Below are 72089 nucleotides of genomic sequence, written 5' to 3'. Positions count from 1 at the left end.
TCGGGTCAAATTAAATACAACACATTACTGAGTACCACTCTCCATATTTTCAAGCATAGTGGTGGCTACATCATGCTATGGGAATGGTTGTAATTGTTAAGGAGTTAAGGAGTTTTTCAGGAATAAAAAGAAACTGAATGGAGCTAAGAATAGGCAAAATCCTAGAGGAAAACCTGGTTCAGTCTGCTTTCCACCAGACACTGAGAGATGATATCACCTTTTAGCGGGACAATAACCTAAATACAAGGCCAAATCTACAATGGAGTTGCTTACCAAGAAGTCAGTGAATGTTCCAGAGTGCCCGAGTTACAGTTTTGACTTACTGTAAACCTGCTTGAAAATCTATGGGAAGACCTGAAAATGGTTGTGTAGCAATGACCAACAACCAATTTTACAGAGTGTAAAGAATTTTGAAAATAATACATTGGCAAATGTTGCACAATCCAGGTGTGGAAAGCTCTTAGAGATTTACCTGAAAAGACTCACAGCTGGAGGTACTGTTAAAGATGAGTCTAACATGTATTGACTCGGGGGATTAAATAATCAAATGAAGATATATTAGTGTTTAATTGTCATGAATTATTTACGAACGTTAACATTTTTCTTCCACTTTGACATTACAGATTATTTTGTATCGATCATTGACAAAAGAATGACAATTAAATCCATTTTAATTCCACTTTGTAACACAAAAAAATGGGTGGTAATACTTTCTGAAAGCACTGTATGTTGATGTTTCAAAATGAGAACGGCATTAAAGAGGCCAGCAATCATATCATATCAGTGGTGTCAAGGACGCTCATGCTGTTTTAGATGAATTCAACAAAAGATAATTAGGTTGCAGGAGGAGCCCGTAGAACAATGGGGAACAAAAGAATTACTGTTGTTTGTTGAAAGCTAATTTACCCCAAAATGTTGTTTTACAAATGTACAATCGTTCACATTTGTCAACGCATTCTAATGATGGTTTACTCATGACGCATAATTTGGTTCTAGTGAAAATGGATTGCAATTCATTCCATTAACTTGTTAATGTTTCAGCATCCTTTTCTTTAGGCCTACCCCTCTTCTAGATGGCAGAATCTCTGATATCCTTTCATGTTCACAAACCCTTCAGACTCTGCACTACTACTATAAAGCCCGGAAACAATACATGGAAGAGTTGACATGAGTGCATACATGGTATATCCCTCAGATAGAGTCAAATTTGCATGGGAATCACTTCAAAAACCTAAAGCCACTCATGGTCACTCATGTACGAATGTGCTCACAGCAGCAGGACATGAGAGCACACACTGCTGGGCTAATGCATGGTAAGGATCTGGCCTTTGGCTGCAGCTGGTTGATTGCATTTAGATGAGAGGAGAGGGCAGCTGGGTTTAGGTTGAGAAAACAGCCTTTTTCCCTGCTGTGATTAAGGGCTAGGCATGGATCAGCCTGATCATCTGAGAAAGCTGCATGAATTTAACTGAAAAGAACCGTCTGACTGGAACTGTATCATATGTTACGCGTAGCTTTTGATTTCTTAGGGTAATCCAACCATTAACCCCAAGATGGTCCAACAAAGAAATAGAGCCAAATGTGTATTCTAGAGACCAATCAATTGGGCTAACCACTGACCCATTTACAATGGTAAAATTGGATTTATGAAAAAGATGAATGGAGGAGCTTAGCTGCAGGATCTCAATATTTGGTCCTACGTGATCAACATTTTCAGAAAACCTTCTTTATCCTCACAGACTGAAGAGCAGCTGTGTCGATAAACTGTTGTGGAACTTTGTTGGATACGACTTATAAAAGAGGAAAAGTAAAAACACAAAGTACTGCAGAATGTATACTGCGAAGCCTTAAATCGAAAGAATAGGGCGAAAAGTAAAATCTTAGCCAAAGCATAGACATACCACAGTGCGTATTTGTTCTGTCTCAGAGTTATTAGAGCGTAGCTGATAACAGGGGCACGCAGTGTATTTCTCTGAGTGTGATAACCAGCCACAAGGCTGAGGCATCCTCTCACCTGGGCTCCAGATCAGGAATTAGCATGATTGCATCTGCTGTCTCTGTCCCCTGGTGATGTGATGTCAGTTGTTGCAGTGCATAATGGAAGACTCCGGTGGAGAGGGAGAGAACACATTATGCCACACGCCCTACGGGACCAATCAGACAAATATAGCTTTGATGTGGGATTACAAGCCAGAGGTACATCACATAGATGTTTTGCCATCTTTTCTTAAATTGCTTACATAATATGATTATTTTGTTGAAAGATCAGGATCCTCCTATAAGCCTTCTTGTATTAAATATGGATTATAGCTAGTAAGGTGAATTGACCTTACTTGCAAATCCTTAAAATTGTGCATGCCGAAAAGGTATAGAAGTATTGCGTTACAAAGCGTACCTAGCCTGTAATTAAATTGTTTCTGTCTATGTAACTATCTTTTGTATCATCAATAGGAAAATTCCAAGCATTGTGAATAGGGTAAAGCAGGGGTAGGCCACTAGATTCAGCCACGGGCTGCTTTTTGTCAGATCAAGTGGTCGGGAGGCTGGAACATAGTTATAAGATGCTTTGTATGCTGTAAATCGACCACAACTAAGCCTAAGAGCCACAACTAAGAGATTGTATTTGAAAATAACAATCATTGTATTACACTGAGACACGATCACATGTGTCTCTTGGGAACAGATTGCATATATTAAACACATTTTTTGTTGAACTCCTGGTGATTTTACAGTCCAAAATTAATTAAATGGATTTTATTCCTCATCACTCTACACACAATACCCCATAATGACAAAGCAAAAAAAATTAATCTTCTAAAATCTAGCAAATGTATACCTTATTTACAAAAGTAATTAGACCCTTCGCTATTAGACTCAAAGTTGAGCTCAGGTGAATCCTGTTTCCATTGATCATCCTTGAGATGTTTCTAAAGCTTGATTGGAGTCCACCTATGGTAAATTCAATTGATTGGACATGATTTGGAAAGGCACACACCTGTCAATATAAGGTCCCACAGCTCACAGTGCATGTCAGAGAAAAAAACAAACCATGAGGTCGAAGGAATTGTCTGTAGAGCTCCGAGACAGGATTATGTCGAGGCACAGATCTGGGGAAGGGTACCAAAACACTTTTGCAGTATTGAAGGTCCCCAAGAACACAGTGGCCTCCATCATTCTTAAGTGGAAGAAGTTTGGAACCACCAAGACTCTTCCTAGAGCTGACTGCCCTGCCAAATTGAGCAATCGGGGAAGAAGGGCCTTGGTCAGGGAGGTGACCAAGAACCAGATGGTCACTCTGACATAGCTCCAGAGTTCCTCTGTGGAGATGGCAAAACCTTCCAGAAAGACAGCCATCTCTGCAGCACTCCACCAATCAGGCCTTTATGGTAAAGTGGCCAGATGGAAGCCACTCCTCAGCAAAAGGCACATAACAGCCCGCTTGGAGTTTGCCAAAAGGCACCTAAAGAACTCTCAGACCATGAGAAACAAGATTCTCTTCTCTGATGAAACCAAGATTGAACTCTTTGGCCTGAATGCCAAGTGTCACATCTGGAGGAAACCTGGCACCATCCCTACGGTGAAGCATGGTGGTGGCAGCATCATGCTGTGGGGATGTTTTTCAGCGGTAAGGACTGGGAGACTAGTCAGCATCAAGGGAAAGATGAACCGAGTAAAGTACAGAGAGATCCTTGATGAAAACCTGCTCCAGAGTGCTCAGGACCTCAGACTGGGGCAAAGGTTCAACTTCCAACAGAACAACGACCCTAAGCACCCAGCCAAGACTACGCAGGAGTGGCTTCAGGACAAGTCTCTGAATGTCCTTGAGTGGCCCAACCAGAGCCCGGACTTGAACCCGATCGATCATCTCTGGAGAGACCTGAAAATAGCTGTGCAGCGACGCTACCCATCCAATCTGACAGAGCTTGAGAGGATCTGCAGAGAAGAGATGAGAGAAACTCCCCAAATACAGGTGTGCCAGGATTGTAGCGTCATACCCAAAAAGACTTGAGTCTGTAATCACTGCCAAAGGTGCTTCAACAAAGTACTGAGTAAAGGGTCTGAATACTCATGTAAATGTGATATTTTTCTAAAAGCATTTTTTTGCTTTGTCATTATGGGGTATAGTGTGTAGATTGAATAGGATTTTCTTTCTTTTTTAATAAGACTGTAGCGTAACAAAATGTGGAAAAAGTCAACAGGTCTGAATACTTTCCAAATGCACTGTATATCTTTTTTTAACAAAAAAAATTGGTTGGCCAAAACCTGTGGGCCTCCTGTAGTCAAACCCGTGGTGTAAAGCATTTAATTAATGGTGTCTCTGCTTTAAACTGATTTTTTTTAAACGATTGCGTCAAAGAAAAGAAAATGCTCGCCTTCAGCACTGATGAACTACTTTTTCCTGTATTTGTATGTGACATCATCCTTGGAGGCAGTGGGCATGACAGTGCAACCCAGGGCGCCTGTAAATCTCTCTCAGAAATATGGCTTTCCAACTGAAGGACAGGGGTGATTGGAAGACATGATGCGAGAAGTCCACAAGTACACTGTGGACTAAAGTGGGGGAAAAAGGTGTGTGGGTCTGAAGCATGACACTCGGCATGACACTCGGCATGACGCCAGCTTTCATGACAGTGACCCTCTAAATTATAGAGCCAACGCTTCTGGAAGCGGAGAGGGGCCTGGTGGTGGGAATGAAAAAAACACAATTGTCTAATTCTATGTGTCAGACAGACACCCATGGCTGTGGTTCTGCTGTCACTGTGAGCAGCAGAGGGACAGGGTGTTCATTGCCCTGTGGGGGCCTGCTATAGTGTCACAGACAGTGATGCGCATTACCCACACACCCATGACTAGGATGAGACACCTCCTCGTGCTCAGGTGTGGGAGCCTACCTCTCAATTAACAAGAGACTATAATTTGGAGGATGTGTCACTCTTCCATCAGGGAGCCTGGCCCTTGGAGCACACCTGCAGCAGAATTAATGCAAGTTCATGCACGCTTCAGGTTTCTATGGCTCTCATTAGAATTGCCAGGGACCTCAAGATACAATATTATCATGATACTTAGGTGCTGATATGACAACGCTAGTATTTTAATGATTCTCTCCATTCTATATGTATTGCAATTCAATACTGTGATTTTATTCTGTCTTGAAGTTCCAACCATATTGTTGACTTAAATGTACAAACCATTAGGAACACATGCTCTTTCCATGATATAGATTGATCAGGTGAATCCAGGTGAAAGCCATGCTCCCTTATTGATGTCACCTGTTAAATCCACTTCAATTGTGTAGATAAAGGGGAGAAGACAGGTTAAAGAAGAATGTTTAAGCCTTGAGACAACTGAGACATGGATTGTGAATGTGTGCCATTCAGAGGGTGAATGGGCAAGACAAAAGTGCCTTTGAACAGGGTATGGTAGTAGGTGTCAAGAATGGTAACTCTGTTGGGTTTTTCACGCTCAACAGTTTCCTGTGTGCATCAAGTATGGTCCACCACCCAAAGGACATCAGCCAACTTGACACAACTTTGGGAAGCATTGGATTCAACATGGGCCAGCATCCCTGTAGAGTCCATGCCCCTTTATGAATTGAGGCTGTTTTGAGAGCAAAAGGGGGTGCAAGTCAATATTAGGAAAGAGCTCCTAATGTTCTGTACACTCAATGTATGCATGCTGCAGAAAGAAAAGAAAGTCATGGAAGTAAAAGTGCTGAAATTATGTTGGTTTACTATTTGAAAAGAAAATGGAGAGCAAGCTATAGGAAGAAAAACACCAGAGTTTTTGGTGCAGGTACAGCCGACCCAATGCTAGTTAACGCTACCTAGACAATCTAAAATCGATACTTGGAGTCACATTATGGATATAATATTTTCCTAAATAATATTGTGATATGTAACTGTATTGACTTTTCCCACCATCACTAGCTCATGACAATCTATTATAATTTCCCTTCTTCTTCGGATCACTAGTGAGGATTCTTGATAGATCTGGGTATTTTTTTGTCTGAGGGTCACAACTCTCACCTGTGAACTAAGAAACCTTCCCACTCATTGTCAGGGACGTACTTGGTTCTGTCCAATTAATTCAGAAACACATTAAAAAGGCAGAATTATAGGCCTTCAGGTTCACAACCTGCGCATTTACATGTGTGTACTGTAAATGTAAATCACATATTTTGGTTACATAGTCATTCTGAAGGGATTGTTGAGCATATTGCATGAATCATAAATGGGAAATGCTAATTCTGATTACATTAATAATGGTCAGATTTATGAAGTGCACTATGACTGAAGAAATATTATTCTAAATACAAGAGGTTTCGACAGAAATGTTCAGCATGCCCTTCTTGCACAGGTAAACTGAGTCAGTAAGACAATAATTGCATGTCTTTCAGTCCTTTGTAACAGCGATATGACAGTTTCTTGGACCTAACCTTGTGACTGTCAGATGTCGTCATGTCAAGAGACATTGCCTTACTTTGACAAAAGCACTGGTAAGCATTTCAACACTAACAAACCAAAGTACTGTACAAAACAGCAACGACACAAGTTCCAAACACATACAGCGCATTTGGAAAGTATTCAGACCCCTTTACTTTTTCCACATTTTGTTACAGATACTGCCTTATTCTAAAGTGGATTAAATGATCCCCCCCCCCCTCATCAATATACACACAATACCCCATATTGACAAAGTGAGAACAGGTTTTAAGAATTTTGCAAATGTATTAAAAATCTTATTTAAAAAAAAACGTATTTACATAAGAATTCAGACCCTTTGCCATGAGACTCAAAGTTAAGCTCATACGCATCCTTTTTCCATTGATCATCCTTGAGATGTTTTGACAACTTGATTGGAGTCTACCTGTGGTAAATGTAATTGATTGGACATGATTTGGAAAGGCACACACCTGTCTATATAAGGTCCCACAGTTGACAGTGTATGTCAGAGCAAAAACCAAGCCATGAGATCGAAGGAATTGTCCGTAGAGCTCTGAGACAGGATTGTGTCGAGGCACAGATCTGGAGAGGGGTACCAAAACATTTCTGCAGCATTGAAGGTTCCCAAGAACACAGTCGCCTCCATCATTCTTAAATGGAAGAAGTTTGGAATCACCAAGACTCTTCCTAGAGCTGGCCGACCCAACCAAACTGAGGAATTAGGGGAGAAGTGTCTTGGTCAGGGAGGTGACCAAGAACCCGATGGTCACTCTGACATAGCTCCAGAGTTCCTCTGTGCAGATGGGAGAACCTTCCAGAAGGACAACCATCTCTGGAGCACTCCACCAATCAGGCCTTTATGGTAGAGCGGCCAGATGGAAGCCACTCCTCAGTAAAAGGCACATGACTGCCTGCTTGGAGTTTGCCAAAAGGTACGTAAAGGAATCTCAGACCATGAGAAACAAGATTCTCTGGTCTGATGAAACCAAGATTGAACTCTTTGGCCTGAATGCCAAGCATCACGTCTGGAGGAAACCTGGCACCATCCCTATGGTGAAGCATGGTGGTGGCAGCATCATGCTGTGGGGATGTTTTTCAGTGGCATGGACTGGGAAACTAATCAGGATAGAGGGAAAGATGAACGGAGCAAAGTACAGAGGTACAGAGGTCCAGAGCGCTCAGGACCTTAGATTGGGGCAAAGGTTCACCTTCCAACAGGACAAGAACCCTAAGAACCCAGCCAAGACTATGCAGGAGTAGCTTCGGGACAAGTCTCTGAATGTCCTTGAGTGGCCCAGCCATTGCCCGGACTTGAACCCGAACCTGAAAATAGCTGAACAACCTGACAGAGCTAGAGAGAAGAAACTCCCCAAATACAGGGGTGCCAAGATTGTAGCGTCATACCCAAGAGTCTAGGCTGTAATCGCTGCCAAAGGTGATTCAATAAAGTACTGAGTAAAGCGTCTGCATACTTATGTAAATGTGACATTATTATTTATTTTATTTTATACATTTGCACACAAAAAAAAAACGTGTTTTTGCTTCGTCATTATGGGGTATTGTGTGTAGAATGGGGGGGGGGACAATTTAATCAATTTTAGAATAAGGCAGTAACGTAACAAAATGTGGAAAAGTCTAGGGATCTGAATAATTTCTGAATGCACTGTAAATATCACATAATATGACGGCTAAGCCCTATAGATAAAAAAGCATAAACATGCTAAACACATTTGAAGTCAGAAGTTTACATACACTTAGGTTGGAGTCAATAATTAAAACTCATTTTTCAACCACTCCACAAATTTGTTGTTAACTGTAGTTTTGGCAAGTCGGTTAGGACATCTACAGTGTGCATGACACAAGTAATTTTTCAAATCAACAATTGTTTACAGACAGATTATTTCACTGTATCACAATTCCAGTGGGTCAGAAGTTGACATACACTAAGTTGACTCTGGAAAATTCCAGAAAAGGATGTCACAGCTTTAGAAGCTTCTGATCATTTGAGTCAATTGGAGGTGTACCTGTGGATGTATTTCGAGGCCTACCTTCAAACTCAGTGCCTCTTTGCTTGACATCATGGGAAAATCAAAAGAAATCAGCCAATACCACAGAATAAAAGTGTAGACCACCACAAGTCTGGTTCATCCTTGGGAGCAATTTCCAAACGCCTGAAGGTACCACGTTCATCTGTACACACAATAGTATGCAAGTATAAACACCATGGGACCACACAGCCGTCATACCGCTCAAGAAGGAGATGCGTTCTGTTTCCTAGAGATAAACGTACTTTGGTGCAAAAAGTGCAAATCAATCCCAGAACAACAGCAAAGGACCTTGTGAATATGCTGGAGGAAACAGGTACAACAGTATCTATATCCAGAGTAAAACGAGTCTTATATCGACATAACCTAAAAGGCCGCTCAGCAAGGAAGAAGCCACTGCTCCAAAACTGCCATAAAAAAGCCAGACTATGGTTTGCAACTGCACATGAAGACAAAGATTGTACTTTTTGTCCTTCTAGTCTGATGAAACAAAAATAGAACTGTTTGCCATAATGACCATTACGTTTGAAGGAAAAAGGGGGACGCTTGCAAGCTGAAGAACACCATCCCAACCGTGAAGTATGGGGTGGCAGCATCATGTTGTGGGGGTGCTTTGCTGCAGGAGGGACTGGTGCACTTCACAAAATAGACAGCATCATGAGGAAGGAAAATTATGGGGATATATTGAAGCAACATCTCAATCAGTCAGGAAGTTAAAGCTTGGTCGCAAATGGGTATTCGAAATGGACAATGACCCCAAGGAGACTTCCAAAGTTGTTGCAAAATGGCTTTAGGACAACAAAGTCAAGGTATTGGAGTGGCCATCACAAAGCCCTGACCTCAACCCTATAGAAAATGTGTGGGCAGAACTGAGAAAGCGTGTGACATGACTCAATTACACCAGCTTTGTCAGGAGGAATGGGCCAAAATTCACCCAACTTATTGTGGGAAGCTTGTGGAAGGCTACCTGAAACATTTGACCCAAGTTAAACAATTTAAAGGCAATGCTACCAAATACTAATTGAGTGTATGTAAACTTATGACCCACTGGGAATGTGATGAAAGAAATAAAAGCTGAAATAAATCATTCTCTCCACTATTATTCTGACATTTCACATTCTCAAAATAAAGTGGTGATCCTAACTGACCTAAGACAGGGAATTTTTACTAGGATTAAATGTCAGGAATTGTGAAAAACTGAGTTTAAATGTATTTGGCTAAGGTGTATGCAAACTTCCGACTTCAACTGTACATAGAAAGGACTTACTCTGAGGCCCTCTGTCTGCAGCGTTATTCTTACTTGCTATGTGGGAGCTGGTCCCAAGTACCCATTTTTCAGACTCTGATCTCTGTAAACAAGAAATTGTCAATGGAATCCCATAATTAATTCATGGAAAATGATAAAATGTAGATTATGAACTTTCCATAAAGCCGCAGACTTTGATGTTGAATTTCATGACAGTAATGCCAAAAGGTGGCACCATTGGGGTTACTTACACAATTTCAGCCTCCAGTGGGAACCAGCGTGGAGGATTCTTTAAACAATAAAGCAATGGAGACCACCAACTGTTAAGAATAAACAGTCAATTAAAAAACCACAAATGTTTAAATACCAGGTTCTGCTACAGGGTGAACCTGAAAATTGCTTTGGGATGAGTTGCTGTTCAACCCCCCCAGGAGAATCTCACTGCAGTCTCATCTCATGTTACCACATGCTGGGCTGGGAAAGCAGACACGCTCTACCACACTATGAAGGCAAATAGGCAAACTGATAAAAACTAATTTACCCTCAGTGACTTTCACCACACTTACCACACTGACTGTCTTAAAACAACTTTCTTTGTTGTTTCTCCATATGCTCAAACATCACAAGGTGGCGGACTGAGAACAATATGGTTTTCCATGCTTTGAATAGGAAGAGAAATACAAAGCTGCGGAAATAATGACCTGCCATTGAAAGGGTCAATGCTTGGCTGCACAGAGAGATGGGAAGGATAAACAGTCCAATAACAAATTGGCCTGTGTCATAGTGCTTTCAATCTCAGGGGGTGTAGATCACTCTCTGCAGTTGGGGCACAGGTAGAGCATGAGGGGAATGTTAAAAATGACAAAGGCCCGCCGGTGACCCTCCAGCAGCTGTTACACTCCACTTAAAAGCAGAGAGAGAGAGGGAGAGGGAGAGAGAGAGAGAGAGAGAGAGAGAGAGAGAGAGAGAGAGAGAGAGAGAGAGAGAGACCAGGCGACATACTGAGGAGGGATGGAGCGGGAGAGATAAAGAGAACAGGGATGTATGAAAAGATAGAGGTACTGTAGAGACAGACAGAAAAAAACATTGATCCACTTTCCATTTAGATGAGATGAATTGTCAGTCTGCTATTTCTAACTTTTGTCAGTCCTGTAATTGAATGATAAGATCATCAAGGTGACATGAGGTCCCATGTCTGTGTGCATTCTGCGTTGTCATCAGTGTGTCTTGTCAGTATTAGCTCTCCCTAAACCTGTTGAGGGGCTAGAAGGTGATGCAATGCTGAATATTTAATCAGGGGAAGGACTGTGGCCTTAATCTTACCTTTACCTTTTTTTCAATGTCCACCATTAGCATTTCATATTATTCTGTACAAAAATCAGAGACACTCCATTTAGTATGATATGTTACATTTCGTATGGTATGTATTCATTTGTGGATGTCCATCACCCATTTTGTATTATATGTTACGAATTTGGAAAACATACTGTATGTTACGAATTTGCAAAACGTAGGATATCTTAAAAACTCTAGCTAAGTGGCTAGGTGGTTAATGCTAGCTAGCTGGCTAATGTTAGCTAGACTAGGGGTTAGTGTTAAGATTAGGAATTAGTTTAAAGGGTTAAGGGACGGGTTAGCTAAAAGGGTTACGGTTAGGGGAAGGGTTAGCTAACATGCTAAGTAGTTGCAAAGTTGTAAGTAGTTGAAATGTAGCTAATTAGCTAAAATGCTAAAGCTGTCCGTGATGAGATTTGACCTCGCAACCTTTGGGTTGTTAGACTTTTTCGTTATACGCCCACCCTACTTTATTTTTTACCTTAAGTAACCATACCAAGTGTAACATATGATACAGTACTAATTTGAGTGAACAAGGTTTACGTGTACTATGTTATGTCTAGTCTGTGAGACCAGGCTGGCTACCCTGATACTGCAGAGGATCTTCTGTCAGACATCTGATCTCATCTCTTCTCTTTGGGGCCGAGCCTGGCTCCCCATGGGTGAGCTGTGAAACTCTCTTTTTGACAAGCTACGTTGCAAGAGTTCAGAGTCAAAATTAGGACTATAGAAAATAGTATGGTTTGCGGCAAATGTACAGAGCAGTGAAAGATTTGTAATTGAAATCCCTTGGGGGATGTTATAAGGAGAATAAGACCCACAAGCTAAAGATACTAAAGAATAAACGTGGCCTCCTCTGGTGCTTGACACTTAACATGCTGCATGTTGAACTCAAGCATGGTACTGCAAGCTAGAAGAACCACCTCTATGCAGAGCTGGGGCACTGTTTTATGGAAGGTCCTGACTAGTTTTATATTAGACATTAAGCCAAGGCTATTAGTCATTATTGATCCATAGATTAAAATAATGTGGGCCTACCATGCGGTAAAACAGAAACAATTTAGCATTGCATGTCAAAACTCTCATGTTGGGTCTCAGGGTGACAAAGACTTAATGCAACTCAAACTCTATTCCCAGCTGTTGTCAAACCACAAAGCCATGTCAAATCCAGTCCCTCAGTCCCAAAGCCTGAATGAGTCCTTCTATCCAGGCCACAGGGTAGTGAGACAAGGCAGCAAGCCGGCACCACATACTATAAAGGGGGGATAAACATGGTCTGTTTTAACACCCATTGGCACTGCATGCTCTCTTAGCCATGATTGCACCCTATTGAATTAGTGGATAATTAAATTCATCCTGTTTAATGATCAGATTGTATAACTCAAGTAAAACAAGAGGGTTCCTGGCCAGTCCTGACAGCCAAGACAAGTTGCTTGAGGATCATTTCCGTGGCAGCTAGACTGCATCAGAGGCCATGTGATGGGATGGGACAGTCTGAAATGGATCTAACCCAATGTGGTGAGAGAGAGCCTGGCCTGCTTGACAGAGTGACATGGAAAGGCTTTTTAGACAGGCAGGGGAGTTGTGTCCCTCAGTGTGCATGGCTGGCCATGCTGAGTGGTTGAGATTGACAGTGATGCATTGGGGACCTCCCGTCTCCACAGTGAGTGAGTGAGGCTGGGGCCAGGGGGCTGGCCAAGCATACAGCGACTCAGCTGTGACTGTCTCTTGGTCATCACGCTGTGGCAATGAACTGCTCTCGGACAGTTAACAAGGCAAGGGGTAAACTTCTTGAACTACCAAACAAAGAAACGAAAAAAGATAACGGGAACAACAGTATGCTCATACATTTCTCTACAATGCAATGAATGGCCCCTACAATTTCCTAACGCTGCTAAATGGATACTTGTGTCCATGAGAAAGTTCAATTATAACCACATGAAATGAAATGTCCTAGAGACAATTTCGACATAGATTGCTCCCAAGTGGTTAATCCATTGGCTTCTCATCTCAGTCAGGTGATGACGACACTGCAGTCCAGTCTATTTCACCTGGGGGAACCATTTCCCAGTCAGAGACATAAAGAGTGTCTTGTTTTGGTGTTTAATGAAGAGAGGGATGAGAGAGTCAAAAGAGGACAAATGACTCTCCCTTTAAAACACCCTCAGGTGCATGTACTTCCACCACACAGCTCTATTTGTAGCAAGGCAAATGGACCCAAATTAAAATTCTTCTTGGAGAGTGGTCCCAGACTAACTGGGGTGATCTGTCTGAGCATGCGAGTCGTGAAGCAGACACTGCTGTCCACTGCTTACCAAAGAGTGGAGGTGCCTGGTGCCTGCCCAGATCACTTTTAATGAGGCTGCTGGCCTGCTCTGCCAGACATCAGAGTGGCTGCCCTACATTACCTCACATGCCCTGATCATACTGACACAGCACTGACACTAGTTCTGAACTGACGGGGCTGAAATGCCATTAACCATAATATAATGAACTGAGATGTCTCCCCATCGAGTTTAAATCAGACACAATAAATTTGAAATCTAATCAAATCAACATGTATGGTATCGCAGCGGAATGCTTATGTTTCTAGCTCCAACAGTGCAGTAATAGCAAGCAATACAAAACAATACACACATAATACTAAAAGAAAGCATAGTTCCTCTGTCCAGTGTCTGTGTTCTTTTGCCCATCTTAATAATTGTTTTTCCTGGCCAGTCTGAGATATGGCTTTTTCTTTGCAACTCTGCCTAGAAGGCCAGCATCCCGGAGTCGCCTCTTCACTGTCGACGTTGAGACTGGTGTTTTGCGTGTACTATTTTATGAAGCTGCCAGTTGAGGACTTGTGAGGCGTCTGTTTCTCAAAATAGACAATCTAATGTACTTGTCCTCTTGCTCAGTTGTGCACCGGGGCCTCCCACTACTCTTCCTTTTCTGGTTAGAGCCAGTTTACGCTGTTCTGTGAAGGGAGTAGAACACAGTTTTGTACAAGATCTTCAGTTTCTTGGCAATTTCTCACATGGAATAGCCTTCATTTCCCAGAACAAGAATAGACTGACGAGTTTCAGAAGAAAGTTCTTTGTTTCTGGCCATTTTGAGCCTGTAATCGTACCCACAAATGCTGATGCTCCAGATATTCAACTAGTCTAAAGAAGGCCAGTATTATTGCTTCTTTAATCAGAACGACAGTTTTCAGCTGTGCTAACATAATTGCAAAAGGGTTTTCTAATGATCAATTAGTCTCTTAAAATGATAAACATGGATTAGCTAACACAACGTGCCATTGGAACACAGGAGTGGTGGTTGCTGATAATGGGCCTCTGTGCGCCTATGTAGATCAGCCGTTTCCAGCTACAACAGTCATTTACAACAACAAAAAATGTTTTTCTTTCAAAAACAAGGACATTTCTAAGTGACCCCAAACTTTGGAACGGTAGTGTATATATACTAACAGTACCAGTCAAAAGTTTGAACACACATACTCATTCAAGGGCTTTCTTTATTTTTACTATTTTCTACATTGTAGAATAGTGAAGACATCAAAACTATGAAATAACACATATGGAATCATGTTGTAACCAAAAAACTGCTAAACAAATCCAAATATATTTTAGATTTTAGATTCCTCAAAGTAGCCAGCTTTGCACACTATTGGCATTCTCTCATCCAGCTTCATGAGGTAGTCACCTGGAATGCATTTCATATTTACAGGTGTGCCTAGTTAAAAGTACATTTGTGGAATTTCTTTCCTTCTTAATGCATTTGAGACAATCAGTTGTGGTGTGACAAGATAGGGGTGGTATACGGAAGATAGCCCTATCTGGAAAAAGACAGAATCCATATTATGGCAAGAACAGCTCAAATAAGCAAAGAGAAATGACAGTCCATCATTACTTTAAGACATGAAGGTCAGTCAATCTGGGAAATGTAAAGTGCAGTCGCAAAAACCATCAAGTACTAAGACAAAACTGGTTCTCATGAGGACCGCCACAGGAAATGAAGACCCAAAGTTACCTGTGCTCCAGTGGATAAGTTCATTAGAGTTACAGAAAATGCAGCCCAAATAAATGCTTCACAGAGTTCAAGCAACATACATATCTCAACATCAACTGTTCAGATGAGACTGCGTGAATCAGGCCTTCATGGTTGAATTAATGCAAAGAAACTACTACTAAAGGACACCAATAATAAGAAGATACTTGCTTGGGCCAAGAAACAGGAGCAATGGACATTAGACCGGTGGAAATCTGTCCTTTGGTCTGATCAGTCCAAATTTGAGATTTTTGGTTCCAACCGCTGTGTCTTTGTGACACGAGGGAGAGTAATGGAGTACTGCTTCAGATGACCTGGCCTCCACAATCAGCCGACCTCAACCCAATTGAGATGGTTTGGGATGAGTTGGACCACAGAGTGAAGTAAAAGCAGCCAACAAATGCTCAGCATATGTGGGAACTCCTTCAATACTGTTGGAAAATTATTCCAGGTGAAGCTGGTTGACAGAATGCTAAGCATGTGCAAAGCTGTCATCAAGGCAAAGGGTGACTACTTTGAAGAATCTAAAATATTTTTGGATTTGTTAAACACTTTTTTAGTTCCTACATGATTCCATATGTGTTATTTCATAGTTTTTACTTTTGACTGACACTGTATATACATATATACACAGTATCCAATGGTGTGTATAGACAGTATGGGCAGTATATTAATAGAAAAGGAGTGTACAGCAGTATTTATAAAGGATGAGCCATGACTAGAATGCAGTATATACAAATAAAGTGGGTAAAACAGTATGTAAACATTATTAAACTGACCAGTGTTCAATGACCATGTACAGTACATAGTAGTGATGCGCGGGTTGACTCACGACCCTCAGTCCCCACGGTTATATCAGCCAGTGGTGGAAAAAGTACCCAATTGCTGTACTTGAGTAAAAGTAAAGCTACCTTAATAGAAAATGACTCAAGTAAAAGTGAAAGTCACCCAGAAAAAAATTACTTGAGTAAAAGTCTAAAACTATTTGGTTTTAAATACACTTAATATCAAAAGTAAATGTAATTGCAAAAATATACTTAAGTATCAAAAATAAATGTATAAATCATTTCAAATTTCTTATATTAAGCAAACCAGACAGCACCATTTTCTTTTTTATTTAATGTACAGATAGCAAGGGTCACACTACAGCATGAAGACAGAATTTACAAGCGAAGCATTTATGTTTAGTGAGTCTGCCATATCAGAGGCAGGGGACGGCCAGGGATGTTCTCTTGATAAGTGCATGAATTGGACCCTTTTCCTGTCCTGCTAAGCATTCAACAATTAATGAGTACTTTTGGGTGTCAGAAAAAATGTATGAAGTAAAAAGTACATGTATTTATTTAGGAATGTAGTGAAGTAAAAGTAGTCAAATATATATTATTTTAGGCTACAGTATTTGTTATTAGTGCATGAGCCTGTACTTTAGGGCTTAAGAGTAAGCGCACCAAATAGCCTACACAGCCACTTGCCAAATAATGCTTTTGGGAATGGGCAGAAAAAGTTTATTTCAATCCACGGAGGCAAAATCGATATTGCCAAAGTTTAATAAAAGAATACAAAGCTGTGAAATGAGAGTTGAAAATAAAGAGAAGGGAGGGCCAGAAAAGTAATGTTTGTAAAATATTTGGTGAAGTGGTAAAGAGAATGATAGCAGTGATGGCTATGTTTTATGTGACGATTGTGAGACGTTATAAAATTAAACAGTCACAAGATGGGACTTCAAATAGGCCTATGGCATGTCAAGGGAACTGTAGCCTACTGTTTAGATGGGTTAAATGGAAACTGAAATCTGGACACTGACTGTAGGTCTATAACCTCTCACATTGCCTTAATATTAAACTTCTGTAGAATTAAGCATTTCTTGCAGTAAAATGATACACCAAATGTAGGCAACATTTGGACTTGGGAAAAGGACTGGAGAAATATGATTTCTTTCTTTCTGCATCTTGAGAGAATGCAATGTTCAGTTAGATACCATCTGTAGAGGTGCTGTCTTCATCATAAAAGCTGATCATATTTCAAGCACAGAAAATATGCATCGAAGCCAAACTGAAATCTTACCAGAAACACATTGGGCTTTTTCACAGCTTTATTTTTCCTTACAACCGGTCAAACTGATGTAATTTGGACATTTTGCATAGAATGTATTTTTATTTTTATTTTTTTGCATTATTGTATTTTCTCCCCAGTACCAAAACGTCTTTGCTCCGCGAAAGGTGACAGAGGTAACTTTACCGATGTCAACTAGATTGAAGCATTCATTATATCGATGTATTACCCTATTCTGTTGAGCACGGGTTTACTTAGTCTTCTAGGGCAACATATAACAACAAAAGAAAAGCTACATGTATCAAATTATAGACAAGTTGACTAACAAATAGCCGACCAAAATGTGGGAAATTATAAACAGAAACATACAGTAAATAAATCACGCAACGACAAAAATCCTGCACCCCCTGTCAAAAAATTGTTCTGCCGTCTTTGATTGTAGTCTATATCCCATTTTCTATATTTACGGATTAAGGTTGGGTCCGCACCCCTCAAATTTTCACTTTATCACATATAGTCGGGTGGTTGCGGATGGGGCAAGCCCACATCATAGCTGAGAGTGGCCGTCAGCTCATTGCTCACTCTGACACACTGGGTTCTGCCTTCAAGGTATGATTTCATCCATCTCAAGGCATCAGGGAAAAGTTGAACTTGGGACAGTTTTTGTGATGAGAACCTCATGGTTAACAGTATCAAAAGTTTCCCGCTTTCCTTAGGTCTAGAAATACAGCTCAAACAAAGCCCCCTTTGTCCATGTTGGACTTCACATTTTCCAGAAGAAAGCAGTTGGCCGGTTCTGAGTTTAGTGTTTTTCTCTGAAGCCAAACTGCATGGTGCGTGACGTGAAGGGGCTGTTGTTGGGTTGGGCAATCAGTTGCTCTGCTACATACTTTTCAGTAACCTTCGACACCACAGGTAGTATACTAATGGGCCTCTAGTTACTCACTTCAGCAGGGTAACCTGATTTAAAGATGGCCGTTATTATGGCCGACTTCCAGACCCTTGGAAACACCCCCTGAACAATAGATGTGTTGGTGGCCTCAGTAATGGGGCCAATGAGTGACTCTTTGTAGTTTTTAAGAAACGTAGAGTCCAGCCCAAACACATACTTGGCTTTAGAGTTCTTTAGTGAGCTAATCACCTTGTTCACTTCTGACTCAGACACATCCCTTATGATGAAGACAAGTTTAGTGTTATTCACTTGTGCTAAGCCCAAGAAACCAGTGGAGGGGTTCTGTGTCAGTACCTTGACAGAGTCAACAAAGTAGGAATTGAAGGCTGTTGCTACTTTGACAGCATCCTGTGCTAGACTGTCCTTCACATAGATTTTTTTGTCTTTTTGCAGTGTTACTATGGTCTTTCCCTGTTAACTGTTTTAGATTCTCCCAAATCAATTTAGAATTTCCCTTAGCTTCACCAATTATGTTGATAAAAAAGTTTCCTTGACCTGTCTGATTTCTTTCATCACCTTTTTTCTAAACATGGGAAACCTACGTTTGTCATGCTCTAATTTGGACTTTAGGGCTGTTTTTAGAGCATGATATCGTTATTTCATCAGTTTCCAGATTTCTCCATTTAGCCAAGGAAGAGTGCTCTTTTGGCCAGGATTTTCTTTAGGAAGCCATTTATTGTAGTCCGGATTGTGGATAGAAAACCCTGCTTCCACATTTGCTTAGGACAAAATATAATTCCAGTTTAATTCCCTTAATTACATTTTCAAAATATTTTATTAACAGAATATTAGAATATTTTATTATTCTGAGCTGATCATGCTTTCTAACAGTAGAGAGGTTAAACCTGGTCAGATTCTGGTCAGACAGCAAAGTAACCATATTGAATGATTTAGTCACTCTCTGTTTTAGAGCAACAAGTCACCCTGGTTGGCCCTTTAACTAGCTGTGTGAGGTCAAAGGTATTAGTGATCTGTTTGAGGGTTTTCCTGCAAGACTTGTGTTCATAATTAATGTTAAAATCTCCCATTAAGATGACCTCTTTCCCAAAATCACGTTCACTAAGCATGTTAATAAATTGATCAAAAACACACTTTTGGTGGAAGGTAGTCTGTACATTCCAATAAGGGTAAAATACATTTGGGGAGACAGTGTAACGTCTCGGCCAATACATTTTAGTTCATTATCACATCAATTTGTTTACATCGGATATGTTCTTTAATGTAAATCATCAGACCCCCTCCTCTTCCTTCATACCTGTCTCTCCTGAAAACATTGTTGCCAGGCATAATCAAAGTAGCAGATGGAGCGTTTTTATGGAGCCATGTCTCTGAAAGGCAGAGGAAGTCAAGGATTGAGTCTGAGAAGATGATGAATTTGATCACTTTTTGGAATGACACTGCAAATGTTCAAGTACCCCCCTAGTAGTCCCAGATGACTCGAGCGTGATTGAAACATTGAAAAAAGTTAAAAAAAATATATAGAATAATCTGACGGCTGGGTTTAGGCTGTTTTGTTTAGTTTTGATTAGGGTCAGTTTGGTAGTACAGTTAACTATCCCTTGTGCTTGCACTGGATGTGGGGAACTAATTAAAACAGCTTGCGTGCCAGAAGCAGAGTTAGCGATCGCGTATAGTGACTTTTATATGTTTGCAGAGTCAAATTTAAACTATTACCCGGGTGAATCGAGAGAAATCAAGAGACCATAGAACTCACCCACTTCCGCGGTGGCGATGATTTGAGGACGCGGACATTCACTGCTTTCCACTCAGTGAATATTGCTGACTCGGTGGTGTTAGGCCCAGGCTGGAGGTGCACATCCCCGGATAGCAGGAGGGTAGTGAACAGGTAGTTTAGCAGTTTTGAAAGATATTGGACTTATGTTTTTTTATTCCTAAGCGATTCAGTCGAATAGGGAGCGAGGTAGACGTGGCCATTATTCAGAATATTATGGTATGCTGTGTACAGTCCGCTCCCGAGGAACAGTGAACCAATGTGTTTATCTGGGGTGTTGGTATTCCCTGACAGTAGATTGCATGTGCCATCCCAGCAAGGACGCATTGAGATTATCAGTAGGGCAGCCACATATCTGACAATCATAGCAATGTACTGGAGATAAAACGGCATATTGCTCTTTACATCTTTCCAAGGGTTACTTATCTGGGGTCGGCGTACACCTGATGTTTTTGATAAAATAACAGCATCTGGAGGAGAAGCAGCACTTGCGACACCACCCTCCATTCAGTCTGTCATTGTGATGATGGTCATCCTCTGTAATTTGGCCTTCACATGACACTTTACTTGGCATGTAGGTTTCTCACTTATGGGTGGCACAAATTCCCCAGTATGGAGGAGGGGAATAGGCAGGGTATATGCAAATTAAATACTGTAGTATATACAGGGTTGGGTAGGTTACTTTCTAAGTGTAATCGTTACAGTTACTAGTTACCTGACCAAAATTATAATTAGTAACGTAACTTTTGGTCAGTAATGTAATCTTATTACATTCAGTTATATTTAGATTACTTTCCCATTAAGAGGCATTAGAAGAAGACAAAAATGTATGTTACCAATTGAACAACATCCATTGCAGGACAAATCAATGTTAAAGTTGACATAGCTTGCCATATGGATGTTACATTTTACTTTATGGGTTAGTTATGTAGGCTTTTTCTAACCCATTGCTTTCTACTACATATAATAATACGATTAAATTATATCTTTACATTAAAAAACAAAGTCTATCAGAATTTCAGGCATTCCAATAAATGTTATACCCCTTGATCTTCAAGAATAGGACTTGGAAATATGGAAGTATAGATTAGACAAATTGTTTTACCAGAGCATCACCCCAAAACTAAGGACTTATTAGCCAGCCCTACTCTGTTGTTTATGATTTTGTTTTCATGGAGGACTGATTGGGCTCATTGATTCGATTTGAAAAAAGCATGCTTTGAGCACTACTTAAAAGTGCTGTTTACATGTGAATAATGAATGCCATACTTTGCCTTTGCTATTGGCCTATTGTTTACCTCTTTGTTGGTGACACTTTGTTTAAAGGGCAAATCTACAGATGAAACAATAACAAAACGGTTGCCCTGCCTCTGTTTTGGTAAAAAGCTGAGTGATGGGCCTGGAGAAATGTAACCCCTCTCAGATGAATAGGCAGAGCTATGGATGCAGTGACTGACCCTCCATGATATCAAGATTATTATTTTAACCATGTTATGAATCTATACAGTGTTTGTTTACATTTACAATGTTTACAAATATTGGAGTAAAACAAGCTTATATTTTGGGTTCTCATGGAGTGTGGCAGTTGAACTAGGCTCATGAGGCATTCATAAGTTATATTCTTAAATAATCAATGGATATACATTACCAGTCAAAAGCTTGGACATACTCAGCCCAGGGTTTTTCTTTATTTTTAATATTTTCTACATTCTAGAATAATAGTGAAGACATCAAAACGATGAAATAGCAGATATGGAATCATGTAGCAACCCAAAAAGTTTTAAACAAATCAACCCAAAAAGGTAATTTGTGGAATTTGTTTCCTTTTGAATGCGTTTGAGATGTGATGGTGTGGGGGTGCTTTGCTGGTGACACTGTCTATGATTTATTTAGAATTCAAGGCACACTTAACCAGCCTGGATACCACAGCATTCTGCAGCGATACGCCATCCCAACTGGTTTGTGCTTAGTGGGACTATCACTTGTTTTTCAACAGAACAATGACCCAACACACCTCCAGGCTGTGTAAGGGCTATTTGACCAAGAAGGAGAGTGATGCATCAGATGACCTGGCCTACACCCGACCTCAACACAATTGATGCTGGCCTTCTAGGCAGAGTTCCTCTGTCCAGTGTGTGTGTGTTCTTTTGCCCATTTTAATCTTTTCTTTTTATTGGCCAGTCTGAGATATGGCTTTTTCTTTGCAACTCTGCCTAGAAGGCCAGCATCCCGGAGTAGCCTCTTCACTGTTGACGTTGAGACTGGTCTTTTGCGGGTACTATTTAATGAAGCTGCCAGTTGAGGACTTGTGAGGCGTCTGTTTCTCAAACTAGACAATCTAATGTACTTGTCCTCTTGCTCAGTTGTGCACCGCGGCCTCCCACTCCTCTTTCTATTCTGGTTAGAGCCAGTTTATGCTGTTCTGTGAAGGGAGTAGTACACAGCGTTGTACGAGATCTTCAGTTTCTTGGCAATTTCTCGCATGGAATAGCCTTCATTTCTCAGAACAAGAATAGACTGACGAGTTTCATTAGAAAGTTCTTCGTTTCTGGCCATTTTGAGCCTGTAATCGAACCCACAAATGCTGGTGCTCCAGATACTCAACTAGTCTAAAGAAGGACAGTTTTATTGCTTCTTTAATCAGAACAACTGTTTTCAGCTGTGCTAACATAATTGCAAAAGGATTTTCTAATGATCAATTAGCCTTTTAAAATTATAAATTTGGATTAGCTAACACAACGTTCCATTGGAACATGGGAGTGATGGTTGCTGATAATGGGCCTCTGTATGCCTCTGAAGATATAACATAAATATATCAGCCGTTTACAGCTACAATAGTCATTTACAACATTAACAATGTCTACGCTGTATTTCTGATCAATTTGATGTTATTTTATTGGACAAAAAATTTGCTTTTCTTTCAAAAACAAGGACATTTCTAAGTGACCCCAAACTTTGGAATGGTATTGTATGTGTATATATACAGTTGAAGTCGAAAGTTTACATACACCTTAGCCAAATAAATTTAAACTCAGTTTTTCACAATTCCTAACATTTAATCCTAGTAAAAATTCCCTGTTTTAGGTCAGTTAGGGTCACCACTTTATTTTGAGAATATGAAATGTCAGAATAATAGTAGAGATTTATTTCAGCTTTTATTTCTTTCATCACATTCCCAGTGGGTCAGAAGTTTACATACACTCAATTAGTATTTGGTAGCATTGCCTTTAAATTATTTAACTTGGGTCAAACTTTTCAGGTGGCCTTCCACAAGCTTCCCACAATAAGTTGGGTGAATTTTGTCCCATTCCTCCCGACACAGCTGGTGTAATTGAGTCATGTTTGTAGGCCTCCTTGCTCTCACACGCTTTCTCAGTTCTGCCCACAAATGTTCTATAGGATTGAGGTCAGGGCTTTGTGATGTCCACTCCAATACCTTGACTTTGTTGTCCTAAAGCCATTTTGCAACAACTTTGGAAGTCTCCTTGGGGTCATTGTCCATTTCGAATACCCATTTGCGACCAAGCTTTAACTTCCTGACTGATGTCTTGAGATGTTGCTTCAATATATCCCCATAATTTTCCTTCCTCATGATGCTGTCTATTTTGTGAAGTGCACCAGTCCCTCCTGCAGCAAAGCACCCCCACAACATGATGCTGCCACCCCTGTGCTTCATGGTTGGGATGGTGTTCTTCGGCTTGCAAGCCTCCCCCTTTTTCCTCCAAACATAACGAGGATCATTATGGCCAAACAGTTCTATTTTTGTTTCACCAGACCAGAGGACATTTCTCCAAAAAGTACAATCTTTGTCCCCATGTGCAGTTGCAAACCATAGTCTGGCTTTTTTATACATATTTTGGAGCAGTGGCTTCTTCTTTGCTGAGCAGCCTTTCAGGTTATGTCGATATAGGACTCGTTTTACTGTGGATATAGATACTGTTGTACCTGTGTCCTCCAGCATCTTCACAACGTCCTTTGCTGTTGTTCTGGGATTGATTTGCACTTTTCGCACCAAAGTACGTTCATCTCTAGGAGACAGAACGCGTCTCCATCCTGAGTGGTTTGACGGCTGCGTGGTCCCATGGTGTTTATACTTGCGTATTATTGTTTGTACAGATGAACGTGGTACCTTCAGGCATTTGGAAATTGCTCCCAATGATGAACCAGACTTGTGGAGGTTTACAATTTTTTCTTAGGTCTTGGCTGATTTCTTTTGATTTTCCCATGATGTCAAGCACAGGCACTGAGTTTGAAGTTAGGCCTTGAAATACATCACAGGTACACTTCCAATTGACTCAAATTATGTCAATTAGCCTATCAGAAGCTTCTAGAGCCATGACATAATCTTCTGGAATTTTCTAAGCTGTTTAAAGGCACAGTCAACTTAGTGTATGTAAACTTCTGACCCACTGGATTTGTGATACAGTGAATTCTAAGTGAAATAATCTGTCTGTAAAGAATTGTTGGAAAAATTACCTGTGTCATGCACAAAGTAGATGTCTTATCCGACTTGCCAAAACTATAGTTTGTTAACAAGAAATTTGTGGAGTAGTTGCAAAACGAGTTTTAATGACTCCAACCTAAGTGTTTGTAAACGTTCGACTTCAACTATATATACAGTGGGGAGAACAAGTATTTGATACACTGCCGATTTTGCAAGTTTTCCAACTTACAAAGCATGTAGAGGTCTGTCATTTTTATCATAGGTACACTTCAACTGTGAGAGACGGAATCTAAAACAAAAATCCAGAAAATCACATTGTATGATTTTTTAAGTAATTCATTTGCATTTTATTGCATGACATAAGTATTTGATCACCTACCAACCAGTAAGAATTCCGGCTCTCACAGACCTGTTAGTTTTTCTTTAAGAAGCCCTCCTGTTCTCCACTCATTACCTGTATTAACTGCACCTGTTTGAACTCGTTACCTGTATAAAAGACACCTGTCCACACACTCAATCAAACAGACTCCAACCGCTCCACAATGGCCAAGACCAGAGAGCTGTGTAAGGACATCAGGGATACAATTGTAGACCTGCACAAGGCTGGGATGGGCTACAGGACAATAGGCAAGCAGCTTGGTGAGAAGGCAACAACTGTTGGCGCAATTATTAGAAAATGGAAGAAGTTCAAGATGACGGTCAATCACCCTCGGTCTGGGGCTCCATGCAAGATCATGAGGAAGGTGAGGGATCAGCCCAGAACTACACGGCAGGACCTGGTCAATGACCTGAAGAGAGCTGGGACCACAGTCTCAAAGAAAACCATTAGTAACACACTACGCCGTCATGGATTAAAATCCTGCAGCGCACGCAAGGTCCCCCTGCTCAAGCCAGCGCATGTCCAGGCCCGTCTGAAGTTTGCCAATGACCATCTGGATGATCCAGAGGAGGAATGGGAGAAGGTCATGTGGTCTGATGAGACAAAAATAGAGCTTTTTGGTCTAAACTCGACTCGCCGTGTTTGGAGGAAGAAGAAGGATGAGTACAACCTCAAGAACACCATCCCAGCCGTGAAGCATGGAGGTGGAAACATCATTCTTTGGGGATGCTTTTCTGCAAAGGGGACAGGACGACTGCACCGTATTGAGGGTAGGATGGATGGGGCCATGTATCGCTGGGTCTTCCAACATGACAACGACCCGAAACACACAGCCAGGGCAACTAAGGAGTGGCTCCATAAGAAGCATCTGAAAGTCCGTATTGCCCAGCGACAGTCCCGAAACCTGAAGGATCTGGAGAAGGTCTGTATGGAAGAGTGGGCCAAAATCCCTGCTGCAGTGTGTGCAAACCTGGTCAAGAACTACAGGAAACATATGATCTCTGTAATTGCAAACAAAGGTTTCTGTACCAAATATTAAGATCTGCTTTTCTGATGAATCAAATACTTATGTCATGCAATAAAATGCAAATTCATTACTTAAAAATCATACAATGTGATTTTCTGGATTTTTGTTTTAGATTCCGTCTCTCACAGTTGAAGTGTACCTATGCTAAAAATTACAGACCTCTACATGCTTAAGAAGTAGGAAAACCTGCAAAATCGGCAGTGTATCAAATACTTGTTCTCCCCACTGTATATACATAGTGAATAATATAATATTATATATATATATATAAATTAACTCACCTCTCCACTCAAATATAGTCTTCTTACATATGAACAGAGCTAACATAACAGTCCTTCCCCTCAAATGGCCACACAGTTAAATATTAGACTATATTTGTAATGCTTTGATTAATGAATTGGGACACATCCTCCCATGGGCTGCCAGGTTATATCTTTCCCTGCAATATCAAACCCAGCATGACTCTCTGAGCCCCTGCTGTACAAGGGGCTTCCTGTGTTACATGCCCAAACATGCCCTGGAAAGTCTGGAGAGATGCTACATGCAGACAAATGACTGGATATTGTATGATTGCTATGGTCAGTGGCAGGAGAGCAGCCAGCCTCCTGCCATTGGGTGCGTCCCAAACGGAACCCTATTCTCTTTATAGTGCACTACTTTTGAGAAGGGGCCCATTGTGCACTATACAGTCTAGGGAATAGGATACCATTTGGTATGTATCCATGATTGTTGCTTGCATTTCTGTTTGTCTGTGACCTCCCATCTTTCCTCTGGCCCCATCAGCTCAACGAGCCACCTGATGTATCTGCTAACACACGAAAGCAATTTCACTGAGCCAGGGTGAGGAGGGAAGGAAGGGCTGACCTTTGATCCAGGAGCGAATTCAATTTTGGAAAATGACCTTGCCATAAACTTGAAACAGGAGCCCACATTCTGAAGATATATACGCAGACGTCAGGTCTCAGTGCCCATGCGCATTTTCACTAGTCAGGAGATTTTCAAGGTGATAGACATATATTCTGTTTTTAGCCAAGTTCAGTTACTGACTTTGTATCAGCGATGTAGCTATACAACCACTGATTCAAATGCAGCGATTATGCACCTTCTTTTCCCTTAGAAAGACACATTGTAAATTCTAAGTATTTTCCAAGGTGTCCATGCATCCTTGCCTCATGTATATCACCTCCCCACCTCCCGCACACAATGATGGAACTGAGATTTACCATTCACTGACAAGACACTTAATCAGCTGACTGATAGGTATGATCACAAGAGACAAGGCTCCACTCTAAGTCTTCCATGCTTCTTTTGGTACAATCACTGAATAACCATGCGTGATCATGGAATCAATCCTTCACAGCTTTTAAATGACAATTTCAACCTCAAGCACATGTTTTGTCACAGACTACCAAGCAGTAAAATTGATATTAAGAATATTGATTGTGGTGTATGACAACCTATTAATAACACTGAACATAAATAGGTGAAAATGATATGCGAGTCCACCAGTTTATTCCTGGAGGACTTTGAGCTAAATGACGAGGAACCTCTGTCCTTATAATGAGCGTCACCGAATCCTCCAGGTGCTGAGGATGCACTGTAATCTTTACAACCATAGGGAAAATGTGTGTCCGTTGATTTTATAAAAACTTGTTCTGTACCAATTTACTGCTTCAGGGTTGTTATCATGAATTTGCTATAAATACTGCATGGTTATAGCGTTTGAGAACCTATTGGTAATACCTTATATAAAACAGATGAGGAAAATGATAGGAGGCTATTAATTCCGTTTTGGTTCTTGGAACAAATTGAATAAAAAAATGCAACACTTGGTGCAGTATCAGCTTCATGGGGTGGCAGGTAGCCTAGTGGTTAGAGCGTTGGGCCAGTAACCGAAAGGTTGCTGGATCGAATCCCTGAGCTGACAGGGTAAAAATCTGTCATTCTGCCCCTGAAGAAGGCAGTTAACCCACTGTTCCTAGGCTGTCATGGTATATAAGAATTGTTCTTAACTGACTTGTCTAGTTAAATAAAAAATGGTTGTCAAAAGAATATAAAATAAACAATTCACTGGCTGGTAAAAGTACAGAACACAACAAATGAGGCCCACTAGGGACAAACTATTAGATTGCCTCAACTGGCAAGTCAGTTATTTTACCAACTGAACTGAGAAACTAGCTATTTAGCTAGCCTGCTAGCTAACTGTTTTTAGACTGCCTCAACTGGCAAGTCCGTTATTTTACCAACTAAACTGAGAAACTAGCTATTTAGCTTGCTAACTGTTTTTAGACTGCCTCAACTGGCAAGTCAGTTATTTTACCAACTGTACTGAGAAACTAGCTATTTAGCTAGCCTGCTAGCTAACTGTTTTCATTTGAAACAACAAGAGATAGCAGAGGCTTGGAGCCTGTTGAAGATGTTAGGGGATCACAAAGGTTTTTCCACAATGGTTTAGTTCAAGGTGGACTATCTCTGTGGACTGTAGTAAGCTTCATGTCCCCTATTTTTAGTGGCTGCATGGCTTCACCCAGGTGGGTGCTACATGTTTTTCAGAGGAATTTACGAAGGAATACAACTGGGGAGGGCAAGAGGTGACCTAACTTCTGACTTTCTTTCTTCCCTGGATCTGACCATCGTTTCCCCTCTACTCAACCCTTCATCTGGGCCTCAGTTGGAGAGATGTAGACAGAACTGGTGAAGATGGTGCGCATGGAGAGTGGATCGTACACAGGATGTGACCTGTTGGACTTGCACCTGCCTCTATTGATGACCGTGGAAAACCTTCCACCCAGAACTGTCATTAGGCTAACTGAAATGTTTTGTTTTGTTGTTTTAAGAGCGTCTTTAAGATTGTTGCTGTAATGAAAAGTGCGATACGAATTCAATCTATTATTATTATTAAAATACCAACACTTTTACAGTAATGTATCCCTGTTATAATTCCAATATCTATCGCATTGACTTAAAACATACGTAATTTAACCACATGAATCATAGATATAGTGTTTTGGAGAGAATGCATTGAGCGCCACCAATCAAATGTACTGTACATTGGCTGACAGTTGATAGTTACATGAGGTTAATTCATTATTGTGCATACCTACCATTCCACCAATTGATATTTACTGAATTACATTGGGTTAATCACTGCCTTTCACTCAGTTGTTCTTCAGAGGGATCCGCTAAGATAATTCAAGTGGACGTATTCTAGTAACAGGTCCATCCCTGATCCCTCCCTCCCTCCCAGCCCACCCACCTCTCTCTCTCTTCCTGCCAGCCAGCCTTTAGTCATTAATCAGGTTGAGTTCATCAAAGGGTGGCAAAAAGTATCCTCTAAACTGTGTCCAGGGGTATCTGAGTACTTCAGAAATTTGAGAGCTCCTCGTCCACATGTCAGATGGAGATGGAGCTTGAGGGAGAGAGTGAGGTGATGAAACATTCATATTTCGATGGAATGTTTTATTTAACTACGTTGCAGCAGCACTAGGGGGATGACAAACATTTACCTATCGGAAATTATATTACGTCCTCCACACAGCCAGCAATGTCTTGTGTATTTCCCTGAAAATAGTTTGTGGGCCCCATTAGAACGGGCAACATATTGAATGTGTGAGTGTGTGTGAGAGGGAGAGAGAGAGACTGTAGCCAGTGTATCCATACCAAGTTTCACATGCAAACCATGCTGCTTTTTGTAACTGTCTTATCATTGAAATACTCAGTAAAATTATTATTTAGCAGACAAGGGATTGCTTCCAATAATGGTTTTCAGCAGTGCTATTCAATCAGTAGCGAACCAATGAACACAGGGATAGTTTCTGTTCTTTGGGTTTGGTTGTCTTCTATTTCATTTCTCTAACCTTTTTGTATTTTTTCTGCTATTTATTTTACACCCCTTTTTCTACCCAATTTCATGACATCCAATTGCAATCTTGTCTCATCGCTGCAACTCCCCAACGGGCTCGGGAGAGACGAAGCTCGAGTCATGCGTCCTCTGAAACATGAGCCGCCAAGCCACACTGCTTCTTAACACCCGCTTGCTTAACCCAGGAAACACTGTTCAACTGACAAATGAAGTTTAACTGATGACTGAAGTCAGCTTGCAGGCACCCGGCCCGCCACAAGGAGTTGCTAGAGCGTGATGAGCCGATGAAAGCCCCCTGGCAAACCTACCCCTAAACTGGACGACGCAGGGCCAATTGAGCTCCGCCCACTCGGGAAGCCTCTCTAAGTGTTTTTAATTGTAAGGCCAGAGGTCGGGGACAAAGTATTTATCCAACAGCCACAATAGTCACACTAAACATTGAAGTGACTGAACACAATGTGTATTGTGTAACCAGTAGTCTCTATACATTAGAGCTTTCCATTAATTGAATATGGATTCCTTCTACTATCGAAATGGAGGGCACATACCGGTATACATACAGTAGTAAGAGTAAATTGTTGTGTACAAATGAAACAGCTTAGCCATGAGCAGCACCGGGGCTTTTGCTATGATTGATGGAGGATCTCTGGGGACGCTCAGCTAAAAGCCCTTACTCTGTATTCCATTTGTCGTCCCAGAGGTGCGGTGAATAGTGGGACAAAAAAATGAAAAACGTTTATCGTCCCCTTATCAAATTAACTAGTCTATTGCTCACCTAATTGTTTATTAAAGGCCTTAAGATGCAATCGCATAATGAACCTTTTACCCGTTTTAAGCCACTTTCCAATTAGGAGAGGCATTCAGTCATGTACTTGGAACAATGGTGTTCTTCAGAAACAGGGGTGACTGGGGAACTTAGTTTGAAGACTTCTGCTCAGAGCAGAGCACTATTTACTTAACCTCGCTAAGACTGGAGGCCCACAGTGCCCCCTACAGGGAAATACTATACACTACTACTCAAACTGAACAGACCCAACTGTATACAAAAATGTATTTGAAAAACAAAACTGATTTGAGCAGTGAGGCATGAGGTGTGAACAAGGCTTTAGAGTAGGATATAACTTCTAAAAAATCTAAAAAGAAAGTTAGGACCCGTAATCAACATCAAATTATGTTTACAGAAGCCAACACAAATAGTTCAATTAGACTGATAGGTGTAGGAATGACACCAGAGTTTTTGATCCACCACTTGCCAAAATTTTACTTTGACTGCTCGATCAAAATACCTGATTCATCTGTCAATTACTTTTGATCCTGCTTGCAGAACCTGCTTACAGCAGACATGATGACTCATAAACATTAGTATGAATTACGCAACAGACCACTCATCTACACAAGTAGAAAAATACCGACAGACGTTGTAGTTGTACACTTGACATCCTGATCTAATGTTAGTCTAAAAAAAAAAAAAAATTGTGTAAATCCTGGTGGAGACGTAGACATAGATTAACAACCCTCCAACTGAGGTCTGTGATAATAAAAAAAAGGCAGTGTAATTAAAATGGCAATCTTGCAGCTTGGTCCATCTTAAATAAGAGATGAAATAACTAATCAAGCTGCTTAAGTCTTTAATGACCCAGCAGCTCGTTAGGATCGCTCTCTCTCTCTCTCATCAAAGAACAACGGTCTCTGTAATACCATCTCCCATTTAAATAAACAACCTTTTTAGAAGCACCTAACCATTATACATCATCAAGTGACTCGAAGATGTAAGGCAGTTCAGGCCAACAATGCTGAGCTCTCTTTCTCTCATGTGTACATGATAAACCTCATGCCACCCATACAGAAGCACTATCATTCATTTTCAACCTTGATCCGAGTATGGCCCCATCCTTTGCACAAACAAACCAAAGAAAGCAGAAATTATGTTTCCCCTTGACAATACTGGCAATAACAATATATATAAGGAAATTCATGCTATAATATTGCTTTAATAAAATGCAACTGTAACGGAAAGCCTGGGGATGTTCTAAACCATCCTGCTCTCAACAGGAAATGTATTAAAGCTAACCTTTACCCTAATTTTCTCCCTGTTCCAGTCCTCTATAGAGATAGAGCAACTGCTTTTTTGACCCAGTTTTCAAGGTGTATGTCTGAACGAAGTCAATTCTCACATCCTTTTATTAATTTCTCTCTAATTTACAACTGTCCCCTGTCTCAAACAGTTGACGTTGCCTCTCAATTCATCCCCATGGTCCAGGGGCAGGGAGCTAATCCACATGATGTGCCCTAAGTGGAACCATTCTATATAGGAAAGCCCCTCCACCCCACACAGAATAGACCTTCATGCTGAGATGGCTTTAATTACTTTTTAATGGGTCTATTATGCTTTCGCTTTTAACTATGTACTTACAACAGCTCTAATCATTTTATTGGAATGATGAATGATTGAGAAAAGGCTAACATTAATTTAATTTATTGTTCAGTCTTCCTCATCTTTAGGGGCCTGCCCAGAGAAGATGAGTGAGAAAAGAAGAGCAGGCAAAAGCAGACAGAGCTACACACTAGAAAGAAGACATCTGTAATTTATGATGGCATCATTGTTGTTTTCCCTTATCACTAATTAGACCCTTTTGTGGAGTCTACTGATTTCTGTGTCCAAGAGACAATGCTTGGTTAACAAGACAAGCGTTCAATGCCACTGCCTGTGTCTGCTGTATCATTCATCTCTCACAAAATGATTCCTTGGGGGACTGGCTGCTGTCAGGCAAGGAGGACACATGTAGCAGTTCCACTGCAGTAGTTCTGCTTTTGACCCATAAACATCCACACACACATACGCACACAGCCATACAGCAATGCATGACTAACTAATTGGTGTCCTTTTGAATGATGGCAGTCAGGGTTATTCTCTGCAGTAAGTACATGCACAAGTATCTGTATGCAGAGGCTCTCTGCGGCAGCACATTTGCTTTTGTTGTCTCATCATTAACGAGAAAATGTATCACTGATGCATCTGTGAAGATCACAATTGAATAGAAATTAAGAAATTAAGTATAACGTACACCTACATTGATTACTGTTCTTCGGTACACAGACGGAAACTACCTGCCATAAAGATAAAGTATGGATATTGCCTTGGTATGTGAATGTTAACCACCCAAGCAGTTATAAACCTGCCTGTCCCCCATGCTGCTCAATCCCATTCCATGTCCGCAGGAAAGCTGATCTAGCATATCTCTTTAAATTGTACATGTTATCATTTTCAGAGTTACTGTTACTGTGTGTTTTCCATCAACCACTATCCATCGTGACCTCGGAACTGTAACGTTCTATCTGTGCAAAGCATACAGTAGCAAGAAAAAGTATGTGAACCCTTTCAAATAACCTTGATTTCTGCATAAATTGGTCATAAATTTAGATCTGATCTTCATCTAAGTCACCGCAACAGACAAAACACAGTCTACTTAAACTAATAACACACAAATTATTGTATTTTTCTTATCTATATTGAATACACCATTTAAACACTCACAGTGTACTGTAGGTTGGAAAAAGTATGTGAACCACTAGGCTAATGACTTCTCCAAAAGCTAATTGGAGTCAGGAGTCAGCTAACCTGGAGTACAATCATTGAGACGAGATTGGAGATGTTGGTTAGAGCTGCCCTAAAAAAACACTCAGTTTGCTATTCACAAGAAGCATTGCCTGATGTGAACCATGTCTCAAACAAAAGAGGTCTCAGAAGACCCAAGATTAAGAATTGTTGACTTGCATAAAGCTGGAAAGGGTTACAAAAGTATCTCTAAAAGAATTGATGTTTATCAGTCGACGATAAGTCTATAAAAAGTTCTGCACTTTTGCTTCTCTCCCTAGGAGTGGCCGTCCTGCAAAGATGAATGCAAGAACACACCGCAGAATAATACTTTTTTATTCATATATTTTTTATTTTACTAGTCAGTAAAGTCAGTTAAGAACAAATCTTTTTTTTCAATGACGGCCTAGGAACAGCGGGTTAACTGCCTTGTTCAGAACGAAGAATCTTAGAGTATCAGCTAAAGACTTAAAGAAATCTCTGGAACATGCTAACATATCTGTTGACGAGTCTACGATATGCAAAACACTAAACAAGAATGGTGTTCATGGGAGGACACCACGGAAGAAGCCACTGCTGTCAACAGAAAAACATTGCTGCATGTCTGACGTTCGCAAAAGAGCATCTGGATGTTCCACAGCGCTTCTGGCAAAATATTCTGTGGACAGATTAAACTAAAGTTGAGTTGTTTGGAAGGAACACACAATTCTATGTGTGGAGAAAAACAGGCACAGCACACCAACGTCAAAACCTCATCCCAACTGTAAAGTATGGTGAAGGAAGCATCATGGTTTGGAGCTGCTTTGCTGCCTCAGGGCCTGGACAGCTTGCTATCATCGATGGAAAAGTGAATTCCCAAGTTTATCAAGACATTTTTCAGGAGAATGTAAGGCTATCTGTCCGCCAATTGAAGCTCAACAGAAGTTGTGTGATGCAAAAGGACAACAACCCAAAACACAGAAGTAATTTAACAACAGAATGGCTTCAACAGAAGAAAATACGGCTTCTGGAGTGGCCCAGTCAGAGTCCTGACCTCAACTCGATTGAGATGCTGTGGCATGACCTCAAGACAGTGGTTCACACCAGACATCCCAAGAATTTTACTGAACTGAAACAGTTTTGTAAAGAGGAATGGTCCAAAATTCCTCCTGACCGTTGTGCAGGTCTGATCCGCAACTACAGAAAATGTTTGGTTGTGGTTATTGCTGCAAAAGGAGTGTCAACCAGTTGTTAAAACCAAGGGTTCACATACTTTTCCCACCCTGCACTGTGAATGTTTACACGTGTGTTCAATAAAGACATGAAAACGTATAATTGTTTGTGTGTTATTAGTTAAGCAGACTGTATATGTCTATTATTGTCTATTGAGCATCAAAGTTTTCACATCCCAGATCTCAGAAATGTTTTGTAGTGAATTCTTATTTAAAAGGGACTTAATGTGCAGAGTATAAAAATCCTGAGACATTTCTTTTTTTTAGGGGGGTGCAATCGCATATAGAACCTTATGGCTCTGAAATGTCAATCTGGGTTCAGCCATAAGGTTCTATTTGACACTTCTGAATTAGACATGTTCAGTTTTATTTTATTTTTTATTTTACCCCCTTTTCTCCCCAATTTCCGTGGTATCCAATTGCTAGTAATTACTATCTTGTCTCATCGCTACAACTCCCGTACGGACTCGGGAGAGACGAAGGTCGAAAGCCATGCGTCCTCCAAAACACAACCCAACCAAGCCGCACTGCTTCTTAACACAGCGCGCCTCACACCCGGAAGCCAGCCACACCAATGTGTCGGAGGAAACACTGTGCACCCTCCCTTGGTTAGCACGCACTGCGCCCGGCCCGCCACAGGAGTCGCTGGTGCACAATGAGACAAGGATATCCCTACCGGCCAAACCCTCCCTAACCCGGACAACGCTAGGCCAATTGTGCGTCACCCCACGGACCTCCCGGTCGCGGCCGGCTGCGACAGAGCCTGGGCGTGAACCCAGAGTCTCTGGTGGCACAGCGATGCAGTGCCCTAGACCACTGCGCCACCCGGGAGGCCCGACATGTTCAGTTTTTAAGAAAACTGTAGCTATTTGAATACATAAATGATATAATTACACTATTTTACCAAGATAGAGTCAGAAGAATACGTCATAAAAATACATTAAGAAATGTATTATGTTAATCAGAATTACTGTCATTACTGAACAACAATGTGACATCATCATTTACTCTCTGACAGTGTTTTTTTTTTGCTTGCCTGCAATTATTGCTGTCTAGACTAGCCTATACCATACTTAGAGGGAAGTGGCAAAGATGGAGATGGTCCATCTGTATTTGTTCAGGCTTGTGATTGGATTGCAGATATAACCTTATAGTGCCAAGTTCAAATGGGTATTGCGATTCTCACAATTCTATATGTATAGCGAGTCGATACGGAGATTTTATTGCGATTTGATGTTCCACACCTATTACTCACTATATGTCTGCTGCAGAGAGACAAGAGAGAGCATGAGAAAATGTGTTTTGATCAGTCTTGGAAATAAAAGTGCTGAAAACAGATTGGCTCACCATTTCAAACGTAGATGGAGAACAGTTTTGGCGCAGGTACAGCCAACTAGCGCTAGATAATGCTTTTGTACTTTTTTAAATCAATACAAGTATCGACATAGTATCACATAATAATATACATGTAAATGGTGTGTGGATGGAAGGTCTGTCTATTCCAACATCTGTATGCCATTACATATGACACAGGAAGAACATATTCAATAAAGTCATCATCATCATGAACAAGAATTCAGATCTACTTTACAGTACATATAATCTCTTGTGGACAGACTATGTAAACATAAATGGTACCCAAATTACGTGAGATTTTTGTTCTGGGATAACCGAGATTAGCCTACTTTACGTAGGACCTGCAATGCCATATAGTATACAGGTAGGCTACAGTTGACAGCTAAACTCAGGTTACACTCCAGCACAGTCCATCTGGGAGAGGGGGGAGGGGACATGCGTTAATCAGAAGAACAGCATGATGCTGCACTCCTCTAATTGCCTGAACAAAAAGCAATCTTGTCTATGGAAGGGGATAAAATAATGCAAATACTGTAGGAGTAGATAGGGAAGGCTAGGAGATAAAACTACAAAACGGCCAGCTGTTCAGACCCTGCCTGCCGCACAGAGATACAGTATCTCTGAGAGGAGCATGGGAGGCCTGTTAAGGAATTGCTGCTGGACCTCGGTGGGGAAACCATCTGTCATCTTCTGTCCACTGCTTGGCTCTGGGAATGTACTAGGTTATTACCCTCCAGGCCTTTAGCACTGTGGGGAATTGGTCCAGTGGCATAGTTACTGCTGTATGATAGCAGTGTTTACCAGGGTGAACTCTACTAGGCTACACATGAAAGAGAAGGTATGTCCTGAGTCATCAGAGACATACAGCCAATAAGGGTTTGGTATTATTCAGCAGGCAAGGTTATTAAATGAATGGCATGCCACCATGCAGGGCATACCCAAGCCTCTCTGACAATTTTGTGTCAGAGAGAATGTGGTCGCAAGTTCAGGTGGCCCTCACGCAACCTGCGCCAGCCAGCGGAGAGTTGCGGACGTGGTGTTAGGGAGTGGGATGGATGGGTGCAAGTTACACAGAAGTGGTGCTGCTGGTGAGAGAACGAGGAGGAGGAGGAGGCTTGGGTATGCGTCTGTAATGGTGTATAATAAAAGGCCATACCCGTCGGGTGCAGTGAAGAGGAAGAGGAGTTACTTAGCTAGTTTGCCAGTTGTCAGCTGATCATTATTGATCAGTGTTCTTTTTTTCTTTTTTTCCTTTTTAATTTTTTTATCCCCTTTTCTCCCCAATTTTTGTGGTATCCAATCGCTAGTAATTACTATCTTGTCTCATCGCTACAACTCCCGTACGGGCTCGGGAGAGACGAAGGTCGAAAGCCACGCATCCTCCGAAGCAAACCACACTGCTTCTTAACACAGCGCGCCTCCAACCCGGAAGCCAGCTGCACCAATGTGTCGGAGGAAACACTGTGCACCTGGCCCCCTTGGTTAGCGCGCACTGTGCCCGGCCCGCCACAGGAGTCGCTGGAGCGCAATGAGACAAGGATATCCCTACCGGCCAAACCCTCCCTAACCCGGACGACGCTAGGCCAATTGTGCGTCGCCCCACGGACCTCCCGGTCGCGGCCGGCTGCGACAGAGCCTGGGCGCGAACCCAGAGACTCTGGTGGCGCAGCTAGCACTGCAATGCAGTGCCCTAGACCACTGCGCCACACGGGAGGCCCCCAATCAGTGTTCTTTTAAAGGGTTCCATTTGCAATATTTACTACATTTCAATGGTCATTTTGAGATGGTCATGTGGTGAGAGTAGACTGTTGCACCAGTAAATGAAACGAAATGAAACTACCCAACACACACAGGATTAAAATAGTGTCATCTGCAGAGGAAATTCTGAACAGTCTTGATCACCCAAAATGTTAATGATGATCTAATGGACTATTATTAATTGCATCCATGGCTCCATGTATTCAAGAGTGGTTACATTTATGTTGCCCCATCCCTCAGCTTTATGAAAATTAGCTGGCATTTTGTGGCTTTAATTGTTTTATGATTTCAATTATGCTCCAGAGTACATATTTGAACCTAATGTGTGTAGGCCTATTCCAGTACTCATTGTTAATGATGCTGTCCAAGTACTGTAAACTAGAATGGTTTACCAGAACCAAGCTCTCGCCTAGGGCCCCCGGGACACCCGTGCCGGCCCTGCCACCATCCACCACAATGCTGGCCTTAGGAGAGTAAGCAGCCATCTTTGCCCAGTTAAATAGAGATTTCTGTAGAGTACACCAGACTAACCCCTCAGGCAACGGACTTGGACAGGCAGAGCTACATTAAATGCAGCTTACTTTAGCATTTACAACACAAGCTGTGAAATGACTTTGCTTCCTCAGGCAAGCATAATAGTGCTAAAGATGTAATAGCATTGAGGAGTCCAATCAATATCTAACCAATGGAAACAATATGGTTTTCATGGAGAATTGAGCTCAAGTGTAACTGGGAAAATGATAACGGACACAAAATGTACACCTGCTCATTTCTCTCTGCTGGAGAATGGTTTCTGTTGCGGTAAACACTCTCTCAATACGTGTCAGAGCAAAAAGTTCAGCCTGTTGTGTACCTGTCTGTTTGAAATCTCACAGTGTGTATACTGCATGGGCAATAGCCCAATATTTTCCAGTGGTTTTAGCTTGCAGTGTAGAACGACTGTGAATTATCTTTGGATAGTGACAAAAAATGTAATTGATCCAATTGACTTTAGGGCAAGCATTACTCTGGCAATGTCACATGTCTTAATCACTTGTAGACGTACTGTGTGTGAGGACTTCAGACTCAAAAGATAAACTTGAAAACTCCTTTAGCAACCATTTGCCATGCAAACAGACATTTCTTGTAAAAAAAAAGTACAGAGTTGACCCTTTGAAAGGTAGCACTGTTACAAACCAAGTTGTGAAATTGGACATTTGAAAAACCTCCCTCCCTGACATTTCTATCTGCTTCCTGTCATACGTCCATGTTAGAATGAAGCTGTTCAACAAAATTGATCATGGAAAGCATCTAGACACTTTCCATAGTCTTTTAGCTGCAAAGTAATGCTTTAATCAATGGTATGTTCCTCTCATGCTGCCCTGTCTGTGTGCTGACCTCATAATATATCACAAACAGGGTTCTGACTTCAGTGACTGATCAGTGACAGTGACATCTAACCTAGAAGAAAGACAAATTCTGCAGTGATGGACCTGGATTTAAGGATAGCCTGTTCTCAATGTCACTTCCTTTCTAAATGAAAAGTATGTTAAGTGCTTGATTAAAATGGTCAAGCTACACAATGTCAATCTATAGGGCTAGGGAGAGGGTAAAGAGAGATGGCGAGGGAAAAGGAAAGGGAGCGAGAGAAGAGGGAGAGAGGAGGAAAGGGTGGGGGTGAAGGAAAATTCTCATTTGATGTGCTGAAAATCATTGATGATAGGCTCCTTGAAGTCTACTCAATTCCCTGACACTTAAGAAAGATGGCCAACAGCAGAATGCCAAGTGAAAGCGAGCCTCATCATGAAAAGATGAATCGCACTGATGGCCTAATTTGGATTGCCAGTTGAAATACTGCAGAATACTGTGGAATATGAGGATGAACATCAATTCGTTTTCTTGAAATATAAAAATGAATAGCAAACAACATAGTATTAAAATACTTAAGATAGTATTACAGGTAGCACCAATGATACTAAGAGTTAGCAGCTAACATTGGTCTCCCCTTACTGTTGTAGTCTGACAAGACAAATATATAGTGTACATATTTGCAAGTTTGACAAAAACAACCTAACCATATTTCTTCTCCAAAATGAGATATCTGAAAATATAATCAAGCTGCATCAAAATAAAGGCAGGTAAGAAAACAGTCCTAAAATGGGTACATTTAAAGTCTGAGGCATTAGGGGCTTAACTTCCCAGAAATGTGCCATCTATATGCAAATCATAAAGTGATACTGAGATCATTTGCTTAGATAGTCTGTTTTGGATATGCTGCTAAAGTCACTGACTTTCTGTCTCAACCTGAAGAAAAAATGTATTAGATAGAGATCGTATAGTGTGAAGTCACCTTGAGGCTGTCAAAATAATGGCTCAGTTACTTAGTCACATCTTGCCAAGCAAGTTTAAGCAGAACTCTAATCACTGTGGAAGTTGTGGAACGACTCTGAATAATCAAGCAGCATTGACAAAGACATGTTGATACTTATGAGTCCATGGTGACTTATTACAGTAGTATTACATTCACAAGACCCACACGAGCATCTGATACACACTTGATCATCTAATTAACTGTAAATCCAGAAAATGCGGGCTAAACAAAGAGTGCCATGTCAAAGGCTACCAAGGACTGAGAATGGATTCAATGAAATCAAGAAAGCATGGGCCTAAAGCAAAATAACCCAATGGCATCTAAGGTCATACTGTACACATTTGGCTTAGATAAGGTAATTGAGTGACCTCTTATAAGTTCAGGCAGTTCAAATGTCTTTAAAACTTTTATCACAACTGCAGCAGATCTTGAAAAGAGGAAATGTCGACAGGAACAAATCTCTCATATGCTGTAGGAGTCATCATCACAAGTTCCTGGTATTGATGAAATGCCAATCACTGTCTCCTCGCCCACCGTGGAGATTATTGTGCAGAATAACATGATCAACAGCATTTCTACAACGACTTTCCTGAAGTCATATACCTTCCCCTCAAACCATCTATAATAGCTTTCGCCCATCTCTCTATTCTATGATACATTTGTCATTTAGCTTTTGGGACACACACACATTATTTCTGATTAAACCCCTGGGCAGAATCCAATGATTATCATTATATATCAATCCCTTTAAATGGAGAGATCCAATGATATGAAATCATATAATTAAATTATCTTAGTTACCGTGTGCAATGTGGGAGTGATAATGTTGCCAAAATGCAAGATGCTTATTAAATGCTCTGCTGTTTTATCGTCTTTCTCTGATCTGGTATTATAATATCCTCCATCAAACGGTTGCGTATGCCAGACAATTAACGACACATTAACCGTTTACATTTTTAACGAGAGATTTTTGTGCGTGTTTTGTTTAAAAATATGTTATCTATCTCTAAAGTTCAAAATTAATATTGAATTATTTGACCTTTGCAGTTCAAAGCACTGACTGTTGTGTTGAGTTTTCTCAAAGCCAATTAAAACTTCAGTCTATTGTTCTAATGTAGAAACTGTCAACTCGAAGAATGAAAGAGACCACGTCAATACAGTAATCATTTGTAATTACTTGTAAGTGTGACAGCACACGGCAAAGGTAGGTCAATTTTCACGCTTTGTCCATATCTGCTGCTATCAACGGTAAAATGTTCTGATTGTAACATATTTTATCAATCAGAACTGGAAATGTTTGGAAAAATAGTAAAAATAAAGAAAAACCGTTGAATGAGTAGGTGAGTCCAAACTTTTGACAGGTAGTGTATAAAGTACAAGTCCTTTCCTAGGGTTTATATTTATTTTTACTATTTTCTACATTGTAGAATAATAGTCAAGACATAAAAATATGAAATAACACATGGATTCATGTAGTAACCAAAAACACTGGTCACTTTAATAATGTTTACATACTGTTTTACCCACTTTATTTGTATATACTGCATTCTAGTCATGGCTCATCCTTTATAACTACTGCTGTACACTAATTTTTTATTCATATACTGCCCATACCGTCTATACACACCATTAGATACTGTGTATATATGTATATACAGTGCCAGTCAAAAGTAAAAACTATGAAATAACACATACGGAATCATGTAGGAACCAAAAAAGTGTTAAACAAATCAAAATATATTTTATATTTCAGATTCTTCAAATTAGCCACCTTGTGCCTTGACGACAGCTTTACACACTCATGGCATTCTCTCAACCAGTTTCAACTGGAATGATTTTCCAACAGTCAAATATTCTGAGCACTTGTTGGCTGCTTTTCCTTCACTCTGCGGTCCAACTCATCCCAATCCATCTCCATTGGGTTGAGGTCATGTGATTGTTGAGGCCAGGTCATCTTATACAGCACTCCATCACTCTCCTTCTTTGCCAAATAGCCCTTACACATCCTGGAGGTGTGTTGGGTCATTGTCCTGTTGAAAAACAAATGATAGTCCCACTAAGCGCAAACCAGATGACTGCTGTGGTAGCAGCAGAATACTGTGGTAGCCATACTGGTTAAGTGTGCCTTGTATTCTAAATAAATCACAGACAGTGTCACCAGTAAAGCAGCCCCACACCATCACACCTCCTCCTCCGTGCTTCACGGTGGGAAACACACATGCAGAGATCATCCGTTCACCTATTCTGCATCTCACAAAGACACAGTGGTTGGAACCAAAAATCTCAAATTTTGGGGGGCAATTAAAATAGTCTGGGTAGCCATTTTATTAGCTATTCAGAGGTCTTATGGCTTGGGGGTAGAAGCTATTTAGGAGCCTCTTGGACATAGACTTTTTGCTCCGGTACCGCTTGCCGTGCGATAGCAGAGAGAACAGTCTTTGACTAGGGTGGCTGGAGTCTTTGACAATTTTTAGGGCCTTCCTCTGACACCGCCTGGTATAGAGGTTCTGGATGGCAGGAAGCTTGGCCCCAGTGATGTACTGGGCCGTACACACTACCCTCTGTAGTGCCTTGCGGTCGGAGGCCGAGCACTTGCCATACCAGGCAGTGATGCAACCCTGCCGGATGCTCTCGATGGTGCAGCTGTAAAACCTTTTGAGGATCTGAGGACCCATGCCAAATCTTTTCAGTCTCCTGAGGGGGGATAGGTTTTGTCGTGCCCTCTTCACGACTGTCTTGGTATGCTTGGACCGTATTAGTTTGTTGGTGATGCAAGAAGGGCTTTATAAATACGTTTGATTGTTTGAGTACACGTCCTGATAATCCGTCTGGCCCTGCGGCCTTGTGAATGTTGACTTGTTTGAAAGTCTTACCCACATCGGCTGCGGAGAGTGTGATCACACAGTCGCCCGGAACAGCTGATGCTCTCATGCATGTTTCAGTGTTACTTGCCTCGAAGCGAGCATAGAAGTTATTTAGCTCATCTGGTAGGCTCGTGTCACTGGGCAGCTCTCGGCTGTGCTTCCCTTTGTAGTCTGTAATAATTTGCAAGCCCTGCAACATCCAACGAGCGTCGGCGCCTGTGTAGTACGACTCAATCTTAGTCCTGTATTGATGCTTTGCCTTCCTAGTGCCTTCCTGGGGTCCAGCAAAATGAAGGCAGTTAATACAATTTTATAAACATTACAATACATTCACAGATTTCACAACACACTGTGTGCTCTCAGGCTCCTACTCCACCACTACCACATATCTAGCACATATCTACAGTACTAAATCCATGTGTATACTGCGTCTGTTATCGTGTGTATGCAAGTGTCTGTGCCTATGTTTGTGTTGCTTCACAGTCCCCACTGTTCCATAAGGTGTTTTTTTATCAGTTTTTTAAAATCTAATTTTACTGCTTGCATCAGTTACTTGACGTGGAATAGAGTTCCATGTAGTCATGGCTTTATGTACTACTGTGCGCCTCCCATAGTCTTGGGGACTGTGAAGAGACCTCTTGTGGCATGCCTTGTGTGGAATGCATGGGTTTCCAAGCTGTGTGCCAGTAGTTCAGACAGACAGCTGGTGCATTCAACATGTCAATACCTCTGATAAATAGAAGTAGTGATGAAGTCAATCTCTCCTCCACTTTGAGCCAAGAGAGATTGACATGCATATTATTAACATTGGCTCTCTGTGTACATCCAAGGGCCAGCCGTGCTGCCCTGTTCTGAGCCAATTGCATATGGATGACACGTCAGCACGTACACATCTCTCTCTCTCCTGGCTCTATTTTAATAAATCTAACGCAATGATAAATCTTAGTGCTGGTGGTAGCGCTATAGGTTCTGGGGGAGGTGTCAAAAATATTTTTGCTATTTTCATAAGCGGAATTATGGGCACAGTAGCTGGCAGTGGCACGAAAGGGCTGGGTTTTGATGAATTAATATGTTGTGGGCTTGTCGAGGCTTGGCCCCTCACTGGCCAATCAGAATGTGCTCCATGGCTAAATATGCGGTTGCGTCGAGTTGTGTATTTAGGGTCTTTTATGCATTGCATTGTCATCAACTACAAAACGAATGCTAGTCCGTCATAGCCTAGTTCGTTAAATAGCCTGTCCCATATTTGCTAAATATGTTGAACATGCTTGCAGTTCACATTGTTCTAACTGCATTGCTTCAAAATGGAAATACATTGTTCAACATAGGCTATGGCATGAGCAGTGATATAAGGGATAGGCCTACTGCAAATCGTAGTCTGGACATGGACATGCCAAACGTAATCAATAAGCAAGATTAAATTCACTAGGCTATTTATACAGCCTTAAAAGACAGTGTATAATTCTAATAAAATTCTATTAAAAACAAAACAATAACTTGTTTTGAATAGTCTATGTCTAAATACAGTTACAGGCACCATAATTGCTCCCCGTGGGCATATAGTAAAGACAAGGCAACTTAGACAATGGATGGTTTTACGCACATCCAAACAGTTTTATGCACATCCCAACTTTTGCTGGATAAAGATCCAATATGAAGAGAAAGGCTGAATGTACTGATCGTAAATGTATTTTTTTTAATAAACATCATGGAACCATCTTTACAGATCATATTCCAGCTTTTCTAGAAATAGCAGACTAGATTTCGCTGCATTCGAGCCATGGACGTACTCAACATAAACCCATGGACGGTGCCATTTTCTAATAAATTTGTTTTTTAAATCATTTTTTTTTAAATGGCATGAGTCAGAAGCATGATATCTTAAATCGCTTCTCTTGTTCCATGGCACTGTGTGGACAGGCAGGCCTAAATGTCTTTACTCATAACATTCACACTATACAAAATACTAGGCTCCTGTCAATTGTGTCATTGCCTATGTACCGTTGGTATGGCATTCTAGGAGGACTGAATACAATAGTTTGGAGGAGCGTGTCTTTGGTAATCAGACGAGGGGCGCTCTTTGAAAATGGGGATGGATAGCCTTGAACAAGCGAAAGGCAGCTATTTGAATTGTGAATAATGATTCAAAATGTGTTGCAGGTGCATGGTAACAGTTGAATAAGACCGGCACAGTGCTCTTGCTAGTATCATTGCTCTTTATTAAGGTTTACGTATCGCCCTCAAGGCCTATTTCAGAGCTTTGATGAAGGTCTTGAGGCCGAAACATAAAGCTTGATAAAGAGCAGTGATACTAGCAAGAGCAGTGTGCGGGTTTCTTTTTTTTCTTCTCAAATGTGAATAATGAGCACTGCATTAAAATCGGCACTTTTGTTTTTAAGGACACACTTTAAATATTGCCACCCCTCCCACCTCAGCTCAAGCGAGATGATGTTAGACAGGTAAATTGCCGAACCTGGTGTAAGGGGTGGAAAATGCCAGTGCGCCCATTTTTACATGACACCATTGCAGCTAACGTGCGCTTGACACTTGCGCCTCCTTAGCACCAGCTAAAAATAGAGCCCTCCATCTCTCTCTCCATCTCTCCCTCTCTCTCATCAGAAAAATGTGTTGCCATGTAAATGTCTATGCTATATGTCGACATGATCACATAAGGTAATCTAGAGCCACATATAACACATAAGGAAAGAGACAAAACAGATATATCACCCAGAGAACTATTTTATATCATGTAGGATCATTTTAGTTACTCAAGTTGGAAATAAGAAAATGACAGGACATAAAGACATAGGAAATCATTGTATCACTTACAGTTGGCTACTTTAGTAGAACAGAGCATACAGTAATGACATTTCACAGATTCCTCGGTGCCAATGAATCTACCCAACTATATAATCAGAGTTCCTTTCAACCCATCTCTTTCTCTCATTTCAGGACTTCATTCAGAAGTGGTATATAAAGACCAGTGGATCCTGAGTGTGTCTTCATTACATGGTAAGGGAGAGCAAGGATAAAAACTTTTGAAACAACTGAAATGTTAAATCACATAAAATAAAATACAATTGAAATGATTGCTTAAATAGTCATTACTCAAAATGGCTATTTCATTTAATTAGAGATTTGTAAATATTTGGCTCCACCTGGTTAGTCCCATTTATAAAAGCCACTTTCCATTTCAACAAGTAATTATGTATAACCTTATTCAATCTGCCTTTGAATTAATGAATAAAGTAGCATTTAAGTCCATCTTTTGTCCCAAAAGGTTTGTGTGGGGCTTCCTCTTGTTTCATGCCAAGCATTACATTAATTCAATTGGATTTTAAAACTTTTAAAAGTCTATTTGAAATGAATCTAAATCAACATGTAGCCTGTATTAGTATTAAACAGTTCCTTCAGGATATTGAGTTGAGCTGTCAACCATAAGCTGTCATCCCTTTCCACCATTTCCTACTCTGCAGTAATCTTTGAAATAACAGAACCGGTATTCTTGGAATTTACATGGGCTGCCATGGGCTGAACTCACATCCACATTATATTACTGTAGTCTCTCATACTCTACATTCATGCTCTCTCTACATTCATGCCCACTGTCACTAACAGGACCTGATATTACAATCTCATTATTGTTATGTTCTCAAGCACAGAGATCCAAGTTAAGCCCATTATATTTCACGTGGACAATGGTGGAGGTAATATCCCCACATAGCAACTCTGAGGATGCATGTTCTGTACATGCAAATGTTCCACAGCTGAAGAATATTCCACCTTCTGGTCATCTCCATAAGCCTGTTAACATCCTAGAACATCCTATCATTCGTCTACCATCCTAGGAAGCCTCAAAGTTCCAAGGTAAACAATCAGCTATACACCTAGCATTAGTGGAAAACATGATGAAGCAAGTTTCACATTAACTGTACTGTACTCTACCAACAGGACTACTAGTAAGATCGAGGAGCAAATGTATCGTTTTTTATCGTTTGTTTCCTGTTTTAAAGTTACACTTGATAGTTAAACACTAGATATCATGAACATAATTTGTGTTATAAGCAGTTTGAAGAGGACAGAGCAGATTCTGAGGTTTCCAAAACACTTACCTTTGCCAAATGACCCAAAAAATGGAAGATATGAGCTCTATTTCAAAATAGAACTTTTCCAAGAATAACCGCTGTTCCATTGCGCTCCACATCTGAGCACGGGGTAGCAGATTGCCTACAGTAAAATCAACTAATGAAAATACTATTGTGTTCCTTGAAATATATATTATGTTACCCCAAGACCTCCATAAACACAACCAAAATATTATTTTCCCAATAGTCTATATTAAATGTGTTTATTAGATGTTATAATGTTGCAGTAAAATTGTCTGCTCATTGACGTAGTAAGGGGTGTAGTGAGGCTCGGCAGTTGAAGTGTTCAAAAATGTTGTTCTTAGAAAATGTAAACCTACTGTATAATACACTTAGAATTGTTTTTGTTCCAAACGGGTTCTTCGGCTGTCCCCATAGGATAACTTGTTTTGGTTCCAGGTAGAACCCTTTTTGGTTCCAGGTAGAATTGTTTTTCGTTCCATGTAGAACCCTCTGTGGAAAGGGTTCTACATGGAACTCTAAAGGGTTCAACCTAGAACCAAAAAGGGTTCTTCAAAGGGTTCTCCTATGGCACCTTTTTTTCTAAGAGTGTATGTATAATTTTAATCCACTCTTCTTTCTTTTATTTTACAAGATGTCATGCCCACACACTAATCAGCCACACATCACAAGAGCGGTGCTAAATTACAGGCGCTGCTCAGTTTGAGCTTTCAAGACAAAAATAAACATTAAAGATGAGCCTCTGTACTCTGGTCTCACTGTGAGATAGAGTACATTAATCAACCCAGTGATTATCAAGCACATTTTTCTTGCAGAAAAACATTTCTAGTTCTGTCCTCCTTACATTACGCTGTTCATTATGTTCATAAGACTGCCAGCACTTTAAAGAGCAAACATTATTAATCTTGCCCATTGTTATCAGACACCGCTTTTGAAACTTATAACAAGAGTCTACTTTTTGTTCTGTCTCCCTGAACTCATTTCATAAAGCACTTCAGTCAGGCTTAATGGCTTTTGTGAAGTCTGAGTCCTTTGGAAAGACAACCTAATGGGCTTTACTGGCCTTTAATTCACATAGACATTTGTCCAGAAATAAGTAAGCACATACCCCACTATGATGGTTTGAGAAGATGTCATTTTTGAGAACTCAACTGAGACTCTAGTCCTTGAGCTTTCGACAATGTCTTAAAGTATTTGTCCAGTGTTCCATATTTTTTTATGAAATATTACCTTAAATGTATTACGCTATTAATTAAATAGATGTCCTTCCAAAACATTATAATTAATGATGCTAAAAAGCAGCTTTTCTCAGTGCCCCTGCTTGGCCACAGCAGAGTGGTTTGGGTATGTACTGGTAAAAATGGTCAATGAGACATGCATACCCTTGGTTATTCAAATGAGCTCTTAGGCGACACTTGTGGGGGTCGTAGAGCAAAACGGAGACCCCCGTCGTGAGAGTGGTAGTTAACAGTTTGTAGGTGAAACCATTCAGACGCTACAGACGTTTTCACGAGAAGACCGATTTCTGGGATGTCTCATGGTCTGACAAACACCGCTCTAGCTCTGCCACATTTTAACGCAGATGCGGAAGTGCGATATCGGCAAATGTGGTGGATTGAGACTCATCCAATGCAAAAAATATATCTCTAGCTTAAACTGACAGATTCTGATGGGGACATTTTTTATTATGTTACTTAGATTGACACTAAGGGGTTAAGTACCTTACTGTGATTGTTTTCAATTACAATAGTCAAAAAGAAGCACAAAGAGCTTCTTAACAAAGACCAATATCTCAAGCAATAAGTTTTATAGGACTGTCTGGGAGTGGTTTGACTTGGGAGAGGAAAACTGAAAACTATCTGTTATTGGCAGAGAGGTTTGGAACTCACTGTCTTTAACTAATTTACCACCTGGTGACATCACCAAGCAGGCCAAAACTCCATCGCAACAAAATAAGCTGAAATTTCAGGCCTCTTATACTAAAAGGGCATTATCATAATTTTCACAATTTAATAGTATTAATAGTGGAAATGCATATAAACTACATGCTTTTGACTGCGCTGGGCCTTTAAGTGTAATTTTAACATGTGCAAAGTTTAGGTTGTGAGTTCAAATCCCAGGTGAGAACATGTTGAATAATAATTATTGAATAAATAAACACAAATCTAATAATGTATGTCAAAGTGTATCAAATGTAGTATGTAAGTTGAAAACTAAACAGTGAATTGATCAGTGGTTCACCATTCAGGGCCTTGTTGGGCTTGGCAACAGTAACAAGGGGTGACCTGTAATAAAGCTAGGTTGGCCGTGCCCTGGGTAGAATGTGTTTTTGGTAACACATTTTTTGGATAGTCCATCTGTAGATGCTCTACAGACTATCAGTAACATTTCAACTAATTATCTGCTAACCCTAACCCTGGTTCTAACCCTAATCTTAACCCTTATCCTAACCCTAAACTTAACCCTTACCCTAACCCTAGCCTTAACCTTAACCCTTACCCTAAACTTTATTATAAACCTAACCCTAACTGTAACCTTAGCAAGCAGTTGCTTATCAACAGATAGTTTGTTGATAGTATGACCATATGTAGAACATCTACAGATGGAAAATCCGGACTATCCAAATAAAGTTCAACCTTTTTTGGGTGGGGAGAGTATGTTTCTTTGCGACCAACGGGTGACGTCCCCGAAACAAGCCGGGAACTAGACAAAAACCTCCACGGGACCATGACAGAACATTCTAAGAGCGTCCTATAAAAGTCCTTGAGGATTTCCCTGGAACAAACCAGGAACTAGACAAAACCTCCAGGGGACCGTGACACATCATCCTAAGAATGTCCTAAAAACGTCCTCAGGGATGTCCCCGGGACAAACCGGGAACTAGACAAAACCGCCCGGGGATCATGACACAGCATCCTGACCATTTTAGGCGACCATTTCGGGACAAAGAAAATGTGAAAACATTTTTAAAGCTGCTGTGCCAATCACATCTCGGCCAAAGAGGATGATCACATTATTCAAGCAAATTGTGTTTTTTTTAACAGTTTGTTTAAAAAACAAGTTTGAGATGGGGTTTTACTCAGTGTTTTTTCTCGAATTTATGATTTGGCCACAAGTACTAGTAAAGGACAACAACATTATTTGGGTATGAGCAAACAGTATATTATTTTTAATTTTTTTAAAAAAAATTACCTTTAAGAAAAGCAAAAAAATCCATAGAATCTTTAGCCATCATTTGTACTGACAGCAGACTTGAGAGAGGAGGGGGGAGTCAAAGGTTGTGTTCTGTGAGACAAGTGTAACACCTGCTGGTACTCAGCAGTACTACTGGAGGGGATGCTGATGCGATGCAGCCCACTTGCAGTAGTTCTAGCTCTGTTAGAATACGATTGTGTCGCATTTTGGGGATAATATTGTCCAATATAGAGTTTTCTGTAGAAGGAGGCCCGGCATTGCCATCATATTGCCATCATTGTAAAGCTAGCCATGACAAGAACTTAGTGAGTGCATCATGGAAAAAGTTGTCACAAAATGATCTGACTCTGTTAATGGGCAATGTGTCAACATGAAATATCCCACTAACATCACAACAGGACATGGTAAGTACCTTCACCCCCAAAAACTGATGAGCCACCAGATGAGCCACCAGCTGTCTCTCACTATCTTCTTCAAACAAACACCTCATATGCTCTTTAGCATGGCTGAATCAGGAGCAGGTAGACCATACACAGGTCACCAATCCCTGGAGTCCTCTGTACATCTCAGACACAGGTCACATCAGTTATGTCCGATTCACTGGCCCTCTGCTTGGACCACTAATGTCACTTAGTAAGACAAACATGCCTAACGAGGCGAACAATTGGATTGCCACTTACCATTTGATTTCATTGAGTGACTTCTCTTTTTTCCGCTGACACCCTGCAAAGACCACAGGCCGTTGTTCCCGAGACCCGTCTGATCCAGGGGTATAAATGAGGGGAGGACCTGGTGTTCTGCCTCAACTAATTCTTCCCTCAGCATTTTTGCTACTCTTCTACAGAGCTTCTTCACCACCACCAACTCCATAGGTAAGAACTTGGGGGTCAATGTGTTTCACTGGAGGATTGGGAACGACAGTAGGGTTAGCGTGGTAGATCTTGGGGATGTACATGCAACTGGAATATGAAAATGCCTCAGAACTCTTACCGTTTTTGTTGAACAAATGTATTTCTATGTACTTTACTTCATCTAGTACCCAATAACTGTAGTTTTGTTGATGTAGGGATATGGTTTATTTTAGAACATACTGAATGACAATATATCAACAGGATATGGGTCGTCAGCATTACACAAAATGAGTAATATCAATCCAAGAACTAGAATAGAGATTGTTCTCATACATTGCATGAAGCTCCCATAGTGTACTGTAAGCAGTGTGAACTTATCTGTTTCATTGTGTTTCCCCTCATCCAGCCTACCATCACCATGGCCTTCTGGCTCCAAGCTGCGTCTCTGCTGGTGCTGCTGGCGCTCTCCCCCGGGGCAGACGCTGCAGCTGCCCAGCACCTGTGTGGCTCTCACCTGGTGGACGCCCTCTATCTGGTGTGTGGAGAGAAAGGATTCTTTTACAACCCAAAGAGAGATGTGGATCCCCTTATAGGCAAGACACCTCTAGCACTGTCTGAATTCAAAGACTTCATAGGTGCTCGACTACTCAACTTGATCTAAGACCACAAGCTACTTTCCTGTTTTTGTGTGTGTAGAAATGGCATGTAGGAAACTCATGGTCACTATGACGAACAATGTTGTGGAACAATGTAGAACCTACAAATATTTAAATGAATGTGAAGGCAATAATGAGATACAGGAAAAGGCGTATACAGTAGTCCATACAACATATGCTGGTTTATGTTGTGCTATAGCACTCACTCAATATATTTTTCTCCTCTTGCAGGGTTCCTCTCTCCAAAATCAGCCCAGGAGAATGAAGAGTACCCCTTCAAAGACCAGATGGAGATGATGGTAAAGAGAGGTATTGTAGAGCAGTGCTGTCACAAGCCCTGCAACATCTTCGACCTGCAAAACTACTGCAACTGAGGCCTGTCGCATCACTTAGCCTGCTTTCACCCACTGCCACGCTCAAATTCTCAGAGACAGCATCCTATTTCAAAGATTTGCAAACATGGAGTGCAAACAAGAAATGGTCTAGACGTGTTTTATTTTCCCCAGAAAATAAAGTTATATGAAATTAGCAAGGACTTTGAGTTTTCCTTTTGTGAATGGGCCTTAGGTTCTGAGTAGGCTACTATGACTTCTGTGCAATTTGTGGTTTTGAGTTTACATGATATTGTAAATGCATATTGTTGGAGTTCAGACATGTTCGTATCATGTCCTCTTAGTTGCCTCGATTGTGTTACTATGCAGCAAAGAGCGGCCTTGCACAATGACCATTTTGTTCCCCCTTTTTCTCCCGGTATTGCATTCTTTTGACGTTCTACCTTATCATAATCAACTAATATTACAGTGTTTTCAAATATATTATGCTCTTTGCTAACATCAGTCAGTGTTTTTGAGATAAGCCTATGCACAGCTTCATTCACCTTGCTACTGTGCTTGGTTGATTCACCATCATGTTATAGCTCTCAGACAAGCGTTTGGTTTATGAAACTTTATTTAGTGTTTGCTAATTATTATACATTTTTCTGTCTTTAAAATTCCTTCATTACTCACTTCTGAAATCTTAATCACGTGGGCCCAGTTTTTCAAAACGTTTAATCTGGATCTGAGTGATCCGGATTCAGATCGATCGGGCTGTTTTTTAGAAAGAAAAAAACCCCTGATATCACCCTCTCACCAAAGGCTCAGATAAATCAGCATGGAAATAATCGTGAAAAGGATGAACTTGTATGAAATTGACTCGTTAGGGGGAAATGAGAAGCTAGGGATATTTCCTAATAGATATTTAAAGGCTAAGATTACTGTTTCCAGAATGTGTAATAAGAATAAATGCAGTATGACTCAATAAAAATACAAACACACACGGAATACAATTTGACTTGGATACTGTTATGAATAAAGACGATCAGAAATACAATACAATACAACAAAGAATAAATAAAACCCTCGGGTATTAAAGTACACTCTTAAAATTCAGCCACTGACACTGTTCGATCTAGCTTGCAAGCTAATGCCGGCGCGCATTGGAGCTTAATGAATGTCGATCGAAGACGAATGATTCAGTGAATGAATGGGAAACCAAATGGTACTGAGAAACCATGTAGGCTTTCTGTTACATGTAGTATAGCAAAGTCATTTTCAGTTTGATTACTGCCACTAAAATGCCACAGTAATCCTTACAAAAAGTAGGAATGTTCGTTCAAATCGTTAACATGTTACATGTTCGCCTTGTTGAACTTACCTCCGGTTACATCAGTTCACATGAACGTGAACTTACATTAGTTCACATGAACGTAAACGTCAAAATACTTAAGTGGATGGTACATTAAAGAATTAAAACCAACACTAATTCTTAAACTATTGGCATGTTGTTTCTTTGAAGCTTGCACATGAAAGTAGTACAAGTGTTTGACGCGATGCAAGCAACAGGCTTCACCAAAATAAGCATGTCCTCATGACAAGCAAACTAGTGTAAAGAACATAATGTACAAACACAGGAAATGTGTCAATCCTTGTTTTCTGTTGCCTAGAGTATCTAGTATCTTCAGATTTCTCTGGATATTTCCAGTTTTTCTTCTTCACTTGAAGTACAGCCTTCTGGCTTGTTCAATCCCAGTTAATTGTTCTTATTTTCTTTCTTTCTTCTTCTTTGCAGGGTTCTTTGACTCTGTGTTGGATCAACATCAGCCACAGATTCTAGGCACACTTGCTTTGCTAGCAGTAACAGGTAATTCCGATGAAGGATTTTAATGGGTCCATCTCCATTTTCTGGCTTCAACCGGAATGCAGTTAAGTTGAATTATTGATTGTATGTTTGTTTATTCCATGTGTAACTCTGTGTTGTTGTATGTGTCAAACTTCTTTGTATTATCTTGTCGCAGTTGTCGCAATTGCAAATGAGAACTTGTTCTCAACTAGCCTACCTGGTTAAATAAAGTAAGAAAATAAGAAAATAAAAGTTTGGCATTTGACTTTCAACAACATGCGGCGTAGAGGCCCAGCAATCTGCCAACTTGTGCTTTCCTTTCAGTCCTAGATTCCGTATCAGGACTCTGTCTCAGGCATAAGATTGGAATGGTGAATCTTGATCATTTCCTGTGTTCTCTATGTTCTGTTTCTCCTGCAGTGGTCTCTGCGAGTTTGTATACAGCTTGCAACTTTTTACGTCAGACTTTTCTGATGCACCATCACTCGAGACTCCAAAGCATAGATCTACAGGTAACCTTGCTTCACGGCCGACATGATAAAGTACAGAGAATATCCGGTTGCTTCGATCTGAGTGCAATTGTACGAATATACAAGATGTCTCAGGTTGAGGATCACCATAAATACTTCTCCCACAACCCTTTTGCAACCGTGGATGCTTTCTGATTCTTAGTAGGAAAGACAAGCATGTCTTATACAGTGATCTGTATTGACTATGACATTTGCTGTCTTACTGGAATCTGGTTCAATGGACAGGAAATCCATGCAGACAAGATCCAAAGGTCCGTCGCTATGTATATGAGACAAAGGAGCAACTATTTTGAGTAGAGTCTTTCTATGGATACAGCGAGCACAGGACATGCAGTAGTCTTTGACCTCTGGTTTCATACGTGGCCACTAGAAACTGTCTCTTACTAATCCATAAGTATTGTCGAAACCCCAGATGACCTGAGTCATCGTGTAGTGACTTCAACACCGAACTTCTTTGGCAGAAGTAGCTGAGTTCAGTGAGGTCTGTTTGGAGGATTTGTATTGCAAAATATATGGCAAATAGAAATCCAATATGGATGGTGTTAAGAGATAGATTGGAGGGGTTGAATGGAGCTGAAGGGTGAGACTAATAACAACAAGAACACAAATGTAAAAGATATTAAGTCGGTAAAATGTATATTTCAATATACTTTTATATACTTCAAAACTTGAAATTCAAAGTTCAGACGGGGATGAACTTCTACTGATTAATGTGACTGGACGCAGGATTTGATCCCTGTATTCTCGTTACAGTATTCCGCCTAACGCTTAAACGCTTACACCGATATGTAGTATATATGGCTTTCAAGAGCCTGTACCACCCTGCACCTGTGCCGACACAGTGTCTGGTCTCGGCCATGTGGTTACTGCTTCAATCTTTGATGGATCTATAGCCATTCGATCTTGGGAAACTGTGTGTCCAACATAGTTGACTGACGTTCAGCAGAAATGACCAGGCAACGGGTAGCTCTTGTCGAAACCCCAGATGACCTGAGTCATCGTGTAGTGACTTTTTGAAGAATCTGAAATATAAAATGCATTTTGATTTGTTTAACACTTTTTTGGTTACTACATGTTTCCATATGTGTTATTTCATAGTTTTGATGTCTTCACTATTATTCTACAATGTAAAAAATAGTCAAAATAAAGAAAAACCCTTGAATGAGTAGGTGTTCTAAAACTTTTGACCGGTAGTGTAGGCCTACTGCAGCTCTAACTGGTTATGATGCACAAGTCTGTGTAGAGTACAGGCCTGAGTACTGCCTGTCAATGCAATAGAATCCTACTCCAATGTGCTTTGCCAACAACAAAATCTCTTCCATAGTTAGTTTTGCATACTAAATCTTGCATAGTTTGTTTTGATTCAGTATGTTGCATTGAAAGTAGCTAATGTTGCGTTGATTCGATCACAATTCCCACAGTAAAGGGAAACGTTGATAGTGTTAACTAACGGAGAAAACTCTAGAAAGTTGAGTGAAGTTCAATCTCGTGCTTCTCTGCACAGGCTGATTTCACGAGCAGTTTAGAGTTGACATTGCTCATAAGCCTCTTTGATGGCAGGATGAACTCTTAGTGTGCTCAGGCAGTCTTCACGTCCTTTCTCTTTGCAGGCCGTCATTAGCCTTCTCACCACATAAATGTTCATTTCAACCAGGATAGAGACTTACGCTTCCATGGCAGTGTCTGGACAAACCATCACAAGTGCTTCAATTGCCTCTGCTACACCTACTACTGATTCTGAGAACTTCAGCAACAAATAACCATCGTAGGGGTATGAAGAGGACGGAACTGCTCCAGACAGTATTCCGTGCAGCTCCTTGTCTATGACATCCTTCAATCCCAAGAAGCGTTCAGCTGCAGATATGATGATATTGATCTTTCTTGAGTTCTTATGGACTCTGGCAGTGCAGTTTATCACCTTAGCAATAAATTAGCAATAAATGCCCAACATTTTTTATTTCACTATGAGGGTATCTGGATCCTACAAACAGAACTAGACTGTGGTGTCTTCACCATGACAACTGACACACTTCCACTTTCTTTCACTATTTTGGGATTACTTCTCTGTAAATGTAATTTGCCTGATGATGCGCTAGTGGAAAAGGGTGATTCCTCACAAAACTGGAACAAAAAAAGACCATAAAAAGGTCTGTTGGAGGAAAGACATTGTTGACATATTTGACATTTATATCTTAAAGCATAATTGAGAAATCGTTTATTGACTTTATTGAATATTTGAGACATTTTGGCCTCACTCAGGTCTCACTTAAGACACCATAATGTTTCATCTGTAGGTGCTACAAAACAAAAGTAGGTGTAACGCTCTTCTACTTCGTCCTCCTCCTCAGACGAGGAGAGGCGAGAAGGATCGGAGGACCAATTTGCAGCGTAGTAATTTGACATGATATTTATTAAAGAATAAAGACAAATACGAAAAACACTTGAGAATTTACAAAATAATAAACGGAGTCAACAGACCTGAACAAACGAACTTACATAACACGAAGAACGCACGAACAGGAAAATAGACTACACAAAAACCGAACGAACAAAACGAAACAGTCCCGTGTGGTGCAAACAGACACAGACACGGAAGACAACCACCCACAACAAACAATGTGAAACCACCTACCTTAATATGGTTCTCAATCAGAGGAGATGAAAACCACCTGCCTCTAATTGAGAACCATATCAGGTCACCCATTAACCAACATAGAAACACATAACATAGAATACCCACCCACACTCACGCCCTGACCGACTAACACATACAAAAACAACAGAAAACAGGTCAGGAACGTGACAGTAGGTGTCATATGGAGGTTTACAGCTTGCTCTGCAATAGGAGTATATTCTTACTTAAATGTATGAATTCTGAAAAATATATAGAAAATAAACCGTTTTTTGATTTGGAAAATATTTCTACATATTCTAGAACATAAAATACTCGACAACTGCAAAGTATTGAAAGGGGCATGGAATTGATTAGATGTGAAAGCGCGAACGCTGTATTCTGACGGGGGAAATTGGGCGGGCCAGACGTACACCTGAGCAGGTCAGGTTGACTTGTTTGTTTTGTTTGTCCACACTGGATGACATAAGACAGCCTGTAGCATCAAATTGTTTTAGTTAAACATTTTATTTGTGCTTGGAATGAAAAGTCCATCCGAACTGTATGGATAGAGAAGGAGCACATTTGATAGGAACAGATTATTTTATACGTCTCTTTTTATCCTACTACCAGTTCTGCTACTTCGAGAGCTGTTGGATAATAGCTTTAATCGACACAATGCAAGATCGTCCTTAATTAAAACAATAAAAAAGCGGATACCCTGTCACTGTTTCGGTAAAAAGGGATAAGCCTGGAGAAATGTAACCATTCTCAAATTCATAGACAGCGCTATGTATGCAAGTACTGACCATCCTTGATATCCAAATTATAGTTTAACCATGTTTTGAGGTTATACAATGTTTGTTTACATTTACATTGTTTACAAACATAGCCCCCTTTTTTTCAATTTTCACCTAAATGACATACCCAAATCTAACTGCCTGTAGCTCAGGCCCCGAAGCAAGGATATGCATATTCTTGGTACCATTTGAAAGGAAACACTTTGAAGTTTGTGGAAATGTGAACTGAATGTAGGAGAATATAACACAATAGATCTGGTAGAAGAAAATACAAAGAATTAACCAACCTGTCTTTTTCTACCACCATCTTTGAAATGCAAGAGATGCAAGAGGTCTTAGTTATAGCCATCACTCTGGTTGTAATTCCGATAGTGTCCACAAGATGACAGCAGTGTATGTGCAACGTTTCAGATGGATAACTTGAAAAATGAGTGAACAACAAGACTTTTAGTGTGAAGTCCCCAGGTACATTTGGGCAAATCGTGAAGGAGACATTTACATTCATATTCCATTTTTCTGCAAGAATATCGTCAAATCTGTATACTTGGACTTTGATTTAGCTTTCCAAGTATTAGTAGCCATATTATAAGTACAACATTTGCAAAACAACCAGTTTTCAAAACTTCATAACTGAATATCCTTATAATTTTTGTCCAAAATGAAAAGGCATGCTGTCGTACAAGGTAAATAGCTACATTTTGTCTAAGGCACTGCACTGCAGTGCTAGCTGTGCCGCGACCGGGAGGCCCATGAGGCGGCGCACAATTGGCCCAGCATCGTCCGGTTTTGGGAGGGTTTGGCCGGCAGGGATATCCTTGCCTCATGTGGCGGGGCGGGCGCAGTGCTCCCTGACCAGGAGCCTGTTGCACAAAACTAGGATAAGGGATTAAGCCAGGATATCTTGGTGATCCTGGCTCAATTGATCCGTAATCCGGTTGCACTAAAGATGGATAGGGGGCAGGAGGATATGTTATGGTATAAATTACCATGGAGATTTATTCTGTGGAGCTAGCCTGCTCCAGACCAGGCTAAATTCCAGGATCTATTTAATCTCATCCCTAATGTCAGTCAGCAGTCACCACAAATGGAAACCAATAGTTATTTCACTGCTCACTATACATTGTTATCACATATAACTAGACCCACTGTTATTATTTAAACGTTTGTGATCATTAATTTCAATGATTTTGGATAAAAAATGATTTTTAGATGATGTTGCTATCATTAGATAATTTACAGTTTCCCATAGACTATAAGGCTATATATAAAATGATAGAATATTAGGGCCACAGAGGGGAAAAAAACACAAGTCATAATATTGTAACCAGTTGTTTTAAAGGAGGACAGTTGTTAAAATGACAGATGTGGGGCATTTCGTGAAATTGTACTTCAGTATGGTTTCATAAACAAAGACATGCTGATGTGCCAGAATATTAAGTATCACATTGTCATAAGTATCAAAACTGTAAAAACAATATGTAGCTTTTCTGCAGAAAGAACCAGCCTCATAAATTTATGACTTTATCCTTTTTCTTCAGTGTGGCCCTAGTACTCTGTCATATAAACAAATACACATTCCATATGAATATAAAAACACAATGTGTAACATTATGTTCCTTTATTGAATAAGGACAAAACAAAGGAGGTAAACCATCAGCTCCTTTCGAAACTGAAGTCACAGTGACTCTACAAGATGGAAAGCACAGAATCCAAGCATATTATACAAAATGATACATACACATTCAAAGGTCTGTATATAACACACCCTGCATGTCTGCACACTAAAATAAATGCAGGACAAATCCATACACATCAACTGAACAGACAAATGAATGGATGCAGTAGCCTCCCTGCAGCCTTGTATTACACACAGTATACCGCACAAACATCATAAGAGGCCAAATTCGTCAAAAAACGAACCCAAAAAAAACCAAATTCCTCTGCCACTGCAGGACATATTTAACCAAAATTGAAAGCACACATACTAACTAAAATAATTCAACACATATTGGTCCCTCAGCAGCCGACCACTGTCGTCATCAGGGAAGATTGCCGGATTGTCCCAGTCCATGGCTGGTGGCACTCTGGGGGCCCTCTCCTTCCTCAGGCAGGCCACATTGTGGAGGACAGCACAAGCCACAGTAATATCACATGCCCTAACAGGGCTGACCCTTAATTTGTGAAGGCAGTGAAAGCGTGCCTTCAGGAGGCCAAAGGTCATTTCAACTCTGGCCCTGGTCCTGGCATGGGCATGGTTGTAGGCCTGCTGTGCTTCCTGGGGGTCTGTGAAAGGTGTCAGGAGAAAAGGCTGGCAGCCATACCCCCTGTCTCCCAGCAACACACCAGAGAATTCACCTGTCAACACAAAATCTCATCATTACTACCTCATAAACACAGTGATATTCTTGACACAGCCATGATGGTTATAAATAGGGGTTGTGTGGCTTACCTTGTGATAGGCACTGATAGATTTCAGAGGCCCGAAAGATTCTGGAGTCATGGACTGAGCCAGGCCATTTTGCCACAACATTGCTGATCACACAGTCAGCATTGCAGACCATCTGAAATCATAAGATGAGGAATATTACACCAATCAATGCACATCACTGGCAATGCAGAGTGTTCGTCAATGGACAATATCAAAAAGTTATGTTCACCTGAACATTAATGCTGTGAAAGGATTTCCTATTCACAAAATCGGCCTCATGGGCACCTGAGGGGGCTTTTATCCTTATGTGTGTGCAGTCCACTGCACCAATGACATTGGGGAAACCTGTCACACAAAGTAATGAGTATCCTACTATGTGTTAACAGTTGTCCTGTAATTTGTAGATCCTCTTACCTGCAATCCTATAGAACTCCTCTTTGATGTCACAGAGTCTTCTGTGGCCAGGGAAGGAGATGAAGACATCTGCTAATGCTTTGATAGCCAGACACACACTCCTTATTGTGCGGCAAATTGTGGCCTTGTTCAGCTGTTCTGCATCCCCCACTGAGTACAGGAAGGCTCCACTAGCAAAAAAGCGCAAGGCCACACAAACCATTTGCTCCACACTCAGTGCATGGCTCCGTGCAGTGCGGTGCTTAATCCTGGGACCCAGTAGTCTGCATAGATACCTGATGCCATCTGCAGAAAACCTGTATCTTTCATATAGATGGTCATCAGGGAAGGCCAGTGGGTCCAACCGGTCCCTGAAGACCCTTTCTCGCCTGAAGGCTCTCCTCAGCACAAGTGCTTCTTCATCCACCACATCTCGCACGAATGGGCATGCCATTGTCAGAGCAGAAAGGAACACACAATTTTGGGCCTTCATATAGGCTAGTGGCCACACCTGGTGCTGGGGGGGTGGGCAAAAGAGGGCGATGCCTTATAACGATGACTTGGTTGTACTGATTGCTGGGAAAATAAAAAAAAACTTAGAAAGATGCCACCGTCCTGTGTGCTCACAATAAGAGCTCATATGTCATGGCTCACTTGACTTTACGAGAATATACCTAATTTTTATTTTGAGCTGTGTCATCTTCTTGGAGCTGGGGGAGGAAAGAAAAATAATGATTAATACATTTGTGTTACAGTTAGCATACAGTGTACATTGAAGGCATATCTCACCTCCCTCTCAAGTTTTTTTATTTCAAGGTCCAGTTTCCTAATTGTCCTCTTTTTTATTTCGGACTCCAGTGCAAGATTTTCCATCTTTTTCTTCTTGTACTGAATGTCTATGTCTGCCAGTTCTATTTGGCGCCGGAGGTGGTTGCCATACAACTTTCTGATAGCTTGTGAGCTCTGTGAACACAATACAATTAGCGCAGCTGGAATTTGGCAGGATGTGGTGTCCTTTTATTAATACGCACTATGTTGCCAGGCTGGTTTTCCCACTGTATAGCATCTGGGTCCTGTAAAATAAATTAGATTTTTTGATTTTGATGAGGACTCCTCACCATTGTAGAGTAAATAGTACTTTCACAGTCTTAACATGATACCTCATGCCTTCTGGAATCCAGAGAGATGGTCTCCTCCTCATCATCGTCTCCATCATGTGCTGTTGCTGCTGCACTGGGGCCTTCACCCTATCACATTTAATCGGATTCATATTGAAGCTAGTAGACAAGACATGCCAGGCCTACAGTATGCCTTTGATGGAGTACTCACTGGATCAGCATCGTCTGGTGCTTGTGCTGGTGGCTCTAACAGGAACACAGTGCTGCCAGACACTGCAAGGCAATAGGTAAACCAAAGTCAGACAGTCCAAATTGATTCAATATGAATGTGGTTGTATCCCATGTAGATGTAACGGATGTGAAATGGCTAGCTAGTTAGCGGGTACGCGCTAGTAGCATTTCAATCAGTTACGTCACTTGCTCTGAAACCAATATGTAGTGTTGCCCCTTGCTCTGCAAGGGCCGTGGCCTTTGTGGAGCGATGGGTAACGATGCTTCGTGGGCGACCGTTGTTGATGTGTGCAGAGGGTCCCTGGTTCGCGCCCGTGTCGGGGCGAGGGGACGACGTAAAGTTATACTGTTACATTGATGCTGTTGACCCGGATCACTGGTTGCTGCGGAAAAGGAGGAGGTTGAAAGGGGGGTGAGTGTAACGGATGTGAAATGGCTAGCTAGTTAGCGGGTACGCGCTAGTAGCATTTCAATCAGTTACGTCACTTGCTCTGAAACCAATATGTAGTGTTGCCCCTTGCTCTGCAAGGGCCGTGGCCTTTGTGGAGCGATGGGTAACGATGCTTCGTGGGCGACCGTTGTTGATGTGTGCAGAGGGTCCCTGGTTCGCGCCCGTGTCGGGGCGAGGGGACGACGTAAAGTTATACTGTTACATAGAGATGGAAGGACATACCTTGAATGAAGCGGGTGGCATCTTGGGAGGAACCTATGCTCGTCTCTTTCCCCCCAGGGATCCCCTCTAAGACGGGCCTGCCTTTATTTAGCTCCAAGGCCATGTCCTCTGCTGGGGTAAGGTCAGCCTTTGGTGACCCACCACCCGTGCCTTGTCTGTGGGTATTCTTTTTCACTGCTAAAACAGTACAGACAATGTGTGAGCAGGCACCTTCTGGGTACAATATATGCTTGTGCTTTGTTAAATATTAGTCAGGGACCATACCATTCTGCAGAATGTTCTTGTATTTGATTTTGACCTGCTGCCATGTCCGTTTTGGCCCGTTCATGTTTAATCTACACACACACACACACACACACACACACATTTAATGGAGTCACACTACAAAAAATTACTTGGTATTTTTGTCTTGTTTTCAGTAAAAATATCAAAAAATTTATCATAGCTTTATACAGTGTGATGGAGTTACTTTACACAATTTCACTCATATCTGCAGTGCATTTCAATTAAAAATTTAACCGTTTCATAATTACAGTACAACTGCATTTTTGGAGATGTGAATTAAATATTTGAATTGTAATTGTGATGTTTCAGCGGAGCGGTGAGTGTGTAATTGTGCACTACTTACGCATTCAGGCGGTCTGCAATACTTTGCCACGCTTTTTCTCTTTGCTTTATCACTGTGGCGGTGTTGCCTTTCTTCTTAATTATATATTTTACCTCCTCGTATGCCTCCATGAGGATTTGTGCTTCCGACGGGGAAAAGTACGCGGCTCTAGTTGCCATGGTAAATCAGTTAATCTGTGATCTGTGGCGGGGTCTATTTGAGTGAGCCGTGAGCGCGCACCTATCCAGGATTGGTTTCACCTGGCTTAATGAATCCGTGTCTGCTCATCCTGGCTTGGTCTTTGTGCAACCAATTAAGCCTGGACGCACATGTTTTGGCTTCATTGAGCTCAGCTGAGTCATTTATCCCGGATGTCTTAATTCTACTTTTGTGCAACAGGCCCCAGGTCGCTAGGTGTATGGTGTTTCCTCCGACACATTGGTGCGGCTGGCTTCCGGGTTAGATGCGCACTGTGTAAGAAGCAGTGCGGCTTGGTTGGGTTGTGTTTCGGAGGACACATGGCTCTCGACTTTCGCCGCTCCCGAGTCTGTACAGGAGGTGCAGCAATGAGACAAGACAGTAACTACTAACAATTGGATACCACGAAATTGGGGGACAAAAGGGGGTAAAAAATCTCATTGGCTATCTAGCTAGCTTTGTTTGACCCCGATTGGTGCTTATTTGGCAAAGAAACAGACGTTCAAGTGATGGCCGCCCGCGTCATCGGGGTGCCATGAAGGCGTCGCTCTTTGACCAAATATGGTGTCCTATAGGATATACTACACCTCTAATAAAATAGTGAAGTCTTGTTAGGATCTCTGAGGAATAGATATGAATGTGATTTGACTCATTGAAACAACGTTTAGCGTGAGATTTTCACAGATTCCTTTCTTTGCAAATTGAACGAGTGGAAATACAAAATCGATCATGCATGCTATATGGATCTTTTTAGGATATGAAACATTATTTTATCTAACAAAACGACACTTCATGGTATCTCTGGGACCCTTTGGATGACAAATCATAGCAAGATTTCACAATGTAAATACACATTTCACCTTCAGAGGTGAATTTATCAAACCTATCGCAAAGAAAAAAGTGTTTTGTTGTTAGGAGCTCTCCTCAAACAATGGCAAGCATGGCATTTTTTTGCAGTAATAGCTACTGTAAATTGGACAGTGTAGTTATATTAACAAGAATTTAAGCTTTGAGCTGATATAAGACACTTATATGTACCGACATTTGTTGTTTCTCTAAAATCTGCGATCTTGACATAACGCGCTGCATGATTTACAACTGTCCCGTTGACGGAACGCCGATCCTTAAATTATACAATGTTTGTTTACATTTACATTGTTTACAAACATTGGAATAAAACAAGCTTATATTTTGGGTTCTGATGGGGTATTACAGTTGAACGAATGGGTATATATAACTAATTTATAAGTCCAAAGATGGACATCAACTAAGGATTCTAGCTTTAAAGGCCCAGTGCAGTCAAAAAAACACATTTTGAAAAGACCCCCTGAAATGTTTGCCTGTTTTGGTGGGCTGGAGTTATCTCCTGCCTTGTGACATCACCAAGTGCTGAATTAGTTAATAGACCAATAAGAAAGAGAGTTCCAAACATCCCTGCCAATAACAGCTAATTTTCAGTTTTCCCCTCCCAACTCAGACCACTCCCAGACAGTCCTAGCAAAATTATTGCTCTTTGCCAAGCTATTTTTGTTTCTTTTTGACAATTTTAATTGAAAATATTCACAGTAAGGTACTCAATTATTATCGAGAAATTATTTGATGTTCATATAAAACGGCTGTATTGGACCTTTAAGCAATCTGCATCTCTATGTAGGTCATTATCTCTGTTGTTCATTTCAATATGAACTGGGTGTTTTGGATTGGTTTCTTTTCAACAGATATTCTGATAGCAGGAATATACTTTATTTTACAGAAACGCCAGGTATTTATTTAAAAGTACATGGTAAATACACAATATTAGCATAACAGCTTTTATAAAGCTATCATGTTAAAAGTTATTGCACTCTGCTTGTTTTTCCAGGTTCCATAATAAGGCTTCTGTGTCTGTCAAAGACTGCTGTGTGTATAGTCAATGGGGAGACAGGCCTACTTAACACCTCATTCACTGACATTCACAATGCCACTGAGACAGGGCTATCAGCTGTCGGCAACAAGTGGAGCAGCTATAACTTCTGGATTTGTTTGACCCTGGCGGTGCTGTCTGCCTTCCTGATTGAAGGAAGTGTGATGCTGAAGAAGAAGGCTCTGCTTCGTCTAGCCTATTTTTTTGCTCCTTTGCACCCCAGTATCTCTACTTGCACACCTATAACTCCAGTGTTTACTTGCTAAATTGTAATTATTTTGTCACTATGGCCTATTTATTGCCTTACCTCCCTAATCTTACTACATATGCACACACTGTATATAGATTTTTCTATTGTGTTATTGACTGTACATTTGTTTATCCCATGTGTAACTGTCTTGTTTGTGCCGCACTGCTTTGCTTTATCTTGGCCAGGTCGCAGTTGTAAATGAGAACTTGTTCTCAACTGGCCTACCTGGTTAAATAAAGGTTAAATAAAAAAATTGCCTGTATTGAACAGACAAGAGCAGGTGAGTGTCTTCTCAGGAAACAATGTTTAAGGATGTAGAAAAACAAAAAGACATCTACAGTATAGGGCTTTGTTCCTGTTCATTGAAATGAAGTGGTATCAACTGACAGTAGTTCTTGCACTATGACCTTACAGTATGATATTTCAGCTATCCATAAGAAAAGGGAAATTGAACAGTACATCCAGCCACTGTTAAAGGTTGTTGTAGCACTCGAAACTGGGCAGGAACCCTGACCGGAGCAATGCTCTGTCTATAAAGGGTTCTCTTAGTCAGTTATATAACATCTGATTGAACAAACTGTACTAGCATCAAGGTTTTCTGAGGGCATGAAACAACTTCATGGCCTTTACAGGAGGTTGGAGGTTTCATGTCAAGCAATCAATCAACTATATTTGTTATTGGTTGATGTTATTTATTTGTTTTTCTTCTCTTTTATTGAGTGCCTTGTCTGTGTTTGTGCAGGTGAAGGTGGTCATGGATATTTAAAGGACTGGCTATGGTGGGGTGGCCTTCTAACCAGTGAGTTTGTTTTGCCAAGTAGAAAAATCTACTCTCAATATTCAGAAGCACTGTAGGGCTGGAAATTGCCAGGGACCTCACGATACAATATTACCACCATACTTAGGTGCCGATACGATATGTATTGCGATTCTCACAGTTCTATGTGTATTGCGATTCGATATTGCGATTCGATACTGCGATTTAATTGCAATTTGATGTTCCAAACATAATGCTCACCATTATGTCTGCTGCAGAGAGACGAGAGAGAGCATGATAACATTTTTTGGATCAGTCATGGAAATAAAAGTCCTGTAAACATGTTGGCTCACTATTTAATAAAGAGAACAATCTATAGGATGAAAATACATTTGTCTTGGCTCAGGTACAGCCAACAAGCCACTAGTGTTAGCTAACGCTACCGAGCGTTTTTTTACAAATCGATACATGGAGTCAAAGTAATAATATTGCGATGTGTAACTGTATAAATATTTTCCCCTCATCACTAACTATATGTCATGTGGGAATACTTGTATTTTGAGTAGTTTCACTATATTTCTGTTGGGTTACTGTCACGACTTCCACCGAAGTCGGTTCCTCTCCTTGTTCGGGCGGCGTTCGGCGGTCGGTGTCGCCGGTCTTCTAGCCATCATTGATCCACTTTCATTTTCCACTTGTTTTGTCTTTCCTACACACCTGGTTTTCATTTCCCTCATTAATTGTTGTGTATTTAACCCTCTGTTCCCCCCATGTCTTTGTGTGGAATTGTTTGTTGTAAGTGTTTGTGCACATGTTTACTGCTGCGCGTCGGGTTTTGTACCCATGTTGGTTATTTCTTTATGCTGTTGGTTTTTGCAATTAAACTGCTCCGGCTATTACCTAGTTCTGCTCTCCTTCGTCTGACTTCCCTGCCACCAGTTACGCACCCCTTACAGTTACATAAATGTTTGTTATTTTAAGCACCCTCAGTGGGTGCCGGCGAAGCGGCCAACTTTGCAGCATACATGTTTGCCCCAGCTACTGTGGTGATTCCTTTTGGTACTCTGAGTGTCCTTATCAGGTACCCTTACCTCTCTGTTACCTGGCTTATATCTACATACAGCTAGCTATCATTGCATTCTCTCTGGTGCCTCACTTTCCATGACTGGAAAACCATATACCTATGTCACAAACCAGGTACCCATCCAGCCTTTTTATACTAGTAACGAGCAAAGTACAGGTCAGATAAAAATTGTCACGACAGGCCTGATGGAAACAGAATATTTGTCTGTAAACTTTCCAAATGTCGACAAAACAAAATATGCTAGACAAGATGTGATCTTTTTGTGTCGGTAAAATTAATTATGCGAGAAATGTCAGTGGAAATGCTTTTATGTGCAAATATTGATATAATAACTATCATATCGAAGTGTACTCGGAGTCACACGATGACATGTTGTGTGGTCCTCCCACTACGACTCGTCGGGAAAGCATGCAGTTTATTAGGCTATAGAGTAAATAAATGATAATGAACATCACAGAGTGGTGAAAGTGCAAGGTGAGAAGCTTGATGCTCCTTTCCTATTAATATTGAGGGTCTTAATCTGGTGGCATGATCATCTATGCTTGGCTGCCATCTGACAAATAAAAATTATATTTTGTCCATAATAATTTCATCATGTAAGCTATACCCACACTGCATCTGCGAGCGAGAGATCCTGTGCCAATACCAAAATGTGCACAGTCGCTATACACTGAGTGTACAAAACATTAGGAACACCTGCTCTTTCCATGACATAGATTGACCAGGTGAATCCAGGTGAAAGATATGATCCCTTATTGATGTCACTTGTTAAATCCACTTCAATCAGTGTAGATAAAGTGGAGAAGATAAGTTAAAGGATTTTTAAGCCTGAAAACAATTGAGACATGGATTGTGTATGTGTGTCATTCAGAGGGTGAATTAGCAAGACAAAATATTTAAGTACCTTTGAACATGGTATGATAGTAGGTGCCAGGCAAAACGTTTTCAGTGTGTCAAGAACTGCAACGTTGCTGGGTTTTTAATGCTCAACAGTTTCCCGTGTGTATCAAGAATGGTCCACCACCCAAAGGACATCCAGCCAACTTGACACAACTGTGTGTCACGTTCGTCATACGAAGGAGACCAAGGTGCAGCGTGGTATGCGTACATTCTTCTTTATTTAAATAGAATGAACACTGAACAAACTAACAAAACAACAAAACGAACCGTGAAGCTATATGAATAGTGCAGACAGGCAACTAAACATAGAACAAGAACCCACAAACACCAAAGGGGAAATGGCTACCTAAATATGATCCCCAATCAGAGACAACGATAAATAGCTCCCTCTGATTGGGAACTATATCAGGCCACCATAAACATACAAATACCTAGACCTACAAAACCCTAGACAATACAAAACCCCTAGACAATACAAAACCCCTAGACAATACAAAAATGAGCGTAATCCACCCTAGTCACACCCTGACCTAACCAAAATATAAATAAAACAGAGATATCTCAGGTCAGGGCGTGACACTGTGGGAAACATTGGAGTCACCATGGGCCAGTATCCCTGTGGAACACTTTCGACACCTTGTAGAGTCTATGCCCCGATGAATTGAGGCTGAGGAGGTGTTCCTAATGTTTTGTGAGAAATGCACCATTTTTTGTGAGAGCACAGTTGAAAATATTTTTTATTCAGTACATGGGAATTTAACCGCTAAAGGTATTTTTATGTGCAATACCTCATCACGCACAGCCTTTTATCTGCCACAAGTCAATTTGATGGAAACACATCTCTGGTGGGAAAATGCACATATTGTTTATATGCAGATTTGAGAATATTCGCATGAAAATCTGTTGCCAATTAGATGAAAACCTAGCTAATGTTATCATGTTGTACCCTTATGTTGGTATATGTGAACGAGTGCTGAGTGATTAGTGCTTTTTGAGGTCTGTTAGTTTTTTTTTTACATTAAATGTATTATGTGGGTTCAATGCTGTAACAACACGGAATAAAACAATTAATACAAGTCTCATGATGGTAGTGACTGTCCAATACTGCTTATCACTTTTTAACCATCATTTATTCACATTTGTTTTATTTGATGACTTAATTATTTAATTCCAAGTCATCATCTCATCTCTAAAGAGCTGCTGTCTGACAAAAAAAAACATTATTTTAGGAGTTCTTCAAAGTAAATCAACTTAAATCTGTTTTACCTCATTTCTACCACCATGTTACATGTGCATTAAGAGAAAAATTAACTCTAGACCACCTTTACTTGCTCAATACGAAAGTGGTCAGATGATGCAGATGCTAAGCTACAGGACTGGTTTGCTAGCACAGACTGGAATATGTTCCGGGACTCATCCGATGGCATCGAGGAGTATACCACATCAGTCACCGGGTTCATCAATAAGTGCATCGATGACATTGTCCCCACAGTGACCGTACGTACATACCCCAAACAGAAGCCATGGATTACAGGCAACTTCCTCACTGAGCTAAAGGGTAGAGCTGCCGCTTTCAAGGATCAGGACTCGAACCCGCCGTAGCCGATATGAGTAAGACCTTTAAACAGGTCAATATTCACAAGGCAGCAGGGCCAGACAGATTACCAGGTCGTGTACACCGAGCATGCGCTGACCAACTGGCAAGCATCTTCACTGACATTTTCAACCTATCCCTGGCCGAGTCTGTAATACCTACAGTTGAAGAAACAAAACAACCATTCATTGTGTAGCTGGGACCCTTGGGATTGCAAACAAAGGAAGGTAAGTTTGTGATTTTGTGACGCCTGTGCTGGTTTGAAAAAGTATTTTGATGTGGTGCACTGTCCTCAGATAATTGCATGGTATGCTTTCGCCGTAAGGCCTTTTTGAAATCTGACAACGCAGTTGGATTAACAAGAAGTTAAGCTTTTAAAAGATGTAAGACACTTGTATTTTCATGAATGTTTAATAATATGATTTTGAATTTTGCGCTCTGCAATTTCACCGGATGTTGTCTTAGTGGAACGCTAGCGGGACACCGAGCCGTAAGAGGGCTATTAAGTAAGCATTTCACTGTAAGGTCTACACATGTTGTATTCAGCGCATGTGACAAATAACATTTGATTTGATTTTGATAAATAAGGCATACTTTTATGGCTGCTAAATACCAACTATCAATCACTAAGATCATGTACTTTCAGGTAGAGATACCTCGCGAAGCAACTGCTCTTTACGCCTCTCAATCACGCGTTCTTCTTTCTTCTCTCCATCTCCGTGTCTGCCCCATACAGACCGTAAGCGGCAATGGATTGTGGTCCTTGTAGTTAATTACTATGTTTTCTGCGCTAAACTATAGAGAATATCGGCCTGATGGAAACTACAACTCCCTACTACATCACACAGTTCGGGCTTATTCTGATTTATCTCTAGAGAAACTGTGTATTGAGCTCACAGAAAAAATCTGAATGAAATGGTTGGTCAATTAGTTGCTTAAAAACCTAACGTGGACTCAGAAATTCAAAAGTTTTGAGAATATTTCTGGCCAAAACTTACCTAAAAAACTATTTAATTGTCAGGAGCTGTTCTGTGTAAGTCTTTGGTCTACAGCAATCTGCTGTTTTGTGGTTTGCATTGATATTGAAATGACTGTAGTTCTGGCTTCTCTCTCGACACAGTGCAGTGCTTTCCTCCTACCTGTTGGGGGAGACTCTAAATCTGTTTGGGAAGCTGGGCTGTGTGCTCAGCGTACTGGGCAGCATCCTCATGGTGATACATGCACCCGAAGAAGAGGAAGTGACAACCCTGCACCAGATGACTGACAAACTGCTTGACCCAGGTACATTATTTCTATTCATTAAAGTATAATGAGGTAATGAGCATGTAATCAAGAGGAGAGAACTTAAAAGATAACAAAATGCTAACGTCGTTGTTGAGCAAGTATGTAGACATAATGACGGACGATACTTCTGCACCAGGGAATAACACCTGTCTGTTCCCTAACCACCATCCACCACATCCTAGAGCAACACTTCTCTCTCTCCTCTGTGCCAAGCCTCACTTTTAATGGCTCCTGTGTATCTGCTTTGTATCTCTAGGCTTCCTTGTGTTTGCCAGTATCCAGCTGGTGGCCTGCCTGCTGCTTATCTTCTACTTCTCCCCCTGTGTGGGCCAGACCAACATTCTGGTCTACATCGGCACCTGTTGCCTGCTGGGGGCCTTCACCGTCTCCTCCGTTAAGGGCCTGGGCATTGCCATCCGCACAGTGCTCTCTGACCCAGCCGTGGTGCGCCACCCGCTGACCTGGATCCTGCTGGCCTCCTTGGTGAGTTCCATCGTCATCCAGGTCAACTACCTGAACAAATCCCTGGACACCTTCAACACACTACTAGTCTACCCCATCTACTACGTGTGCTTTACCACCATCGTGCTCACCACCTCCATCATCATGTTTCAAGAGTGGGGGACCATGTCTGGGGTAGACGTGGTATGCACTATGGGTGGCATCTTGGTCATCGTCCTGGGGATGGCCATGCTGCACTTGTTCAAAGACATCCACGTCACCCTGGAGGGCCTGACCAGCAGCATGTGTCAGGTGCTGGAGGAGAAACAGGAAGACAAACACATCCTCATTGAGGAAATGGAGAGCCTCCCTCCCATGAGAGAAGACGTAACCATGGTCTTCATCATCAGCTGAGAGGCTGGCACCGTAGAGGACTCTTAGCACTTTAACTTACAGTACCTATCAAAAGTTTGGACACACCTACTCATTCAAGGGTTTACTTTATTTGACTATTTTCAACATTGTAGAAAAATAGTGAAGACATCAAAACTATGAAATAACACATGGAATCATGGAGGAACCAAAAAGGTGTTATACAAATCAAAATATATTTGGGATTTTAGAATCTTCAAAGTA

At 40.9% G+C, this 72089-nt stretch overlaps 3 protein-coding genes across 6 annotated transcripts; 2 read left to right on the top strand and 1 right to left on the bottom strand.

Moving 5' to 3' along the window:
- The first annotated feature begins 50766 nt into the window (after positions 1 to 50766).
- Positions 50767 to 52019, top strand: LOC139568130 (insulin). 2 transcript variants are annotated; one of them, XM_071389873.1, is made up of 3 exons: positions 50767 to 50856; positions 51242 to 51428; positions 51723 to 52019. In XM_071389873.1, the coding sequence occupies exons 2-3, from the start codon at positions 51254 to 51256 to the stop codon at positions 51863 to 51865; spliced, it is 318 nt and encodes a 105-aa protein (XP_071245974.1). In that variant the 5' UTR covers positions 50767 to 50856; positions 51242 to 51253; the 3' UTR covers positions 51866 to 52019. The 2 variants fall into 2 exon arrangements, with proteins under 2 accessions (XP_071245974.1, XP_071245966.1); XM_071389865.1 differs by having other exon boundaries at positions 51242 to 51470.
- Positions 52020 to 59174: 7155 nt separating this feature from the next.
- On the bottom strand, positions 59175 to 63446 carry LOC139583051 (putative nuclease HARBI1). 3 transcript variants are annotated; one of them, XR_011676473.1, is made up of 11 exons: positions 62700 to 63446; positions 62436 to 62612; positions 61743 to 61804; positions 61574 to 61660; positions 61445 to 61486; positions 61203 to 61376; positions 61088 to 61123; positions 60435 to 60989; positions 60250 to 60365; positions 60042 to 60153; positions 59175 to 59947 (listed from the first exon to the last, which is right to left on the bottom strand). XR_011676473.1 is itself a non-coding variant. In XM_071413759.1 (4 exons), the coding sequence occupies exons 1-4, from the start codon at positions 60904 to 60906 to the stop codon at positions 59577 to 59579; spliced, it is 1071 nt and encodes a 356-aa protein (XP_071269860.1). In that variant the 5' UTR covers positions 60907 to 60985; the 3' UTR covers positions 59175 to 59576. The 3 variants fall into 3 exon arrangements, 1 of the variants encoding a protein (XP_071269860.1); XR_011676474.1 differs by lacking the exon at positions 62700 to 63446 and having other exon boundaries at positions 62436 to 62665; XM_071413759.1 differs by lacking the exons at positions 61088 to 61123; positions 61203 to 61376; positions 61445 to 61486; ... (2 more) ...; positions 62436 to 62612; positions 62700 to 63446 and having other exon boundaries at positions 60435 to 60985.
- Positions 63447 to 64463: 1017 nt separating this feature from the next.
- On the top strand, positions 64464 to 71867 carry LOC139564089 (magnesium transporter NIPA2-like). Its single transcript, XM_071383323.1, has 6 exons — positions 64464 to 64467; positions 65102 to 65365; positions 66136 to 66192; positions 67141 to 67231; positions 70849 to 71009; positions 71269 to 71867. The coding sequence occupies exons 1-6, from the start codon at positions 64464 to 64466 to the stop codon at positions 71865 to 71867; spliced, it is 1176 nt and encodes a 391-aa protein (XP_071239424.1).
- Positions 71868 to 72089: the final 222 nt, after the last annotated feature.

The sequence above is a fragment of the Salvelinus alpinus genome, chromosome 1 (assembly GCF_045679555.1).
Source record: "Salvelinus alpinus chromosome 1, SLU_Salpinus.1, whole genome shotgun sequence".
In the NCBI taxonomy this organism is placed as follows: domain Eukaryota; kingdom Metazoa; phylum Chordata; class Actinopteri; order Salmoniformes; family Salmonidae; genus Salvelinus; species Salvelinus alpinus.
The sequence above is the reverse complement of the archived record's forward strand: the minus strand, read 5'-3'. Positions and strand labels throughout refer to the sequence as shown.

Coding starts and splice junctions, on each gene's coding strand:
- LOC139568130 (XM_071389865.1), top strand. CDS start 51,254: ATGGCCTTCTGGCTCCAAGCTGCGTCTCTGCTGGTGCTGCTGGCGCTC. Junction 51,471..51,722: donor TGAATTCAAAGACTTCATAG/GTGCTCGACTAC, acceptor CTCCTCTTGCAG/GGTTCCTCTCTCCAAAATCA.
- LOC139583051 (XM_071413759.1), bottom strand. CDS start 60,906: ATGAAGGCCCAAAATTGTGTGTTCCTTTCTGCTCTGACAATGGCATGC. Junction 60,366..60,434: donor GGAGTTCTATAGGATTGCAG/GTAAGAGGATCT, acceptor TTTGTGTGACAG/GTTTCCCCAATGTCATTGGT. Junction 59,948..60,041: donor CTATCAGTGCCTATCACAAG/GTAAGCCACACA, acceptor TTGTGTTGACAG/GTGAATTCTCTGGTGTGTTG.
- LOC139564089 (XM_071383323.1), top strand. Junction 66,193..67,140: donor GTGGGGTGGCCTTCTAACCA/GTGAGTTTGTTT, acceptor AAGCACCCTCAG/TGGGTGCCGGCGAAGCGGCC. Junction 67,232..70,848: donor ACTCTGAGTGTCCTTATCAG/GTACCCTTACCT, acceptor CTCTCGACACAG/TGCAGTGCTTTCCTCCTACC.